Genomic DNA, 72,089 nt, shown 5'->3' on the forward strand with positions numbered 1-72,089 from the left:
GCGGTCTTCATCGATTCTCGGCATTGCGCCGAGAAACTCGGTTTAAAAAGCCTCCAAATCAACCCAGCGAAATGCAAACAATCCCTTGTAGTAGTGAAAAAACGGCCGTCCAATTTCATGCTTATGGTCCGTCACCCTTCCTTCAAACTCTGTATGTCTTATGTCGTTACGTGGCACGTTCTCCCGCTCTAAACCCCTCGCACGCTTACTAGGCGTTTCTTCGGACGCTAAGTGGTCTACTCTCGCGCGCACGAGAGCTCCCCGGTAGCATTCGTCGTCCAGCACTTCAATTTTCTGTTTAGTGTTTGCAATATCTTCTTTGAACACCACATGCGCTTTGCACTTTTCGCGGGTTAGTTTCCCTACGTTGGATCTTGGCGTTTTTTCAATATTTTTTGTTCGTATTTAATGACAGTGGACCTCTCTATGGCGATCAGTTTCACGTCCTGTTGACACTCCTCCCACTGTTCGCAGATTTTACCCCCCTCTATTTCCCGTATTTTATTATTTACTGTTTCCATAAAGTCCTCCTCTAGGAGCAACTTGTCATTTAACTTCCATAGCTTCCACTTAAAGGGGTTGGTCCATTTTTTAAATCCTAGATTGCACACCACCAAGCAGTGGTCCGAAAAGAATGTGGGTTTTACGGCGTACCCTTCGCGTTTCCCAATCAAGTCGGTTGTCACATACACCCTATTCAGTCTGGCGTTGCTAACGCCCTGAAAATGCGTGAATTTCCCATGACATTCGCGTTTTAAGAATCCCCCCACGTCCACTAATCCAAAATATTTTATTATGCCAGGAAACAGTACAGTACTCTCGTCTCAAAAAGGCGTGGTGCTGGCCTTGTCACGCGATGACAAGACGCAGTTAAAGCCGCCTAACACGACTAGTCGCTTTTCTGCAGATAGATAAGGTCGTACGTAGCTGAAAAATGCAGTTCTTTCTTTAGCGTCATTCGGCGCATACAAACAAATAAATCGCCACTGCACTTCAGCAAACACCACATCACCAATCAACAGCCTTCCCGATAAACCGGATAAGACATGTTTAACAGCAAGGCCCGGCACTTTTTGACAAACAAAAGGCAGGCAATGAAGTGGCCAACTTCATGGCTTACACATACCAAATACCGCGACGTGAAACGTCGCACCAAGTCCCCGGTCTCACCATCCCCCTCCACTTTCGTCTACTGAACCGCTAGTACATCCACGTCCAGGTGAGTGAACAGGCGATATACCTGGCTCTGCCGTCGCTTACCCGAAAGACCTCGGACCGTTAGGTTTGCAAGCTTCAGTGACTGAAAAGGCTCCATTTCCACTCCCAGACTAGAAACAATGGACACGGTTCTCACCTCACGTCCAGTGCGTCGTTAGGACAGCCTTTGGGCTCCGGGTCGTCTAGGTGCGTTGGTGCCGTTACCGCCACCCCTGTCGTTCTGCGCTCCGATACATTTGTCTTGAGCCACGTCGTGGAACGACGCCCTGGCGTCGCCTTCATCGGCGGCTCGTCGGCCTGGGTTGTGTGGTCGTTTGCGACGCCCTCGGCAACGTCGACGTGGGCCCGCTTGGCTACAGGAATCCCGGTCACTTCCATGGCATCGGGGTTTTGACTTGGCGTTAGGTGGTCGTCCGTTCGGGGGACGCCGTCTTTCCTCAGGTCCCCCGCATCAACAGGCTTTCGCGTGGCTCCGCTGTCGCATTATCCTTGTGCCGGGATGGCTTCGTCCGTTGGCCCAACAGCCACCCAATCCGGCACCAGGTCCCCGGACCCTTTACCGCTTCCGCCGCGTCCGTGATGTACTCGGTGGCCACGTCAGTGCCAGCGGGTCCAACAACGCTTGCATACGAGAGCTCACAGTGGGTGTCAGTGTGGCCGAACCGTCTACACCGGGAGCACCTGGGAACCTTACACTCCCGTCTGACGTGGCCTTCGCCGTGACAACGAAGGCACTGCATAGGTCGCTCCGGTGCCACGACAAGGGCTAGCTCCCCGTCGACTTCCTTCAGTGTACTTCCTTGAGTACAACGGTCTTCTCGAGAGTTGCCAGGCAGGCTTCAGGGCGGGGCGATCTACGAATGATCAACTCGTAGCTCTTGAATCTTACATTAAGGATGCCTTCGTGCATAAACAGTATGTCGTGACTGTGTTTTTTGACCTCGAGAAAACCTACGACACCGCTTGGCGCTACAGGATCCTCAGTGACCTGAAGTCTTTCGGTGTTTCGGGCCATATGCTCAACACTCTGGCTAGTTATCTGTCCCACAGAACGTTTCGCGTGAGAGTTGGTAGCGCACTGTCAAGGATTCATGTGCAAGAAAACGGCGTGCCCCAAGGTGGAGTTTTAAGCTGTACTCTTTTTATAATTAAAATGAACTCTCTTGGGAAGGCATTGCCACCTACCATTTCTTACTCTATGTATGTAGACGACGTACAGATATCTTTTAAATCTTGTAATATGTCAATCTGTGAACGTCAGGTCCAGCTTGGTGTTAAAAAACTTGCCAGCTGGGCAGACAAGAATGGTTTTAAAATTAATCCTGGAAAGAGCTCTTGTGTTGTATTCTCCAGGAACCGTGGGGTCCACCCGGACCCAGACATCACTCTTGCGAATGTGCCTATTCCTGTGAACAAGGAGCACAAGTTTTTAGGCATTTTATTCGATGAAAAACTTACATTCATCCCTCATATCAAACAGCTGAAATGTAAATGCCTAAAATCAATGAACATTCTTAAGGTTCTCTCACATCAATCTTATGGGGCCGACAAACAACTCCTGCTGCGCCTGTACACGGCGTTGGTGGGGTCTCGGCTCGACTACGGCAGCGTCGTGTATGGGTCGGCGACAAAGACCGCACTGAGAATGCTCGACCCAGTGCTGCATCTTGGCCTTCGCCTCTAATGCGGCGCTTTCCGCACTAGCCCTGTTGAAAGCCTTTATGTCGAGTGCGACAAGTGGTGTCTAGGGCATCAGCGGGAGTATGTTGATCTGCTATATGCATCTAAGATTGTATCCCTTACCAACCATCCTTTTAATCCTATCATGAACAATACATCAAACTTGCAACTCTTTTTAAACAGGCCATCCATTTCCTTACCTTTCTCTCTCAGAGTTAGGGAGGAGGCTTCTGCACTGACGGTCCCTCTTTCAGACACGCACAAGACACCCATCCATAATTTAATTCCACCATGGCATCTACATCCTATATCATGCGACTTATCATTCACATTAGTAGAAAAAAATAGGGCACCCAGAAGTGCAATTCTGCAGCACTTCCTGTTCCTGCAGGACAAGTACAGGTGCGCAGAATTCTATAGCGACGCGTCGAAGACTGGTTTTACTGTATCTTGTGCAGCGCACGGACCAAATTTTACCGTAACTAAAACAATGAATTTTCATAGCAGTATTTACACGGCAGAAGCCTATGGCATTTTACTCGTTTCAAACCACATCCTCGAACATAAAATTCCAAAGTCCATCATCTACACAGATTGTCTAAGCGTTGTACAGGCACTGGCATCCGGAAAGTCATCTAAAAACTATGTCATAAATGCTCTTTTCAAGGTACTAATGTCTGCATATGCCTCAAATCTTGAAATAACTATATGCTGGGTACCAGGGCATTGTGGAATGCCTGGCAATGAGGCCGCCGACCAAATGGCTGGTGATGCTGCTCTCATGAGTACAGTTGACGTTACAACAGTACCTTACACATACCTAAAGACACACATCAGACGACAGCTTCGTAACACATGGCAATTACACTGGAGTCAACAAACAGACAACAAACTACACGTAATAAAACCACAACTTGGACGCTACATAACTGACTCACGCAACAGATACACTGAAGTCGCCCTGGCTAGGCTGCGGATAGGCCACACACATGTTACGCACTCCCACCTGCTCACTGGAACTTCGGGACCCACGTGTAGCAGGTGTGGAAAGGGCCTATCCGTAGTCCACATACTAATCACATGCAAGGCACTTGACACAACACGACACAAACATTTCCCTGAAATATACAGACGACACATTCCTTTGCACCCATCATACTTTTTAGCCGACGAACCAATGTTTTCTAGTCAACGTGTTTTTAAGTTTTTAGCTGAGGTAAACTTTCTGCAGCTCTTGTCATATCATGTGTAATCACCCTGGCCCTATACACCAGCCATCTCCATTGTCTTTTGTTTTGCATCACCTTTACTTTTAGTCACATGTTTTAGTACTTATGGTCTCATCATAATTCAGTACCTTCTTCTTTGGCGCTCTTTGCCCATAGTCGGCCTTGCGCCAATAAAACCCAACTATCATCATCTATCTCTTCCAATTGAATCACACGTGGTTTTTGAACAACACACGTGACTTCATATTATGGGGCGATTGTAAGACCTGGTTCTCTGAAGCATATGGCAGCACGGCTGTATGCAGACTACGAGCAGAACGCCTCCCCGGAAGACCTCAGGTGCAGGGGGAGAATTTTGTAGATCTCTACAGGTGCGTCGACGGGGCCATATCTGATGCTGATAGGGTACAACATATTTTAAAAGGCAATGATGATGATGACACGGTTTACTATGTTGCTTACCAATAACCGGAAGACCGTGACGGAGGCCTTGAGCCTCTGCCAAAGCTTCTATGAGCTGCGCAGGCAACGATTCCTTCTCCAGCAATCGCTGCGGACAAATGAAGAACTCCCTAGTTTGAGTTTCACAGCTGAACATTCTGGAATAAAGACGAATATAAAGGACATCGTCCGCGAGGAAGTGGACCTATAACTATCGATTGTGCCGTTCGTTCAACAGCCACGCCCTCGAATGGAGGCACCATCTTCATGCTTTCCTCCTTCTCTTCAGCGAAGCATCTGGGAGCAGGTCACCGAGTTCCTGCCAACTACTCGCCAAGAAGCTGCAGCTCCTGCCGCCTTACTGTTCCCCACGTAGCTACTCTTGCTCTTCCCCTGGCTTCACCAGCTGGAGTAACCGCCCCCCTGACGTGTGCTGAATGTGTCGCACAGCCAGCGCAACCGTTTACTCATTCGTTCGAACCAACCATATCAGCGACTTTGCCGTCAAGCTATCAGCAAGTCGCCCAGTTTAAACGTCCAGTGCCAGTGGTCGCGCAGCAATCGAATCCGTGGCGCACGCCAGACAATCGCCCTATATGCTACTCTTTTGGATACGCCGGACATGTCGCATGTTACTACCGCCGTGTGGTGTGGGATCCTGATGTTTTCAACACTCTCGGATACATGCATAGGCAAGTTCAGCATCGCGTATCCGCGTTGCCTTCCCCAACGTTATTTGCGCTTGACCAGCGGACGTCTACCAGTCGCTGATCGCCTTCTCTCCGCCGCCGCTCCCTGTCGCTCTATGCGCCGCCAGCCTTCTCCTCCAGAAGTGGGAAACTAATACCTGCAGTTCCAGAGGCACCAAATGCGTAGTCAGCGAAAATTCAAAGTTCCGGTGCCTATCCACCAAACGTTATAGATGTAGTTGTTGAACGAGTCCCTGCCCTGGCTCTTGTCGACACTGGTGCCGCCATATCTGTTTTAAGTACCCAACTCTGCCGCTTGTTAAAAAAAGTAATGACGCCGCTTTCTGGACTTTCGCTTCGGACTGCAAATAAAGCACACGTGTCCCCGATAGCAACCTGTACTTCTCGAGTGAGTATTCAAGGCACATGCTATCTTATTGAATTTGTCGTCTTATCTTCTCACATAACGTCGTCATTGGCTGGGATTTCCTCTCCTGGTGATCGACAGTGCGCGAGCTGAACTGGAACTTTTCCGACAGTGTGACGTGTCTAATGACACAAAACTTGTACTTTCCGAAGGCGTCGACATTCTGCCGCGAAGTTCAGTGTTAGTGGCACTTTCTTGCTATACCCTGCGGGAAAGCCCAGTTCTATTTACGCCATCCGACCTTTTTTTTCGCAGGAAGAATTTATCTCTTCCGTTCGCTCTCTTACGCTGCACGCTAAACACACCACGATGTTGATTGCTAACCTCAAAGACAACCCGGTAAGTCTGTTTCGCAGAGAGTCGATTGGCCAAATAAAACCTACTGCCTCCATTCTCAGCTTCGACATTTCCGATGACCCGCCTACCCTGCCGCTAACCGCCCTGACGTCATCCCATATCACCGTCCACCTTCTATCCGAAGACGTGTTCGCGAAGTCTCTCGGCTCCGACTTGGATTCTACCCAGCACCTTAACCACTTCCAATGGTGTTTAATATAATCAGTTGTCCAAGCGAGAGGCGGGTAAGAGCGGTCTCTTCAATAAACGATCAAGCACGAGATATTATGCTAGACGCACAGACAGGCACTGATGATGACTGTTGCAGGTCCACTTCACACACCCACACGTAGATGTGCGATGGTTCTTCACATACCGTTCCCTGCTCCGAGTGTTCATTAAAATTGTTAAATTAATTCTTTCATTTAATTGTTATTTATTTATATGGTTATTTATTTATTTTGGAAGGCCCACAAACAGCACCAGGTTGTAATGCAGTTGTCAACACGGAGGTTTGCTTGAAGGGTTGTGGTCACTGGGCGACCACGAACAAGCTCCAACGTTCTATATTGCATTTTTTTCCACAGCAGTACTACGCACCAATGTCCCACACGGAAGAATTTCATTCCAGGTCTTGCGGTTAGGTCAACATACATCCACACCGTGTTCGCTAAGGTTCGGTTCAGACCTGCTGTGAGGCCACTTGTTTTGGGTGATAGGCGGTCGTCTTGCGGTTAGTAGTATGCGTTAGGCGTTAAACGTTCTGCATTCGGTCGGCTGCGAAAGGGGTTCCGGTGTCGCTCTTTAAGATGGCGAGCGCGCTATGGCGGAGGGCAACGTTGCGCAGAAAACAATTCGCGACCGCTGTGGTGGCTTCACGGTGAAGGACCTTCGTCTCGACTTAGCGTACTAAGCAATGAGTTGCGATAAAGATGCACTTGTTCCCCGAGGTTGACATTGGGAATAGGCCAAATATATCCATTCCGATTTTCCAAAACCGCGAGTCAGGGAGGTGTAGCTAATGAAGTAGTCCTACTGATTTCATCTGCGGGGTCTTCCTGTGCTGAGGCTCACGGCAGTTTCGTACGCACTGGTTTTACGCATTCGAGCAGTTTTTGCCAGTAGTACTTCCTGTGGATTCTTGCAAACGTGTGGCTGACGCCTAAGTGCCTTACACTGGTTTCGTCATGCCATTCTTGCAAAATGATCATGCGTAGTGCTCATGGCACGACCAGCAGGGATTTCTTGTTACTGTCGTCGTAATTCTGCTTATAGAGAGCGTTGTCGCTTAGACAGTACCATGCTATTCCTCAACCGAAATATTATGGTGGACCACCGTTGTCATCGCACACGTATTAGATAGGCGGCCACCATTTTTTCAGCCATCTGGCAGTCAGCCTTATCCACGATGTGGATGATCCCGTTGAAGGTTAAGACTTCGCCTCATCCGAAGAATCAGCGGAACCTGGCCCGCGTGACAGTCAGCATCGCTGTGCTTGTGTCCTCACTTGCCCGCGACCGTAACCTCGTATTCTTGATGCCTTACACTGCAACTAACAAGTTCCCCTCATAGGTTCTTCTGGTTTTGGAGCGAGCAGAGGTCATGGGGGTCTCAGAGCTCTTTGAATGGCCTGCCATACAGGTTTGGACGAAATTTGCTAAGAGCCCGAGTGCTGGCGTGTCATTTCTTTTCGGTGGTCAAATAAATGGTTTCTGCTATGCAGAGAGCGCGGCTACAAAAACCAATAAGTTTTTTCCACACCTGCTTTTCATTGCACAATGACGGCGCTGATTCCAAAGTTTCGGGCATCAGTAAAGGTTACAGATAAAATTGGTCTAAAACTGGCGCAGGTCGAAGGAGGCCATGCAGCATGTCAAATGCCTCTTGATGGTTTCTTGCTCCATAGGAACAAAACAATATCTTTTATAAGTCGGGTGATTCGTTCCGCTATACTTGAGAAGTCTAAATATCCCGTAATAGGCCGAAAGAGTCGGGTAGCATCGCACGGCCTTCTTGTAGCAAGGACGAAAAAATGAGGCAACAGGAGTAATCTTCGCATTGTCCGGCCGAATACCAGCGGCAATATAAACATGGCCGAGACATGTGAGCTTCATTAAGTCCAAGTGACACAGCACACTGGATTGATGTGTGAAATCTGAAGGCCATATTGCCTCTATAGCAGTTCTCAACCGTGTTAGGTGATCTTCACATAAGCTAGAGGAGACAGCCATGTCTTTGCAAGGTTGAAAAGAAAAGACAGGTCTTCAATTTCAGCCCAGCGAAAACTGTATCCGTCATGTCCTGGAAAGTCATCAGCGCAGATCAAAGAATGAAACGGAGAACCTTGCATTCATAGAGGCCTCCTGGGGTTACGGATGCCGTCTTTTGACGGTCACGCTCATCAACTGCGACTTTCCAATATCCAAGCAAGAGCCTAAGTAAGAGACAAATTTGGCGTTACGCCGGCGTTCTAATGTGTCCTAAATTCTTGAAAGGGGTTACTTTCGAGTTTCGTGAAGCTGTTTATTCTGCGATTTTGGACGCACGAGCGGAGTGTGTTGTGCTTTTTCTATACAAGTACCACGGTTGACACCCATGAACTTCTAGGTGGCTGAAAAACATTATTGTTCAGCATTTCGTTCACTATCTTTTTTATATACTTTTCGCGCCATCAATACCCGCCCCTTTTTTGGGTGCTGAATGAACACGCCGGGCGAATTGGTCCGTTATGATTCGGTGGTTTGCTACACGAGTCTGGCGCAACCTAGATGTTTCCTATTGTGGCGCTACAGCGATACAGTAACAAAAGTCACTCTCAAGGCTCATTACAGCTTCCATTTGGGTAGCCTAAAGATTTTGGTCTGACGCCAGCTGTCACTGAATTGGGTCGCACCCTTATTAGTGTTTCTAGGTGCGTGGCGTCCGCCACCTGTTCGATGGACACGATAGTGTTGTTGTTCGCGAGATGCGGACGCTCATTGCAGAAATTGGCCAGCAAAACCTACGGGCACCCATTCGTGAGCTGCAGAAGTCGAGTCCTCTTGCAAACACTCTTGTCTAGAAGTTTTGATCAAATTGTTTTCGCAAGTCCTTCGTAGTCCTGGAATGCGTCATTGTTACGTAAGAAAACGCGCTGGTGCTAGGAGGAAGCATGATTTCGTCATCAGCGATATGTAAAGCAGTTCCTTCTTTGTCTTCGATTTCACTCCCTGTTGCATGATTGTAGATAATATGATCGTGAATTTCTCCATGTTGATAACAACAGCATTTCTTTGCAAAATGTCCCTAAAACACTAAGCGTTTTGAGCGCTCGCGCAGCACCATAAGGTGCCATTGTGCGTAAACCCATGGACCGTATTCCTCGCCTTGCACCTACTCACAGTAGTTATCAGATGCCCTCCAGCAGTAAGAATCTGCAAGTCCGTCCAGTGCGTGAACCCCTTCACCCGCAGCGGTGGCTCAGTGGCTAAGGCGTTGTGCTGCTAAGCCTGGGGTGGCTGGTTCGAATCATGGCCGCGCGGCCGCTTTTAGGATGGAGGCGAAAAGAAAAAAACGCCCATGTGTACGATATTTCAGCGCATCTTAGAGATCCCCAGAGGGTCAAAATTTGTCCGGAGCTCCCCACTATGGCGCGCCTCATCGCCTGAGATGCGTCGGCGCGTTAAACCCCACAATCAATCAATCAAACCTTCTTCACCCCAGTGGCTTACGTCTGACGCATAAGAGATTGCTCTACAGGAGTGTCGGTCAGCGCAGTCATTCGCGCAGGCGTGTAATTGCACAAACACGTAGCGTTCCACAGGTTCACTGATACAGCTCCCTGTATCCCTGTGTGTACCGGTATGCGTCTACATACCGATATCTCTTTGTCTTGACGACAGGAGCCTCACCTGCCTGGGTCGTGGGTTTCTCATTCCCCGGGTTTAAGGGGTGTATGATTGACTGTCGTGGAATTCAGGGTAAATATTCGCTCAGGAAATGGCGTTGCATAGTGGACGACGAACTGGACTCAGAGTTTGGTGGCGTGATGGTGTCATGTCGTTCGGCGAGTTGGTTTTCTAAACGGCGGGCGCTCACCATTCCTCGGACGTGGCGCAGTCGGTGGGAATCCTCGCAACACCGCCTGGCGGTACAGACATGGCTGGAAGTCATGCTGATTCTTCGTAGTGGGAATAACACAACCTGTTGTCGTGAGTGCGCGAAAAATCACTTGCGCGGGGGCATTTTTGGCGAGTAGGGCAGGTGACCACGACACTTGGGCTTGAATAGTGGCCTCGGTGAAATGGTGGCGACGGTCTGAGTTGTGCAGCAACAGGATTGTGGTAGGGCAACCGCTTAATAACACCACAGTTCTTCATGCTGCAGTTCTTCTGTTGTATCAGGTTCTGGCATGGCTTGCGTACCGTCTTTTCATACTATCCGCAAAGGACAATGTCGTAGGTGAAGCTTGATTTGTTGGGAGCGCCTGCACTAAGAAAAAAGGGTGTCATAGTTGCTCCTTAAAAAGGCTCACTGCAATGTATCGTATCTTCATCCTCAAAGGGAGCAAGGTTGCGCCTTTAGACGAGAAAACAACGTTGCTCCCTTCAAGCAAAATGACCGCCGGTATACAGGTCCACTCAGGGTGGCGCTTTTGTTGCTTCTGATTATGTATATGTCATCGCCAGCAGGTATATTTATGTATATGTCATCGCCTCGAATAGCGTTTACAGCTGTGTAGGGGATGTTGCTTGCAGCGTTATCGGCTCCTTTTTTGCACACTGGTTAATTTCGCACACTCTTTGGTCAGTTTAGCCAATCTAACGCCGAAATCACCGCATCCTTACTTAGTCATTTTATAACCAATTAAAACCTGGTAAGTAAGAAACTTGGGTACGAGAGTTATGGACAGGCGTCTCGTTAAAGTTCCTGTTGAGAAATAAAGATGCGAAGGTAGGGAACCCACTGGGAGGAGAGGAAGACAAGGATTGCCTACGCTTACTGTACTCGTTGTCGACTCAACAACCTTTTCTTGAGTCGGGCGCTAGTGTTGTGGTTTTTCGTTAGAGTGCCTTCGCTTTCGTATGAATCATGTGAAACTTTCAGAAAATTTCTAGAATTTAGTTGTGAACAAGGGCTGGACAACTGTGGTGCACCCCGTTTATGACGCGATCACGGCTTTAGAAGGAAATCATTCTACAGCGAACTCTAAAAACCGACAAAGGTGAAAGAGGCGAGGAAACACACGCTAGATTTCAACTCTGTTTATGCAACAGAAACTCAAAAAAAGGCTACATGTACATGAAACGCGGAAAGGGCGCAAAAGCAGGGAATACAAACAAAATACATTAAAATAGTATCACACTCGTCACACTTGCTCATATCACAAAGCCGCCTCGCAGTGCCCGCCTATATCACTCGGCGAAAATTAAACCTACACGTATGTGTGGCTCTCAGTCCTCATCCGTGCACTACCTGCTTCCCCTGTCCAAAAACCCGAGTTCCTTTGCGGACAGTGCCAAGGATGGGGAACTGACCCGTCTTTCTCCTTCTCTGCCTATCATGAAGGCCCCGAAACTTTTTGTTCTCTCTGCGAGGAAGATCTGTACAGGATGCGCGTCGGCAGAAAATCTTGAGTGCAATTCTTACACCTTTGGTAATGGTCAGCCAGGGGGCCAGCCCCCATCTGAGCGTTCACAGCCGCTTGGGGCTCCTTCAGCCCCACATTAAGGCACCTGCCTGTTTGACCGACGTAGCATTTTGCGCATGACAGGGGGATCCTGTAGACTACGAACGTCGCACAATCCACAAACGTACTTTTGTTCTTCGTGTCACAGCGGTGCTTTGTGCAAGAGTAATTCACCTTACGCAGCATCTCGGAGAGCTTCTCAAGTGCCGAGAATACCACCTGCACACCACCCTTCCCACCGATCTTTTTCAGGCATTGGGACACTTGATCCACGTACGGAACAGCCATCGCTGGCACTTTTTGCCTTTGGCTTTCCTAACCTGGCCATCGGTCACTTTTTGCATCCTTGACAAGGTTCTCCACCACAGAGGCAACAACTATTGATGGGAAACCTGCCGCCCTCAGTCGTTAAGCTTGCTCAAGCAAACTATCCTGCATTTTATGCTGGCCCGACCTGGTGAGCGCCGGCCTCATAACGTTCTTCGGTATGCCTCTTCTCAGCAGCTTTGAATAGGCTCACTGATAGGGCAGGATGCCCTTTTTACTACAAGGTGCCAATTGCCAACACGGCTGATCACCGCCAACTTCAGGAGCACATTCACAAACTGTATAACACCCATCTCACGCAACTCGTGCGGGAACGTCAGACCGCCTAACAAGGGCACAACCTGATCCGCGCGGTCTGCAGATGGTATTCTCGGCACCTGAGAACCTCTCCAAGAGGCTGCGTAAGGTGAAGAACCCTTGCACAAAGCCCCGCTGTGACACGAAGCACAAAATTAGGTTTGTGGACTGCGCGACGGGCGTAGTCTAGATGATCCCCCTGTCATGCAAAGAGTGCTACGTCGGTCAAACAGGCAGGTGCCTTAATATAAGGCCGAAAGAGCTCCAAGCGCCTGTGAACGCGCAGACGGCGGCAGGCCACCTCGTTGATCATTGCCCGAGGTGTGGGGATTGCACTCCAGATTTTCTGCAGACGCTCCTCCTGTACAGACCTTCCTCGCCGACAAAACGAGAAGCTTTTGAGGCCTTCGTGATAGGCAGAGAAGAGGAAAGATGCGTGAGTGCCCCATCCTTAGCACTGTCCGCAAAGGATCTCGTTTTTTTGGATACGCGAAGCAGGCTGTGCATGGGTGAGGGGTGATAGCCGCACACACGTGTAGGTTTAATTTTCGCCGAGTGATATTGGCGGGCACTGAGAGGCGGCTTTGTGAATTGAGCAAGTGGGATAAGTGCGGTAGTATTGTATTTTATTTTTTGTGTTCGCTGCTTTTCACCCTTTCCACGTTTCATGTACATATAGCCTTTTTTCGTTTTTGTGTTGCATAAACTGAGTTGAAGATCTAGCGTGTGTTTCGTCGCCTCTTTTGCCTTTGTCTCATTTTATTGTTCGCCAGTAGGATGATTTACTTAGTTAGTAAGCAACTCGCTTAACGTACGCCTTAGTAGGGTTATATGTTTTGTTGCCATAACAAGTAAAATGGTTTCCGCGGGTGTGTTAGCCACCCACCACCGTGCGCAGCATAGGTACGCACAAGGCGATTGTTAGCCGTACACGGCTGCTCTAACACTGATTAGGAACTCAAGGTTTATTCCTTCCTCAAAGTTAGCCTACGCATTCTGATTAACTGTGAGAAAATGAAGAAAATAAAACATGACAAGGCAGATGTCGAAAAGGAGGTGGGAAGATGAAAGAACTGGGAGGAAGCAGCAAAAGGCGATGAGCTGATGCCCCCCGGTAACTCAAACTGGGGTGGCCATTTGCGCTGTAGAAGAAATATAAAGTGACAAATTGTTGCCCCAAACAATGTGGTCCGAATATATGTCAGATGAAAAGAACTATATTTTATTGTTATCAGTTGCAGATATTGTAGAAACTACAAACCTTGTCTTCAGATAACCACAACTACGGTATCGTACATAAGCAACACTCACTGGTGTATTTCTGTCGCTGCTTCGAGAGATGTAAATACCACAATCAGTCTGCATATAGACCCTGTGTTGTTGCTTCTGCAGTATGCGTTATGCTACAGGTGATATGAAGGAAGTTTGTTTGGTAGTGTGCGACATCTGTGAATGTTGTTGACATCAGAATTGATTGAGTGGCCATCAAAATATACCTCATTTTTATGTCAACTTCCTATCATCAGAACCAACAATGGGAGATTTTATGATTGATTGTGTGGCTCACCAGACTTCTAAGTAATAAACAATTGTAAATGTCGACAACACGGCGTAGGATCCAGAAATTGTATTTGACACGTGTCAACGTTAGGAAAGAAGAGAATATTTCTGGCAGGCCCTGAATAAAACGGATATCTTTTGCTCGCATACATCTTCCTTTTCAGGCAGTCAAAGAACAATACTTTTTGGATCGCACAAAAATAGCCTGCGAAATTCTCGAAAAAATGGGAATGTTTATTCTTCAGAATATTTGACGATAACAAAAAATGTAGGTTCCAACATTATTACCGCGAATTACCAAAAAGACACGTTTTTTCAGCATAACGAAGTGTAGTTCGCGGCCATGAAGGTATACCAGGTTCTCTTTGCCCTGGCTTTCATAACAGCTTCACCGTAAGTATACAAGACTTCTCAAATAAACTACGATAAGGTTTGCACCTAAAAGAGTCTGGGAAAGGATAAAACTGAGATATAAAACTGCTGAGATATAACGGTTATAACGAAGATATTACTGAGAAATAACGGTTTTGAAATAACAATTTTGAATGGTTACAGCACTGATGAAGGATGTTAGAAAACAGGTGATATGGTTTCATTCGAACAAATATGCAGACAGACCAAAATTAACGAATTCAGTTAGCCCCAGAAACACTCTCGTCTTTTAAAAAAGCGCACGTCCTTTGCACCACCAAAGTTGATGTAAAGAGATACTTGTACGTGCCACAGTATCGGGATGTATTGGATCCAGCGTTAAATATTTCATTACTCTGAAAAAAAATACATTTTTCGAAGGTATTTAAATACTTAAAAGTTTCTATAACGTATCTCTGAGATACCATGGGAATAGCCTAGTATGGTGATTCAAAGTCGTCACAAATAAAAGAAATAGTCCTCCGCTAGCTTCTGGCTGAGTTGCATTGGTGTTTCACTTGATTTTGAAAGCATCGCATTTTCTTATCCTTTCCATTTCGACCGACGGGTAGTCAATTTTTTTACAGAGAAGCTATAAACGCATCGTGCGCCGGAAAAGGGTTAGGAGTTAACACTAAACGCCCTTCATAAAACCCATCTTTCACTCGCGGTGAGTATTAAAGTTGGTGAAGTAACGAAAAAAACAGTGTTTCCCGGCGTACGCGGACGCGAACCCGGCACCTCGAGCATTCGACGCGAGTGCGTTACGTCTGAGACGTCGCGGCGGACCGCTACGGGCTAGGCGATAAATTTAGGCGACTCCCAAATTAACACCTTCACACGGTCAAGAAATCATGCAAGACCATACTCTACGAGCCACACACGCTTGAACTTACTCCTCTCATGGTGCGGTCTCTCGACGTCTTTTCCCTTGATGCTACACCTGATTTCATCCTCAACGATGTGCCTCTTCTGTGCTTCTCCGAAACATGGTCACACGAACGCATCAAAGTGAGCGGGTTCACTGGGATGACAGGTGCAAAGAGCCCTTAGAAAAGATCATTGGGTGTAGCAGTCTATGCAAAAGAATATTTCACTTTTGAACCACACAAACCCCCGACCCAAATCTTGCAGCTCTAAATCACCGACTGCGCGGGTATCTGTGGGGCAAGGCCAACTGATGGAATGCGAATTTTGACATTTTACATCAGCCCTGCAACACCCAAAACCAACATTGAGTGCTTTGTTCGAAAACGCTTTGTGTGGGTGAGACACGATAAAATTACAACGGTAGTTAACGTCGGTGATTTCAATATTGACATTGTGAAACCGCACACAATGAAAGGTTCTTATCGTATGTCACGGGTCAATTCGCACTGAAATGCTGCTAGAAGTCCAATCAACCACCCACGCCAAACAGGACGTGTTCGGAATTGGCCTTGGCCAAGAATGTTGTGAAATAGTGGCAGAACAAATCGCAGTCTTCAACAGCGACCTCAAAGCCAATATAACTACAAGATATCTAAAGTAATACTAAAACATATCCCCAATTCACAAGTGCAGAGTTTGAAACAGCTTTTCTGGAGGTTCACTTTTGCAGAGTGGGATAGCGGCCCATATATTTATTTCTTGCTCGTGCCCTCAAGAACCTATTCACGCACTTTAACTCAAACGGAAGCTTGTGTTGCCCCGGCACCCTAATTTGGGATTGTCTACCACTGTTCACCTCTCCTGATGTATTGGGGATCCAACCAGCAATCGCACTTATATGTCCAGTGACTGCGGCAGCACTTTATTTTTAAAGGCACATCATCAAGTCTTTTTTTGCAGGCTCGTGACGAAGCGTGATGTGCCTGTGTGTTTTGTGTGTTATGGCGAGGATCTCCTATGCTTCGGTCCAGAAGTGCGGCAGGCGTTTTAGAAGCAGCGTAAAGGACAATTTATTGATCAACAGAACGCGCACAATCTAAGAAAATTACTAAAAAATACAACCCTACATAAATTCAATAGCTCCGGCTTGTGAGGCCTACAAAAGGGCAAGTAGGAGCGCAGGAATCTCTAATACAGGTGACGATTTAGGTCCATGCAGGTGCACGTACAGGCGTTCCAAAAATGCGTTCTACTCCTCTATTTAGAGGGCCCGCACTTCTTACACTTCCATCTTAGGAGCCCATGGTAACTGAACGCATCAGTGCACGGAATTAGGCGTGCCACAATTAGCCAGAAGTTGTCCCAGGGTAGACAATGTCGCTGACAGTGTACCGGAGGACGGCTTTATGCTATGGTGCTAATGGCGGTCCGCTGTCTACCATAGTATCAATTGCTGACAGCCGCGTTTTTTAATTGCAGAAGGTGATGCCGTAAATTACTTACAACGCACACACGACCTACCAGCGCTTTTGGGATGCGAAGGATGCATATCGCCACAACTCGCGAGAAGCCAATTCAAAGGAAGCGGTCACAGATAGTTTGCAAGACATCTTCTGAGGTACAGTGGTCATGCGGACCACCTTGCAATGGCCGAATGCCCGTACCAAGCCCTATTAGGCTGGAGGGTAGCGCAATGCTATTTAGAGTTTCCACTGAAGCGGCCAATATTCTTAACAGAGTTTGCTCAACAGTCGAAATCTGCAAGGTACAGTGGATCATAACCTGGAGAGACAAGGCTTATTAACTTGGTAAAGCCAAAATAAATAGACCAGAACCGCCTTGTAACACCGATCACCCGGCATATTGACACCAATACAAGGCAATATTGCTTTGTTAGCAATAACCACAGATATTGCGCGGCGCACTTCTCGATGCGATGCCTGGAACCAGACAAAAGACAAGCTGCTGAAAACTCGCCAGAAGGGGCACGGAGCAGACGCCAGATACAATGGAGGCAGTGATGCCCGGAGATCGTATTCCGTGTTTTGTAATCATAAGATGTGTATTTCTGCTAGAAAGCGGGTACCCAACTGCATTAGAAATTACCGAAAGCTACAACCTGTTGTCACACCGTGTACTTTGGTGAAAATGTAACGATGGAAGGCCGCATAGAAGGACCACATGCCATTGTTCTATCAGATATGTGCAAGTACTTTATCATTGTTTAGCGATTCTAGGTTCGTACAGCACGTTGACTGGAAATAGCAAAATCCTCGGCGCACAAAACCAGAAGGCAGTCCACCTACCTCAATTGAGGCCGATATTACTTGTTGGACTGTTTTTTTGGCAATGAGGAGCCTGGTCGTCACGTCAAAAATAAGAACGCCAGTTTTCCATATCAATAGCGGCACCTCACCAGTGTGGAAAACAGGTGTTCCGTGCTCTAGGTCGCCGTTATTTCTAGGTGAATCTCACACAAGCTCGTAGAAACGTGTTGCAGGGGCGTAACACAAAAAAGGGCCCGACGCACACATAGGAAAAACAAAACATACGGCCTGCTGCAATCGGCTACCCCTCGGAAGTAGTCCTGGTGGAATCGTGTCCGACGCCACAAGAAGATGGCAGAGACTAAAGATGCTTTGATGCTATGGGGCGGAGGACAGCGAGAAGATTGGGTTCCTTAGAATCTGTGCTGAAGATCAAAGTACTCTCATGAAGTGATTCCTAGTAAATCACACAATGCAACACTTACTGACACAATACTAACATCTAACACCAGTAAGCCTGCAAGAGGCTTACTGGTGCACAAATTCCGACTGACTTGTGAAGCAATACCAGAGCTTTTTATAGAAACGATGCTTTTTTCGTGGGCGCCAGGTAAGGTCAATGACTTACTGAGAGCTTCGGTGAAATCACGTGGGAAGACAACAATGATCATGCCTCTAATGGTGCCCACACGCACCTTTGCAGATACATTCTGGCTCAGTCCGGGCCGTGAATCATTGTAGCGTTCCCATTGTGCGTGAACAGGATTCAACCGATAGTTTGGGATCGAGCCACTTCTTTACCTATACTCTTTTGAGACAATTATCTTTTTTCGGGTGTAAAGTGTTTTTGCTGTGTACTTACGAGAACAAGAAAACGAGTTTATTGCTGGGTAATTCCTAAGAAACTAGCAACGGACCCCTTTTTTGCTATACACTCTGTGTGGTTAAAAGAGCTTTATTGCATACTTCCGGGCAGCGGGGTGGCCATCATTAGACAGTTCATTATATTCCAGAGTATCTTTTCCTAAAAGGTAATTAAAATTTGAAGGAAGAATCATGAACATCGCCACCAAAACCTTCCACTGTCACCGAATTCTGCTCAAACTTCTCTCCTCATATTTTACCGGCTGCTATAAATATTTATTGTGCTTAATATTCGGGTGGCGCTGGTCAGCGCAGGACCCGAGAAAATGTGTGCGTGGCATCAAAGTAATTGCGTGCCTTACCTAGAAACTCGAGATGTTGCCATGATCCTAGGCAGGAGAGTGTCAGTTGGTGTGGACCGCGGGCGCGAATTGGACCGGAGTCTGCTGCCCAGAGCGGTCCCAGCAAACAGCGGAGGTTTCTCCACCGTGTGCTCCTATCTTGAGCCTGTTCGGAGTACCAGAGCTCGAGCCCCAAATTCAGCCGGGCCCCCAATGTCAAGAGAACGTGAGCTTTGCTATACAATATAATCTAAAGTGAACGACGCCCGGTGCTTGTGAATCTGCTTTAACCACCTGACCTAAACAACGCCTAATGTCATGGTGACTGAAACGCGAAAAATTGGCTGTTACGTATATCAGCAGCTCCCAACCCCGCCACTGCAACGACGGGGTCCTGGACGACCCATTTGCCATGTAAGATGACTACAAATGTTTGTGTACACTTCACCGGGTCTATACAGCGTCGTTTTAACTTGCTTTGTAACTGATTCTTAGGCATGCGTCGTGCTCCCAGCATGCGCTAAGTGCGGGTCGCGCCAAAATTATGAGTTTAGGGTCTGCCTTGAAGTATGGACGGGTATGAAAATATCGGACATCGAAAGAATCGCAATATTAGTTAGAAGCAACACAAAGAGTTCGTGTACTTGGTATATACGAGAAAATAAAAGAGAGCGTAAGGAACGGTGAACTGATACAAATAAACAGAAATAACCCCTTTCTTTCAACTGAAATATTTATCGGTAGCTGCGCTCATTGGAAATAGTTTTTCAATATCGTCGGCGCGTGATTATGTATATTCTAAGCGCTGATAAAGGCACATATTAGCAGCTGTATATAGATATTTCCGCCGTGACTATGTGCCTATGGCGATGTCCGCGCACTTGCCGAGGGGTATGAGCCAGTTCACCTGGCTCGCTTTCCTCGTACATAGTCGTCGACACGTATCTTGATCGGTGTGGTTTGGAATAAACGCGCTTTACCTGGCCTCGCTATTCTGTCGTTTGCGGGATTTGCCCAATAACCCGGTGCCTGACGTCTCCTGGACTGTGACTCACGCGTGGTGGAGGAAATGCGCTCGGATTCTGCGTACCTCGACCCCCGACTGACCCCTGGACCTCTGTTCACGTCGTAGCCAATCACACGAGGCCATACTGAACACACAGGAACTAGCCAACGTTGCTGGTTCGGCCGCCAGCGGCTAGTGTGACCCCCCTTCTTCACCCGTCTTCGCGGCGACGGCGTCGAGGAAGGCCCGAATAAATACCACCGAGGGGGGTCCTTGAATTGGAGGGACGATTTTATTAGGCTGCTCAACATCTCCTTTAACCCCAACGAAGTAGCGAAGATATGGTTTTCATCCATTAGCACGACCACAATTACCTGTAGCAATTTACATCTCAGCTGGGCCTAGTAAGGGGCAATATGTCCACGCGTACGGAAGGCGCCACAAAAGAAATTAGGCAAGCGCATTCAGAGGCCTGATGAGTCCTACGTTGACTTCCTCTTGGACGTTCTCGCATTATGCCGCCGTGCCGCCAGACACAAGATTGAGGAAAAACGAGCCCAGCCGATCCTCAAGGAAATGTATACCTTCCGGTTTAATGATTGCTGAAGCAAACCCCAACATCGTTACCCAGGCCGTAACGATTTCTTTACGCTGTGACCATCTTCAGTCCCTGTGTGGGCAGAGAACTCATTGGGACACCCGCGCCTTCTTGAACCGACCGGGCGTGCGGTGAATGATACTATAATTTGTCCGCAATGAACATAGAGGACAGACATCGCTTGGCTTTTCGGGGTTACGACGTGAGGATTCCGTCCGGGTTCTGCGTGAGAAAAATAAAGAGCTGGTCTCCATTATTGCTCCCTATCCGTCTATAACGAACTTTCAGGACGGCTCCGACCAAGTCGCATTGGGTTCAGTGACTTATGTTTCCTCTGCCCCGACTTCTACAACTCCCTCCGCTTCGGTATGTAAAGCTTTCGAACCTGTGTCTACCCCCGTTCCTCAACCACGCATTCTCTCAGGTTCCAACCATGCTCATCCTCACGCAGTCCCACCAGCTGATCCTCACTTTGTTTGTGGTCCTCGTTGAATTACCCACAGCTACCCTGCTCGACGTCCCTCGTGCACAACTTGCTGCTATTGTGGCTACCAGGGCACGCCTCCCGTTTCTCTCGCAGACACCAAGAAGATGAGAAGGTCGTACATTCGCCTGTTCGCCCGGGAAGCAGTAAACTGTGTTACGAGTACTATTCGCAAAGGGTTCCTTACGGAGAAAGTTTCTCGTCACCTACAAACTTCCATGACCAGGACCAAACCTGCAGCTCTCATAGACGGGGTTGACCATTTCCCTTCCGCCGAATAGAAATGGTGAACCTCGCTGTGAGACGAGATCATGAAAAACGAAGGCGGCCGTACCGTGGGGCGAAACTGCGTCACTTCGGAATAGTCGAAGTCCTCCTCATCGTCCATCCCAGGGGTTATCTGTTTTAGTTGAATGGAACATTGTTGACGCCCTTGTAGCACTGCGGCTAGCATTTCGGTATTTCGTAAATGTTGAGTTTTCGACTACTTAAAGCAACAGCCCCTACTAGTCTCGGTCCAGCGATACAAGGTGCGACATCCGCTGCTATTCCACTTTCTGGATTGTGCAGACCAGGCGTACTCATCGATGGCATTTAGCAGTATTGCCAGTATTCAAAGTAGTACACGAGATCTCCAACACCGTGAATCATACATAGTTCTCAAGTTCAATACGTAAAGGCTGGAATGAATGTTGATGATGATGTTTCAAGGTTGATGGCGCAAGGCCAGCTAGGGCAAAGAGCGCCAAGAAAGAGTTTTCATGAAAAGGTGACAACTAAAACTGGTCAGTGGGAACACGAATAAAATAAAATAAAGACTATGAGCATGGCTGGTGTATAGGACCAGGGGTAAAACTATGGCTGGTATGAGATGAGCGGTGAGAATTAAACCTCTGAAAGAAACTTGAAGGTGCGCTAGACAGAAAACATGACATCGTCTCCTAAAACGTATGAGGGACGTAATGAAATACGTTGTCTGTAGAGTTTTCTGAAGTGTTTGCGTCATTGAATGTCGAGTACCTTGCATTCAATGAGGATGTGCATCCCGAATAGGCCCTCCCCGCAACGGCTACACAGGGGTCTTGGAGATCCCGGGAGCAGGTGCGAGTGCGTTACATGCGTATGGCCTATCCGTAACATAGCTAATGCAACTTCAATGTGCCTGTTGTGGGAGTCAGTAGTGTATTGTTCCAAGTGAGGTTTTAGTACGTGTCGTTTCTGTAATCATGACGGAGAGCGACCTAGCCGCCCAGCAGCATGCCGACCCCGACTACCGCGTCATGGTTGACTACCTCGAATGACGCAGTGTCCCCGTGCCTCGGGCCTTAAAACGGAACTTTCCAGCATTCAACCGGAAACACTCCTTCCTCGTGAAGAAGAATTTCAGCCCCCAAAAGAAAAACGAATTATTCTCTTGTCATCCCGGCTGATCTTCGTGACGAAATCTTGGAAGAGTGCCACGACGACACGTCTTCCGGACATCTCGGCACAGCTCGCACAATTGAAAAAATCAAGGCAAAATACTACTGGCCCCGCCTTACATCCGATTTCACCCACTATGTGTGGAGCTGCCGTGACTGCCAGCGACGAAAAACGCAGCCGACGAAACCCGCCGGAGTCTGCAGCCGATCGTCCTCCCATTGAGGCCCTTCCAGCATATTGGAATGGACCTTCTGCGCCCGTTCTCTACGTCACAATCTCAGAACAAGTGGATTGTCGTAGCAACAGACTCACGACGCGCTACGCAGAGACCGCCGCTCTTCCGAGGGGGGACTACACAAGAAGTCGCCAAGTTCATCATAAACCAAGTTGTGCTGCGAAGTGTGGACCCCCTGAAGTCCTCATCACGGGCCGCGGAATGGCCTCTACTGCGGAGATTATGCAAGCAATCTTACGCCACATTAATCCAGATTACATTAACGACGGCGTACCACCCCCAAACAAACGCACTGACGGAACGCCTGAACAACACGATCGCGGACATGCTGTCTATTTACGTCGACGTTGAACATGAGACTTGGGACAAAGTTATTATGTCACGCTTGCGTACAACATGGCTATTCAGGAAACTACGCAGATGCCACCGTTCGACCTTGTGTACGGAAGACGGCCGACTTCGAAGCTTTACGCCATGCTGGCGCCCGTAGAATAAAACTACCTCAACGCCTACGTCCTACGGTATCTTCAGATTGCGGAGGAGGCCCGCCATCTCGCTCGAATTTGTACAACGGACCAGCAGCTGGTGGATGCCGCACGCTACAACCTGCGACGCCGCGACGCCAAGTGCCGCCCAGGGGATCGTGTGTGGGTTTGGACTCCCATCCGCTGACGCGTATTCAGTGAGGAGCTTCTGCGACTGTATTTCGCACCTTACCAAGCTCTATAACGTGTTGGCCCACTAACTTACGAAGTGATTCCCGATTGTGATTCCGGCACATCACAACGACGCACGCGACCCAAAGTCGTCCACGTGCTTCGCCTAAAACCGTACTGCGCAAGGAGATGGACTTTTTTGTTGTTTTGTTGTTGCTGCTTGTTCGGACTGTAAATTTATTTTAGCATCAGGTCAATGCACTCTTAGAGGGGAGTAATGCCGCGAACCATGTAGGGGTTCGTTTATTTAATATTTGTTTTTACTGTTCGGCCGCGACAGGCTCTGTTATCTGTGTCCCAAGCACAGTGCATGTTTCATTCTTTACGTTTATGCCGCACGGGTTATCTCATTCAGATAAGGTGACTGTTTCGCCCTAACGTCACTAGCGTAACATAACATTCGTTGATCTACAATGTTCTAAATGCGAATCGACGGATCGAGAACCGCGCCCGTCCTTAGATAAAAAGCCCGCAAAGCACAGGCCACGCTATTACACTCGCCGACGCTCGTTAACGCTCGTCCATCTGTTGACTGCTGCTTCACCGCCTGTGTATTCTTTGAGTTGTTAGGGGAGGTCAATTTCGCTCCAATAAACGTTTTTCCCTTGAAGGGAACTGCGTCGTCTTTTGCTGCGTGGCAATATTTGCCATTATGTGAGTGTGTTGTTCTCTCGAAACGAAACAGTTTTTGTTTGTATGTGGCGTTTATCTTGTTTCTATAGACAAAAGGCCCTTTTTGAGATGTAGTTGATAAACAGGTTCTTTTTTCCTTTTAAGGTTTTTGGCTACAATGTCTGAAGCACTGCAGTGTGGAAACAATGTAAGTAATAGTACATGTGCCCACTCCTCGGAATTAAGCAACTGATTTGGCATTCGCAGCTATCACAAAAGGTTAAGAAAGTGGTACTTTTGGGTGCGTGGAGCTATTATGTGCGTGTACATTAAATATACCGCTTCGGAACAGCCCCACCAATAACAATTAGTTTTGTAGCCGTACGCAAGCGTTTTTATACACGAAAATAAAAGTTTGAGGTGTCTTTATACAGCCAACATAAATAAATCTGACTAGTAATACCATGAAGGCAATGTGTGACGCCACAATTATGAAGCTACGATCCAAAAAAAAAGAAATGTGGCCATAAATCCGTGACAAAAAAATTACGGCCACCTCCCCTCGCGGGAACCCTGGTGTGATGCGACGCTGAAAGGGGTTCCATTGTGCGTTACCGTTGGGCTGATAACTCGAATTGCGTTAGCTATCGTCGGGTAATGCGAGAGAGAGAGAGACAGAGAGAGAGCAATTGTAGTGCGGACGACCGTCGACTGAGAGACAGGCCGGAGCGCGGTACTCCGCCTATAGGCGCAGTGCGCCCGAAGGAGAGGAGACCACGGAGAGAGAGGGCGATGCACATGCGCACAGCGAGCTGCGGCCCCCACCGGCGGAGTGAGAGTGCGCTGCGCCACGCGCCCGCAGATGTTGGGCGAGAGTGTTCGCTATCGGAGAGAGGAGAGGGGTGAGCGGAGGAGAGACGCATCTGTGCGGACGCGGACAAAGACGACGGACGCAGGACAGGGCCGCCGGCAAGGGATGCTCCTCTCAGCGTCGCATCTAAAAGGTATCTTCACTGTAAAAGCGGATCTTATACTCTAAGGGGCAACGGTGTTCATTCCCTTCGTCCGCCCGGCGTGGGCCTGTAGCAGCGTCGAGAGTGATTCACAGAGTAAAGTCGATGCAAGCACCTCAGATGATACAGCGCTGTCAAAAAAACACAGTACAGAATAAAAATGTTTGCTTAACGCGAAAACTGAACAGTCGCCACCAAGTGTAAAAAATACATTAAACCGAAAATAGCTTTAGCATAGAGGCTGTTGGAAATAGCACGGAGAGTCGTATGTACTATTACGAGCAATACGAAAGGGAACACAGGAACGCGTAGAAAACACCCTCAGACCCAGCTATCAGTGATACGCAGCGGGCGTCGTCATAAACAAAGGGAAAAAGAGGACGCTGTTCTAACAACTGTTCCCATTCCCGCCGTGCGTCTTATCGGCTGTCGGACAATACCATATTATCGGTGAAAGGATGTAAACTGCTGCTTTGTAGAAATCCGAGCGTGATGGGAGTGCCAACAGTTAGTGAAACAGCTCCCTCGTTTCCCCCTTTGTTTTTCACAGCGCCATCTGCGTATCGCCCCGAGTCGGTTTCGAGGCGGTTTGCCACGCGTTCCTGTGTTCCCTTTCATACGGCTCATATTAGTACGCTGTGTACTGCCTAACAAATAAGAGGTAGTAAACGTCTTTCGATGGTAAGTAGCAGTCAAGAGAAGTGCTTCGGAAATGCCCTAAAATTACTCGTGTGAGAGATGAAACCAACCAGCTTTTCCTTCTGATCCGGATGACAAAAATGGGTGACTTTCGTGGCCTTTCTCTATCGGTATAACGACTTCGCTCGGAAAGGTGTCAAGGAAATACTTTGACTTCAGCGGGGGCTCGTGAGAAGGGGGCGTCAGCAGTAAGGTTAGAACAGCGGAGCGGTGCAGAAAATCACTTTAATGACTTCCTTCTCCAGCATAACCTGTGTGGTTCAACGTCTCAGATAGTTTTTGTGCGCAGCGGTGCTCGCGTTCTCCGTAGCCAGCTTTACCGAGGACCGTTACGCTTTAGCTTCTATGTTTTGTTTGCCCTCTGCACTTAAGCTCCCGTATGGGAAACGTAAATGAATGTGGTAGCTGTAGCTTTCGTGTACTTCTTTGAAGTTTGGCGCCATCATTCTCTCCCACGCTTGTTTCATTTTATATCCCAGTTTTCTAAGAGCCTTGTCCTGTCTCAATGGGCGCTGCTGCCGCTACGGCGTTGTTCCAATGCGGGGCCCTCACAAAACTAACTTATTGCATTGATATACAGTTTTGCGATCCGTGACTGCCCCAGTGGGAGCGTTTCGGCCGCCCACCTAATACTTAGACAGACTGCTTTTGCAATCGCTTTATCGATAGGGCAATAGCAGGTAACACGGAAGAATTCCCCATGGTAAGAAAATCGTCAGAGTTGTGATGAAGGTAAACAAGCAATATATGAAAAAAGAATACAAGCCTATGCACCAACTCGCAGGTATGATCATGAGAAAGTAGATAGTTTGGACGAAGACGTCGACACAGCAATGAGGAAGTTAACAACACAGTTTACAAGTGTAATCGGAAAATTTAGCGCAAAAGTTAGCGCAAACGAGTAGGAGAAATAACAGTGGGACATTTTGGAATAGGTAGTCGCCACAGCCGATGAGATACACTAGTTGGATTTGCGCAGAGAGATAACAGGAGGATACTGGAAACTTTATTCCGAAAACAAGAGAGTAGGTAATGAATATGGCAGAGCACTGAGGGTCTGAGCATACATGCGTTTGACTTTATATCGTTACAACCAAGGTAGTGTGCGGTACATCGAGACTCTAGCAATATTCGGTGCAGCGCTGACAGGATGGTTGGGTGGAAAGCATGGTTGAATCTCAAAGGAAAAGTAAACTCGTACAAACTAATACACCCAACATCTACTTAGTCTGGGCAAGATGTAGGAGTTTAAAACAACCCCTTGGAGCAAATTCGCGCCTTTAGACGCTACAAACGCAGACAGCGTTGAAACCATAGCACAAGGCCTAGCAACAGTTTCAAGGATCCAGAACCAGTAATTAGAAAAAGGAGCGTGTACAAAACAAACTGGCAAAGTAACTAAGCAATCAAAGAAACTGATTGCTTTTGTTAGGGCCCGGGGGTTAACAAGAAGGTCCCCTTCACCCCGAGTAGTCCGAGTGGCGCTGGCTACCACCCCCAAGTGGAGGAAACGAAAATACCTTTACATAATCCCCCTGAAAACGGAAGCGAAATTAGGCCTGGTGCTAGCGTAGTGGTATTCGCACCAGACACGTATTCTGGGAGTGTTTTGTTTGGATCGCACCCAGCGAGAATTTTTTCTCTATTTTCTTTCTGTCTTTCCCCATTCCTTGCCAGTTTCAATGACCTACTACATTCTCCAATTCGCTCTTCCAGGTTTTCTAGACTGTCAGCCCTTATTGCTGTCTTAATTCAACGAGCCCCTTATTTCCCATTTTGTCTCGCTACGTGCACATCAAGGGCCTCCTATCTGGCAGTCTTGGTGCCATAGGGAGCCTAAGAGGGTTCAACGCTGATCGACCACTCTCGACATGCCGTCGACACTCTAGGCACGGCCGGGGGGTTATTAATAAGGTTCCCTTCACCCCCAGTAGTTCGAGTGGCACTGCCTACCCCCCCCCCCCTAAAGCGCAGGAAACAAAAAATAAGTACATCAGAAAGTGGAGGGGAAATTAGCCCCGCCGGCAGTGGAGTGGTCATCGCAGCAGACGCGTATTCTGGAAGTCGTTTGTTCAGATCCCTCTACTTTCTTTCTGTCTTTCCTAATTGTTTATCTATTTCAATGACCTACTACATTCCCCAGTTGCTTTCCGAAGTGTTCTTGACTGCCAGCCCTTATTTCTGTCTTAATTCAATGAGCCCTTCATTCTTCCATTCTGATTCACCATATGCATAGCGAGGGCCTCTGTTATGGCAGTCGTGGTGCCATAGGGAGCCTAAGAGGGTTCGACGCTGGTCGACCACTCTGGACGTGTCGTAGACACTCGAGTAATAGCCCGGGGGTTTAAATAAAGTACCCTTGATCCCCAGTGGCCCGAATGGTGCTGAGTACCACCCCCAATCGCAGGAAACAAAAATACCCTAACATAAATACCCCAGAAGGAGGAGGGGAAGTTAGCCCCGCAAGTAGCGTAGTCGTAATCGCACCAGACGCGTATTCGGGAGGTACTGGGTTCGTACTCCACCTGGTTCGCATTTTTGTCCGCTTTGTTTCAGTATTTCCAAATTCATTATGTGTTTCAATGACCTACTACATTCTCCCCGTTGCTTCCCGAGGTTTTCTTGACTGCAAACCCATATTTCTGTCTTAATCCTGATTGGCTACACAGGCACGCACACACACACTCACACAGATATATGTATATATATATGGCGAATCAGAATAGGAAATAAGGGGCTCGTAGAAATAACACACAAATAAGGTTTGGCAGTCAAGAAAACCTCGGAAAGCAAAGGGGAGGTTGTGGTAGGTAATTGAAACAGATAAAGAATTTGGAAAGAAAGAAAGAAAGTGGAGAAAAAATGCCCGCCAGGTGGGATCCAAATCCACGAGCTCCAGAATACCGGTCTGGTGTGATAACCACTACGCTACCGGCGGGGCGATTTTCCCTCCCGCTTTCTGGGGTATTTATGTCAATGTAATTTTTTCCTGTGCTTGGGGGTGGTAGCCAGCGCCACTCTGACTTCTCGGGGTGAAGGGGACCTTCTTTTTTAATCCCGGCGCCGTGACTCAAGTGTCTACCACATGTCTAGAATGCCAAACCTTATTTCTGTATGTATGTATATATAAATATATATATATATATATATATATATATATATATATATATATATATATATATATATACATATATATCAAGGTTAAAGTCGTCATTGCCAGTGCTATTCGGCTGGTTTGGATATATTTAATAGTGCCAAACGATGTGTGTTTTTCATGTTTCTTTGATACAGTTATAAATAAGCGAAAATAAAGGTCGAGAAAAAATCCGCCGTTTTTTTCGGGAGCGGGAGTCGAACCCACTTCTCCGCATAACGCGTGGGGTGCACTGACCAATTGTGCTATCCCGCAGTGGTCCTCTTTCGACTTTATAGCGGGGGTTTATATTTACAAGTGCTCTGAGGATGGTAATTTAACGCCGCCCCTCGACCACCGCGGGAGACGTACAACGTCTTTTTTCCCAGCGGCCGCACGGAAGACATGGTCGGAGGTCGGGGTTTTCGCTTATTTATCACTGTATCAAAGAAACATGACAAACAAACGTCATTCGGAACTATAAATAGTTCAGAAACAGCCGAATAGCACTGGCATCGATGATTGCAACCTTGATATGTGTCCTTCCAGAGTCCCTGATCCCGTATCTTTCTGTTCTACTGCATGCATTACGAATGCTCTCTCTCCAGCAGTTCGGATTTGCCAATTGGTATCCCCGATCTCCGACCACGTCTTATGTGGCGGCCGTTGGGAAAAAAGACGCTCTACATCTCCAGCAGTGGTCGAAGGGCGGCACTAGTTGACCGTCCTCAGAGAACTTGTAAATATAAACACCCGCTTTAAAGTCTGTGGTAACCGGGCAACAGTTGCGGGGGACAATCCCAAAGGATAGACATGTGCCGGGGGAAGAGGAAGATGTGGCACGACACGAGCTACGATAGAACATGGCGGACTGGGCTAGGCGAGGTGTGCGCATCCGGATCGGCTGAGCAGTGGACCTCGGTGGAGCGGGACTCCCAGTAAAGGTCTGATTGAGGGGTCTCAGTGTCTTCTGGGAAACTGCGGCCGGGTGCAAGAACCCCGGTACAGCATTTGGCGCCCAATGTGGGGCCGGCCATGGTTCCTGTGAAGGGCATTGTGGTCTTCTTCCTTGTTCTGGTGTTCCGCGGTGGGCGTTTTGCGGGGCTAATTACATTGGCGTTTTGTCGTGACCGCCGGGATTTTTGGTAGTCCTTCTCGTATTTTGAGGCAAATTTTTAGTGGCTGGTGTTCTTTATCACCATTTTCTGTTCGTGTGTCCGCTTGGGGTACAATCCTCCCCCCCCCCAACCCGGCTTTCGAGCACCGTCATCCCGGAGCCTTGATCCTTGACATGGCAGCGCACTGTGAGTGACGTCGCATCGACTCAGAGGCTCAGCGGTACCGCATTATCACAGCGTTTCGCCCAAAAGAACTGCGTATCGACATCATCAAGTACAGTGGGCAACCCTACCACGACCTTGAGATCCTTGTCAGATTGCGTGTCGGCATGAGCCCCGCTTGCCTTAATGACTTGGCATCGCTCCACCCCGCTGCCTCCTCGCAGGCAGCGTCAAGCCTTGGAACGGGAAGTGCGTTAAACTGCTCACGATCTTGCCCGTCTTCTGGCGACGAGCCTATGGCCCGAGCACGGCGATACGTTGCATCACCACGCGGCTTCAGTGAATGTCGGTCGTCCACCTTCACCCCCTCCTCGCTCACTGCACTCGATAACTTGAGTTTCCGCATGCTGACAGTCTCACTTAGTACGGCGGCTTTGCCACCTCGCCTGCTGTTCTTCCCAAAGAACCCCAAGGTGTGATTTTGCCACATGGAGTGCTTCTTCGACCTCTATGGTGTCACGTTGCAGCAGCACTATTACTTCCTGATCCGCGAGCTGCTGCTTTCTAGCCTGGCATCCAGCTTGCCAGAACCTGGAGCACGGCCTTACTACGAGCTCATGGCCTTTATCATCGCGCGCTCTGGTCGGTTCCACAGACCACCCGCTCCAGCCATTGAGCCTAGCCCCACGCATGTCATGGTTCTCCTCCCTAGTACCAGCCCGTTTGCAGTGACAACGTTGCAGTGCAGCAACGATGCCATGAAAACCATGAACCCGTCATGCCTCACGTGCAACAGCAATGCTGTAGCGTGTAGAGGAGACTATGCCTCCACCCCTACAGCAGTCTACCCACCTCCGCACCTGCGCTGCACCTGCACCACACCTTTTATTTTATTTATTTATTTATTGGCACCTCAAGGGCCCTTTTGGGGCATTAGATGAGGGGTGGGCACAAAAATAGGCAGGCAAAATACCTTACTGAACCACCAGGCTTGGTTTGAGGACACCGCATTTGCCTCCTTTCAGGCAAACGTTTTCTTTGGACAGGGGAGAGTCCTTTGCAACAAGCACACCATTCTCCGACACACGTCTTGAGGTGCCGGTCAAAGGCGCTGTTTTTCCGCTCATTGCCCCTACCAGCGATGTTGCTGTAGCGACAACTTTACTGAAGTCGTCCGACGATAGCTCGTCGTTTCTCCTCGCCACTTCTCAGTTAGTGGACATGTGTAGCAGACCACAGGAAGTGGAGAACGCTGCCGGGGAGACGCTCATTAGAATACCCACCATTCTCCATCCTGCGGTAGCGCGGATGAGCTTTCAGACCGGAAAACAAGCGCCACGCGTTACGCTAACCTGTGCTCGCCGTTATCAGCGAACACCCAAAACCGCCGCCGCGCTGTCGCGAGCATAGCGGGCTAACCATTGCTCGCTCCATCACACGGCTAAGGCGACTGGTCAACCTCACAGCACGCGCCCATCAACATGTATTACGCGCTTTGCTAAGTACAAGGATCGCTAACCCAAGAAAAACGCCTCGACTGTTGACAGCACGCCGCACCCAGCGCTCTCGCCACGCTTGCCACAGGCTGCGCTATGATGTGCTCTCAACGACCCCGCTAGCTTTGCCATCACTGATATTGGGCCGGCCGCACCGCCGCCGGCTATGCAACATACGCGCCCGGAGGATTGTGCCGTGTTTCGCGGGCGCCCTACCTCGCTTGCCATCATATTCAATTTGGTCCTACACCGCAGCCAGCTAGCTTCCGCCTGCGACAATAACGAATCTCCCAGTGTAGGCCTCCCGAAGCTACTAGCTCCCTCGGACGCTCCCGCAACGCCGACCAGGACTGTCCCTCGTTCTAAACCCATGGTTTGACCTTGGACTGCCCACCGAATATTTTGTGACCACGGACGCACATATGTACATAGTTCTCCACCTCGTCGGGCTGTTTTCCACCAAGTGCATATTGTTTGTCGGTTCATTCATTTATCGCGGGCATTTGATTACCCCACTGTTTCATCACGCACTGCCCCTAAGAGGGGGGTAGCCCTGTGGCGGCATCATCACCGCCAATGGGCGTGCCCTATCATCATAATTATTGGAGATGACGCAGCTGAGAACATCATGGCCTCTGCGCTGCTCGGCCACTCTCCACGGGCGCTGCCTGATTCTCGTGCGAATGGTGTCGCCACAACGCAACTGTAAATATATGGAGGCCCTGCCACACCGTCTCATCGGCCGCCTACACGACCATCAATTCAACCTACTTCAATTTACCCTTACCAAGATTATCTCTTAAAAGTAACAAAGGATGCGGTTAAGTGCATTTCACTTCTCTCTGGTTTCACTACTTGTACAGAGACGTTAGAGAATTTAAGTGACGTCGCATGGATAATCGGTGTGAGTACCGTGTACAGCTTTGCCTTCCCACCACATTCACAGGGTGGATTGGAGCGATTTTTTTGAACTACGACAGAGCAGCTTTCAATATGCAAAGAGTAAACCTTAGACAATTTACTCACTATTACTACCTTTATATACCCCATGATTGTCCGTATTGAATTTATTATATACAAGCTTGCAGGGCAATCAACACTTTATTATGGCATTGTTGAAATCTTCATTGTTGGCATATCTAACACAAGCACAAGCCAAAGACAAGAAGTGAAGCATTACTTTTGTTTTATGAAGAAAACATTATTGATACTGAGCCAGCCCCCCTGTTTCTGGTACTTTTAACCTTCAACACAGGTGTTTAAATTTAGGGCAGGCACTCATTTGTCTTTGCCACCGTAATCGCAGGTAGTCATTACCGGAGGTGAATGTGTCCAAGTTCAAAACTGAAAGTTTAACACATTATTTTCGAAGATAGCTATCTAGGAGTAGGATCCAGCAGATTATCTCTGAGAACCGAGCGGTTTAAGCAAGAATCGCAAGCGAGCGGAACGCCATTTCATGGCGGCAACTGAAACTGCGGTATGTCAAAACTAAGTGCCACACCTTCACTGTTGGCGAAAAATTACAAGATATAAAAAAAGTCCTAGCCACGCAGGAAAGAACGACGTGGGTTTCTTCAAAGAGCAAACGCATGGGGGAACGAACTGGTTCGCGTCTTAAAAAATCTAGGAACACCATGTCGGCACACCAAATTTCGGTACACCACTAGGAACACCAAATGTCGGCACAAAATTTTGGCACAACGAAGGCTGGTGCGTCGATCGTGCGGGCCTAAATGTTTCCTCGTGACTGCTTCTAGAGCAGTTTAATTACATTGAGAACAGTCGACATAAACTACGATTATTCTAGTGTTTGGAAGGCAGGCCTTAACACTCTCCCTGTCTAAAATACAGCTTCTGCGGCACAGGAAGCAAAGATCAGGGAACACACCTTGATTCGAAAACAGATCAGACAGCAGTGAGCGGCCAGACGCAGACAACAAAACACACAAGTAAACAAAATACGGAAAAAACGGTTGCCTAGAATACTTCATCTAAGGCTGCATTTACCATATGTTAATGCAGTACGGTAGTCGAAACAATAAAAAGTTCGTCATCAGGCGTAGGGCATTGAGGCAAACCGCATAAACAGCATCGCCTCGTACGCGTCTGCGTTACGTGCGTGAGTAACCTTTTTCGACAACCCCATAGATAAGCTTCGCACTCAGTCCGCGTACTCGCATTGGTGCGAAAACATACAAATGATCACCTGTATTATGCTCCTCGTCTCCGAGTCAGACGTTGTAGCGTACAGCATCCACTAGGTGGTTGTCCGTTGTGCGAACAGGATCAAACTGGCAGGCCTGCTCAGCACGCGTTGGGTACGCGTAAACGTTGGAGTTGAAGTCGTCGTCTTCTACGTGCGGAAGCATGGCGTCGAGCATTGTAGTTGACCGTTTCTTTGAGCAAGCACGAACGGTGTCACTTGTGTAGCGTCCTGGGTAGCTGTGTCACACACAAACATGATATCAGCAGGACTTCGTGAAACGTCTTACCTTTAGTATCAACGTACCAAGACCGCATATCCTCGATGGTCTTGTTCAGGCGCTAGGTTATTTCGTTTTTGTGAGGACGTACGCAGTTGTAATTCGGCGAAGCATGTTGGCTTAGGGTAAGTATCCTTGCATAAGTGCTGCAGTAAACGCCGTTCAGCAGTCTATAATATGTACTTCAGGGGCCCAATTTCGCAGCACCGCTTGTTTTCTTGCGACTTCTTGTGCAGGCCCCCACAAAAAAGCGGCGGTCTCAGCGTAGCGTGTGATATAGTCTGTGAGTACAAGAGTCCACAATTTTTCTGCTCTTTACGTAGGCAACGGGCAAGATCGTTTATTCCCGTCTAATAGAAGGCTCTCGATAGGACGCCGAACGACTCCGATGTCCGCTATGTCTATGAGCGGCATTTTTCGTCCCCAGCAGTACAGGTAGCTCTGTGTGTAGTTGGACACATCGGGTGTAAGTAGGGCCATAATTACTTGGCGTGGACTTTTCTGGTTGCCCCCGCTGTGCCGAGATGTCGATAAGACAGTCCGTCGCGGCACGCTTCTGAACTTTTGTGAAGAATAGCTGTGGAGATTGCAAGACGACAGCCTCTCTTGTTCGGGGGGTCAAACTTTTGTTTTGGAGGACGGAGGTTTTGAGGCTTAATGCAGCGAAGTTTCGCTTGAAGGCCCATGGCACTGCCCGGTTGTGTCGTACGATGCAGTCGATCATCGCGCGTGAATTGGAATCGATGGGCAACTGGGTGGCTAGGTCGGCCTCAGTGACGATTCCTAAAAACTTGCCATATTTATCTGATTCGTGTTGTAGTAGGTCGACGGGAGCACCGCTGGCCATTCGGTGTCTGAGTATTTTTGCTTAATTTGTAGGCGGCCGTAAAACCCAATTTTTGCTGTAAAACGTTTATTACCCGAGACAGCCAGAAGATTTGTTCAAATCGCAAAGCAAATACCGCGCATGGTGGTAAGGTGACATTATCATAGGCGATACTCACAGCAGCACATTATTAGTGGCTTCGTTTTGTAGTCATTGGCGTGATCTGCACAGAAGCTAACGAAATTGGCCTGCAAGTCACTCAGCGCACCATTTTCCGTCAAAATGTCGGCTCCGACCAATAGCGGGAGCACTCGCAGCGTGACGAACGCAGCAGGGTACGTAGTGCCGTTTATAGGTGACAGCTGACGTACAGGTTTCACTTCACCTGAGGAACTTGCCTCCTAATGTGTATGCGGACTGTCTCATCTGGTGGAGCTGTATTTGCGTACCCAGTATCTCTGCCAGATTTGAAGTAGCCAAGGACTATGCCGGTTTCTTCAACGAATAACATACTGGACAGAACTTCTGTTCCGCTAAGAACTCAAAGAATGTAAAATGCGGGAAGGAGAAGTCAACAAAATGACTCGCACACTCGAGTACCCGCAAATCGAAGGCGCGGCGTCTGCCCGGCGAACATTTATTGTTCCCCGTGATTGTTTCTTCAACCATTGAATTACGTTGAGAACACTGTAGGTTAACAAAGACTATTCCAGTATAATGACGACAGAGCTGAACACTCTTCTTATAAGATGAGATAGCTCCTGCTCCTTAAAGAAGAATGAGAACAGAACGCCGGGTGCGGCGTAATGGCGGGAACAAAAACCAAGTGAACAAAAAAATGAACCGTTCGCGGCAATATTTAGATATAGATTGGCTGATATTGCTCTGGAGAAGTGTTTTCCCGTCAACGCAGCTGTGCTGAGAGGATAAGGCCCCTTCAAGGAGTACGGTGTACGAAGTTTCAGCGTCAAACTTGGTTATCCACATTGCCTAATGCATAGTTCAGCATGGCCATCTAAGGATGAAGTAGGTTTGAAAAAAGCGGCTTTAACTCTTCTGTCATCAAAACTACTTCGTAAAGAAATTACACAATAAATAGGCTCAAATACGGATACACAAATACGATGCTTTTAATTTTTATTCATAATTTGTTCACAGTGATGTCTTAAAAGGTACAGAATACCCGTCCGTTCATACACGGCCGTCTACGGAGGACACATGGCGTTTACGGAGGAAGATTGGTTACCTGAAAATTTTCAATCCCCTGGTTTATAATAAGGGCGGATGTATGAAGTGAAATGAAGTGAAGTTTATTTTCCTTTCTTAGAAAACAGGTGACCGAGGAAAAAGGCGGTAAAGGGTGACGAAGCCTCGGTACCCTCAGAGATTATGGAGTGCAGACATCAATGAAAAACCATTTAGTACGTAGAAGGTGCAGGAATCGAAATACAAAACAAATATAGAAACAGTAACACTTAAAAAATACAAAATATGTTCACAATAATAGGCAAATAGAAATTGACTCATGTACGAGTATGATTTCGTACATATGATTGAAATAAGTGAAATAGTTCGACTCAAGTATTTGATTAAAAAAAAAGAATTATTTATATACACTTAAGCATCTAAACACACATACATACCCATACGTATACCTCTCGAAGATAGTAAAAAAGAATTCAACAGTGGAGTATTACCTTTAGTCAGAGGTTGCTATATCTTTCTCTTGAACATGTCTCCACATAAATAGAACTCATCAGCAAAAGGGAATTTGTTTAGGGCGTTGGGTACTTGAAAACCAGCTTTTGTTCGCCATACTTCGTCCGCGTTAGCGGAACTCTTAGGTTTACAACAGAACGATTGTCACTTTTGTTGCTATCAGGAAAAGAATAGAAGTAATTCCCGTGAACAAATCGAAGCACCCACAGGTAATACACTTGGTGGGGTTTTAATATGCAGTGTTTAACGAACAAGGATTGCGAACGTAAGTTTCGGATTTAACAATCAGATGTCACAATAGTACGAAGGCTCGTTTTTGCATGACACGTAATTTTCGCAATGTGAAGACATTGTCGTAAGCCGGAAAAGATAAAAAAGAGAGTCTAGAAAAAACAGGGCATTACAATTAGACTTTTTTAACCAAACTGGCAGTACATTCACAACACTAAAAAACAGCCCAACAATTTTACTTATTTCAGAAGCAAGTTTTGAAATATGACCAGACCATGAAAGGTTTTCCTTGAGCCCTACACTGACAAATTTTGCAAGAAACCTGACAGATTTTTATACTACCATAATAATTATGTGTAATATCTTTCGTTTTATTTACAGTTAAAACAAGCTTAGTTCCGTGCAGCCAATTACTTAGGCAGATAAATAAAAATTGACTTTACTATGAAGTGCCCATATTGAACAGGAAGAAAAGGAAAGATTAGTGTCAGCAGCGTACTTTACCCGATCAGGACAATTATACAAACCGGCTACGTCATTGATATATGTAATGCATATTAACCGCCCTAGTATTAACAGCGGTACACCATGACTAACTACATGTGCATCTAAAGATTTGTTCTTTGTTCAAACATATTGGGTAGAGTGACGCAGATAACTCTGCTATAGACCCAACGCAATATTTTGAACCCCTTAGTTACAAAGCTTCTTAACAAGGTTGTCATGATGTCCGCAATCAATTGCCTCGCGAAAATATAAAAACAGATTAATGGTATATTTTTTCATCATTGTCTATTGCACTGCGTTTAAAAACCAACAGTGCTTGTGTCATGAGTCAAGGGTCATCCCTGCAACTACGCCGAAGGAGATCAAGGAAGACGAGAAGGAAGAAGGGTGATCTAGGTTACGGACGGAGGAAGACACCAGGCCCCGGAAGAGCGAAGCCTGGGGTGATCTCGACCCAAGGCACCGATGTCGCCACACAAGCCTGGGCGGACGCGGGCTGACGACGCATCGGCTGCAGTCTCCCGACACTCCGCCAACCAACGCCTTGGCAGCTCCGGCCACGACGGGTGCGTGCATTCCGGAAGCCGCATCGCACCGTCATCCTGCTACACGATGGCTCCGAGATGGGCGGTGACGCTACTGAAACGATTCCCACTACGCCAGTCCACCAACATCGTGATGGCAGAACCCGGACGCTAGCCCTTCCAGGCCGTACGGCGATTTTTGCCTGTTGTACCCATGACTTAGGTATGCCCTAATTTTAGTAGAACATGTTCCTAGGACATTGTGGGGCTGTAAATCAGACTCGTCTAAGGACATTGTATATATTGCATTGGCAATTTTTGATAGTTTGTTAGGCCGTGTAGTTTTATTGCATTGGTTTTGCACCGACGTACGTTTGCTGTGTGATAAATGTTGTTTAAGAAAGCTTACCTTGCTTACCCATTTCCTTCTTTTGGCCGGTAAGACGCTTGACATAAGTACTTGACATATATAATCCTGGTTGGGTCCCAAATATTTTGTCACACGTCCTGGGGGCATAAAAGAAGGCCATGGGAAAGCGAAGAACGACAGCTGACGTCTTGGAGCATAGCGGCCGACAACACGGTAGAATATGCCATTGAGGGTGACGAAATACCTTTTCTGAACCTTCAACCGCAGCAAGCGTTCAAGGACGTGTGCATTTCAACCAGCCTATCGTCTTCACAAACTCAGAAGGCGCAACAAATATGTGAAGACTATCGAGAGATCTTCAGCGATTTACCAGGCAAGACCGATCTGGTAGAATGCCGATTGGAATTGACAAGCACCACTCCCGTTCATGTTCGGCAGTACCCCCTACCATTTGCCTTAGAGGAGGTCATCCAAGCAGAGGTGCAAGACATGCTTTGCTTGGAAGTAATCAATAGATCACAGTCTCCATACAACGCACCACTCTTTCCTGTAAAGAAACCGTACAACACCAATCGTTCTTGAGTGGATTACAGGGAGATGAATAAACTATTGGTCTCCGACACCGAACCGATATTTCCAATTGACGTCTTCCTAGCTCGCGTAGGGCCAAAGAAATTTTTCTCCAAATTCGACTTCACTTAAGGTTACTGGTAGGTCCCCATGGCACCTGAGAGTCGGGAAAGGACTGCGTTCTCAACCAAGTCCGGGCTGTACCAGTTCAAGTACATGCCTTTCGGCATCAAGAGCGCCCCAGCGGTCTACGCTCGACTGATTCGGAGAGTCTTCGAAGGCGTGGAAAACGTCTATCACAACTTCGATGACGTCCTGTTCGCAACGTAAACATGGCCAATGGATAATACTTCGAACAAAATATTAAGCTCAAAAAGACCTCTATCCAAAAAGTAGGTCAAATCATTTATAGGCCTTCAAGCCTAGAAGCGAGACGTCATCCCGGACCACGCTAACGTAGCGAAACCACTGACAGAGTTGACTCGCAAAGGAGCTAAAAATGTGATTGACTGGAACGACGACAACGAGAGGGCGTTCTGCACTCTGAAGCAAAACTTGTCGTCCACCCCAATTCTTCGTGCAGCAGAAACATGCAAGCAGTTTGTTCGTCGGACAGACGCCTCAGACAAGTGCCTAGAAGCATTATTTGTTTAGGATTACAATGGCCAGCTGCACCCAGTTTCTTACGCCAGCCGACGTCTTTCTCCGAGGGAAAGTCGTTACTCAACGTTTAAGCGCAAATGCTTAGTGCTTGTGTGGGCCGTCCGAAAATACAACATTTACCTACATGGAAAGGAATTCATACTGCAAACAGACCACCAGCCCCTGCAGTACCTTTCAACTGCCAAGCACTTGAAAAACCACGTGCTTAGATGGAGCCCATATTTGCCGGAGTATTCTTTCACGGTCCACTACATCAAGGGATGCGAGAATGCAGGCACCGATTTTATGAGCCGCGTCTAGGCTCTACCAGTTACTTTTGCGCCACTTTTGCCTCTTGCCTTTTATATCCTCTGTCATTTTTTTCGCGAGAAGTTGTGAAAGTGCATGTGTTTTCACCCGGAAACTTTCTTGTGCGGGCGGTTATGTCATGATGTGCCCCGAGAGCGGGAAACACAAGAAGAAATCGCGACAGAAAGACGCAGCAAGCGCGCGGGTGGCGGAGTGAAGAGAAAGAAGCGAAGATCGGAAGGGGGCTCCAGACAAGATAGGTGAGAAAGAGGAGGGACGAGGCTCGGGGCTCGAGAAGGATCGAGAAAGCATCAAAGGAAACCAGCGGCTTGTGTACCCCGAGGTAGTTTTGCGGACCACCGGCAGTCGACCAGACTGCGGGTACGCCGAACCTGTGAAGACCCTGTGCTCCAGCGGCAGTCGCCCGGACGGCGGGAGCGCTATCCAAAGCACTGTCCGTGTTAACGCCGACCAGCTCCTTTGCCAAGTTGGCATGGCGCTGTGGCTGTTCTCGGATGCGGGGGCCACGCCGCGTCAACGACACCAATTGCCAGTGGTAGTCGCCTTCAACGGGAGCTTCCACTCGCCGCTGCTCCCGCCGCCGCCAAAACTGTGAGTGCCGTTGTGCAATTTCCCGTGAGCTTGGACTCGGACTCTTCTTGTGCGAGAGGGTGTTACTTCGCGACATCTTTATTCATTTTTTCCTGCTTCTATTTCTACCTTTTATTTTTTTATAAATACTTCCGTTGTCATTTATACCTCGTCACTTGTGAACCGCTCCCACTACATCCCTGAACCTGCCATAACCTCACAATATGCAATGTCTAAAGACGGGTCTGCTTTACAGCCTCACTATGGGCTAGAAAGATGTTCTAATAAATGTAAGGCTTACCTAAGTCATGCGTACAACATGCGTAAATCGCTGGACGGCCGTGAAGAGCTGGCCTCCGCGCTCTGTCATCACGATGTTAGTGGACTAGCGGAGTTGGACTCGTTTTGGTAGCGTCGCCGTTGTGCGGGCCGTCGTGTTGCAGGACGACGGTGTCATGCCGCTTCCCGAATGCACGCGCCCGTCGCCCATGGAGCCACCAAGGCGTGGGTTGGCGGAGTGTGCGTAGACTGCAGCCGATGCGTCATCGGCCAGCCCAGGCCAAGGCTTGTGAGGTGACGTCGGTGCCTTGGGCCGAGGTCACCCCAAGCTTCGCTTCTCGGGAGCCTGGTTTCCTCCCACTCCTGCCTTGATCTTCCTTCTTCCTCCTCGTCTTCCTTGATCTCCTTCGGCGTAGTTGCGGTGATTGTCCTTCACTCATGACAGCTTGCTCTGTGAACGTATTTTTTGTGAACCCATATTGTGAATGAACACTCGCATTGCATTTGTGTAGAAAATCGGCTACCCAGTAATGATAACATCTTCAAAAACTTTTCACAACACAGGTATAACAGAAATTGGTTGGTAATACGACAACACACTTATGTCACCTTGATTACGTACCTGAACTACGTGTGCCAAGTTTAGATTCTCTATAAAAACACCAGTCGACAGCATCAGATGTGCGATCTGTGACAAGACATCGCGTATAACTGCGGAGACGAGCTTTAACGTATTCACTTTTATAACGTCATATTCCGCAGATGCGTCATTTTTTAACGAAAGGATCAATGTAGCTCCTTCATGGGAAGATGTTGGCACGAGGGTTATAGAATTCAGTCAGGAAACCACAAGGCCAAAAGAATTATGTACCGGAGTTTGAGTGAGAAAATCTGGAAAAGCAAAAAAATTAAGTTTTCATTCAGGACGTTTGATACCTCACGAGCAGTTAAGTTACCATTGGCTGTGATTATTTCATCAAATTGCTATATTTCGTTTGATTGATCAAGTTCCCGACCTCTCGCTAAACTTTACCACTATTATTTTTTTTATAGAAGTTCTTTTATAGTAATCACATTTCGCATTTTTAAGATATTTGCTGAGTTTATTTCAATATTTTCAGTATTGAGCAAGTAGAGGTATATTTCTACTGTTGAGAAAAAAGTGATAGATGTAATTCCTTTTTTTACTTGAGAAAAGTGAGAAAAAGGCTCATGAAACTTCTTAGGAATAACTTTTTTTTTATTGGTTGGAAGGCTGTGCTATATTGGGTTAGGAACATATTTATCAAAGCAGAATATTCTGCATCGACTTCGGATATCTTTTATATAGACTCCCAATTCGTATCCTCCATTTCTTTATGAAAGTCGCACAAAATAACACTATTAAAATCTCTAATAATATGGGTAAGATTGTTTGGTACGTCATTTATTTGAGAAGCATGAACTGAAATGTCAGCGAACGGACACTGGTATGAGAAGATTTACCAGAAGACTCAGTGTGGCGACGCTAAATATTTGCGATAGAAACGTGTAATAATGCGGCCGTGTTCAAGGTATTCTAGTAGTTAGAGTGATATACTTATTGCATGCGAGGAAATGAAGCTCTGCAGTTCTCTTGCATGAGCGGCGACAGATGGTGAGGTCACCCATTAAAATGAAGGATTTGATAGTTAGTCAAAGAAAAATAAAAGTCATTCCAAGAAAAAGAGATGTTGTGATTTGTTGCCATAAGGGCCTATGTAAATAGCAACATCGATTATATTCTTGAAAGTTATATCCTAACTTTCAACATGAGGATGTGTGATTGTAATATCGCTAATCATAGACTTTGACAATTGTAACATATAGCAAGCCCACCTTTCTTCCATGGGGCCGTGATCTCACCTTTGTCAACAGTTATAAAAGGAACACACATCGTAATTAGGCCAACACCGTGTTTTTGAAAAACGCATCACATCAAACTAAACCGACAGTGACCCAATTATATATCAAGCTCGGATCGCCTAATTTCGTGCACAAAAATTATATTGAAAGTTGACAAAACTTTTTACTGGCACTGCTACATTCAGATTTGAAGTGATCTGTTTTGTTTAAAACACAGGTAGGTGAAAAATGTATAGTTACAATTTCGGGGTTACCAGCATGCTGCAAACACCGTTTCCTTGTTTATTCATCTTGGTCATATCAGACAAGTTCTGTATCCTCACAGTGTGCGTGTGTTCGTATTTTCGCCAAAAACCATTCCTGCGCTCGTCCAGGCAAAGTCAAATTTCCATGCACTTCTTTTTCGTGAGAAATAACGGTACTAAGAAGGTGTTTATTGGCCTGAGTAAGACGCTCGTTGCCATCATTGCGTTGGTGTGAAATGAGCTGACCTGCTTAGTGGGTATATATGCCCCCTAGGCTTAAGAAGAAACGCGTGGCGCTTATCTCTCCTGACGAAGCGAACCATGAAATTGGTCTCGCCTGGCTTCCCCGTTGGTGTTCGGTGGCACGTGTCAATGTCATGGCAAGAAAAGGGGCTCCTTGAGAACGTGGCCCATCTTTTTGACAGGACCCTCCTCAGAGCTGATGTCCTTTTTTTCAAAGATATTTATCCTTGTGTACTGCTCCAGATCGTCAACTCTACCCGTTGAGCGCTGGGTATGTCTTATTTAACAAAAAGGCATTTCATCTTCTCTGGTGATCTTCATTGTGTTTAAGCTGAAGGGCCGCAGCGTCTAGCTTCGGCGCCCCAGCCTGAAGCCTCGCTGTTCATCCCTCTTCGCACAATCAATTTGCACTAAAAGTTTCAAGTATAACAGAAGTTAGCAGCAAAGAATCAATGAGCTTTGTGTAAATTAATCTTGTTCCATACGCCTTCATTACCAACTATTTCTGCACAACTAAATAAAAAAAAAATCCCCATACTACTTGTTCGAAAGCCTCTCAGGTTTTCAGGGTTTGTCATTTTTTAGTTTAATACCTCTGTTGATGAGATTATCTGATGAAACCAAACGCAGACGCTCACAATCTCAACCTTACCGTTAGATAAATTTTCGAATAAACAATTTCTTTCCCTCGCGAACGTTACAATGATGCAAAATGTGAGGCCATGAAAAATTTTTCAGGATAACTGTATAAAACTACGCAGAATTTATTTCTATGGCAATAAGAATCGCTTACTATGAATACACATAATCTTGCAGCATCCAAGCACTGCAACCAGAAAGTAACAGAATTCCTTTGCATGAAGGAGTGCTACATATCGATATGACCTTGATAGTAAACCGCATAATTCTGTAACAACGAAACAAAACAACCTATATTTTATTTTCGAATTTTCAAGTGCTTTTCAGGCATAACTTACCAAACCGAAATGCATTACATGCTTGTCAAAACGCTTTTACTGCTGGTTCAACAACACATAATTCGGGTTCGCAAGTACTTACTTCTCATTTGTCAACCTTTCTTCCGTGTAAATCTAGATGAAAATGATATACAGGTAGAGAGGAAGGAAGGACTTAGTGGTACATTACTCACGGCGAAAACATGTCAAACACAACAATCATGCAATGAAAAAATTTCAAAATACGTGCGCTCAAATACTGACAAAGGGCCACAAATGTACTTTATTTGGCTGCCTATACAGTTTACGTTTTTTTTTCAAAGTTACTGTTTATATGCAAAGGTGTTTTTAAAGCGTTATTTACAACGCTTAGAACAGATATCGGTCTGTATCAAGACTGATCAGAATTGTCACCGTTTTCGTAAACAGGGATTACTTTTGCAATTTTATTCAGGATGGGTAATGTCAGTTTTGTATACAATAAATAAAAAGATTGCATAAGGTCGCACTTATAATATCTACGTTTTCTTTTAACAATCGTGCTGTAATTTGGTCTAGTTCAGCAGATTTGTTAGTTAAAAGTTTTTTGATATTGTAAACACAACAATCATGCAATGAAAAGATTTCAAAATACGTGTGCTCAAATACTGACAAAGTGCCACATATGTACTTTATTTGGCTGCCTATACAGTTTCCTTGTTTTTCGAAGTCACTGTTTATGCGCAAGGGCATTGTATGTTTATACTGCACTAGGCTCAGAGTTTACTTTCAATTATAAAACGTTCATTTAGAGATATTAAATTTTGCTTTCTTTCCCGCTCAGCTTTTTAACATTCTCTGATTTATTTCCAGTGTGACATAACCAGAAAGCCACCTCAATGTCCAGTGTCTTGCCCGTGTACTAGATCTGGGGAGCACGGAAATAGAGGAAAGTGCCTTCCAAGATAACCTGGAGAATGATTTCCACCCCAAAAACATGGTTACGTGTTTTTCGCAGTTTAGCGTTCAATAAAAGTTTCTAGAAATGGCGGTAATCTTATTGTGCAATTTTTGCAGTTTAAAAAAATGCCACATGTCACAAAGAAGCAAATAAAATCATGTCAATTGCACTTCCTCTAATTATATAGAATTGCAAATTATTTAAGTACCGAAAAGATTGATACATGATAACAAGCGCCTAGGGGATGACTGCAAGAAATGACGGTATGTAACATAGCAAGAGTTGCAATCTCCCATAAAAAAATTCACACTTTTTTACCAATCAACAATACAATAAAATGCTCATATATTGTATCCTCTGGCGGCATTTTCTTTTACCTTGTTTAATTGGGTGTAAATATTTGTTACCTGCTTGGAAGGACGGTTTGTAGAGACACTAAATATCACTTCCGCGTAATTATGAGCATACATTTTTACACAGTAGAGTAGCCTTTCTCTCCCTAAACAATCGGGTCACAAAACACAAAACTACATGTGCGCATACAATCAAAAAGTTATGACAAATCATTTTGTGCACACACCCAGAAACTTGAAAAATACAAAATAACACGATAACTATCATGCGTTTTGTGTAGAGGAAACGAAAAAGGTTGGATTTACAAGTTTCAGCAGTTTATATTTGTACAAATATAAGGGTTTAGCACGACAGAAAAAAAGAAGCAGTTACAGCCTGCTCAAGAAGTGATTTTTTAAATTTTAACGCAGCTTTGTGTCATCTCTTCAATTCAGTGGGCAAACTATTCCATATGTTTTTCTCGGTGAACTGCATTAATCCCTCCCCATAAACGTTATTTGTACAAACAGTCTTCTTGTATTGACGCAAGTGATCGAAGGGTAGTATTTTTAACGTTCTAAATAACGTCAGGCTTGGCTCGTTGTTGTTACTGTGACTTAATATTCTTATGGCACACTTTTGTAACCTCCCAAGGGGAGCCAGATAAGAACCATAGGTCCAGACCAACGGTTCTATGCAGGAAGGTAAATGACAATTGAAGTAAAGCGCCCACAGAGTGCTTTTGTCGAAGTAGCCTCTAGCTTGTAAAAGCGCCAGACAGCGGGAAGCTAGTTTACACCGACGTCATTTATTTGAACTGCATGGTGAAAATGATTATCTAGAATAATTCCGAGGTATTTAAACGTGTCCGTGCGTTCCAGTATGAAGTAGTAAATTTTAATCTGGGTATCTTCGTAGGTAAATTATTTCCAGCGGGAATAAAATGTACTTCGTTTTGTCTGCAATAACCGTTAACCTGTTAGCAAAAAACCACTGGTAATTTCTTTTCAATTCGGAGATTACTTGTGTTTGTTCTTCAAAAACGTTTTTGGTCGTACATGATATTGCTGTATCAACGGCATACATAATAATCTCGCTAGAGCTTAATACAACGCTTAGAACAGATATGGGTCTGTATCAAGACTGATCAGAATTCTCACCGCTTTCGTAAACTGGGATTACTTTTGTAATTTTATTAAGGATGGGTAAGTTTAGTTTTGTATACAGTCATTAAACAGGCTGCATAAGGTTCCACCTAAATTATCTACGCTTTCTTTTAACAATCGTGCTGTAATTTGGTCTAGTTCAGCAGATTTGTTAGTTGAAAGGTTTTTGATATTGTGAACATCTCCGGAAAGTTCAATATCATACATCACAAACGTACGGCCAACTCTTTTGACGGAATGTAGCTGTCTACAGAGCAGAGAATTTGGTCTGCCAAAGCTTTACCTATAACAGAAAAGGAGGTGTTGAACGCTTCAACAATGCTTTTGTTAACGCTGTCAGGAGTAACTTGCGGTGATTGACGCCCCCCAGTAACCTCTTTTATAATACCCCATATTTTGTGTGTATCGCCAGATGCCTCCTGGATGCAGCGCGAGTAGCATTGTTTTTACGTTCTCTGATTATAACGCATTTATTGCTCAGTAGCTTGTACTGGCCTAATTATTAACTGTTGGCCTTTTCGCGTTTCCATTTATTGTACCAGAAATCTTTGTTCTTAAGCGTTTCAAAATATTTTCGTTCATCTAAGGGCAGATTGGTAATTGATATGAATGTGTAGGCAGTACGCGACGGCACTTTAAAATGCGTTTTTAAAAATTCTTTTTAGGTTCGTATATATATATCTTCGTATATATCGTCGAAACTGACTTGCAAGACGCTCTGTCTCAGCATCGTGTAATCTGTCTTGAGAATAATGCATCCATGTTCCTTCTCAGTTTGGAATAAGATATTAGGTACAATAAAGATTGGAAGGTGATCCATAATGGGTTCATTCAACACGCCAGCGTGAACGTGGATATCAATATTTGTTAGTGCGTGATTTATAATTGATGAAGATACACTTGTCCCATGGGTGGGGGCTGTTATATTATTTCTCAAGTTGAATGACTGCCACAGGAATGAGTAATCCTTATGAGCGTCGTGACTAGTATTAAAGTTAAAGTGCTCAACTACCACAATGGGATCATTGTGCGCTCTTGATATCGTCATAAAAATCATTTTCAGTTTAGCAAGCAAACCGGGTAAACAAGGGAGGCCGATAGGTGGGAGGCCGATAGTTGATGCCAACAATGAGAGGGAATTCTAACTTTACGAACAATGCTTCACCAAAGAAGAGCTTCACGAAATTGATGGCAGGGTCGTGAAAGATCAACTTTTAAGAACAAAAAGGGCGACGCCGCCACCGCGATTTGGCCACTCTATTGGCTGTGAGGTGAACCTATAATCAGCGATTACAATCTCCTCACCTTTTTGCAGCCACGTTCCCTGATTGCAATAATATGAAACGGTTGCGTATGCTGAGACAACTGTTTTACAAGTAAACCTAAGTTCTTTCAGATACTACGAACATGGCAGTGGATTAGTGACGAACTTGTTTGGCCAGGCAGTTGTTAAACCTGAACACTGTTCATAGTAGAGGTAAGTTTTGGTGCCTTATTAAAGTGTTATAACTGGGTGAATGACTACACGACTTTGACGAGTTCATTTTAGCAAGTTATGTGAAGAACCTTCACTTTTTTCGATTTTCTATTTAGGCTCTTGCCTCCAGAACCTCAGGCGAATTTTCAGTTTTTCTCACGCTTTGCCTTTATCGCTTTGACAAACAAAACCTTATTTTCGTTGCACAGATGTTTGTTGATGTACACTGGTTCATTTCTTGCAAATCCAAGCATCGCCGCCTTTAGTCTGTTCTTTGTGGCAGCCTGCAAGACACTATCTCGGGTCGACCTGTAGTTAAACTTAACAATGACGTTACGAAGGCCCTTTGAAGCTACTCGAGTTACTACCATACCTCCGCAAAGTTGGCGCGGTTCACTCAAACTCACTCACAATTCTTTTTCGAATTACCACTCACTCAAACTCAGACTCAATGCTGCGCGGCACATCTGCGCTCACTCAAACTAAAACTCACATTGAGCGCAAAACTCAAAACTCACTCGGACGCAAAACTCCATATGTACTCAGAACTCGAAATGTACTCAAACTCAAAATGTACTCAATATTCACAATGTACTAAGACCTCAAAATGTACTCAAACTCAAAATGTACTGAAAACTCAAAATGTACTCAAACTCAAAGTGGACTCAAAACTCAATATGTACTCAAAACTCAAAATTTACTCAAACTCAAAATGGACCTAAACTCAAAATGAACTCAAAACTCATAATATACTCAAACTCAAAATGTACTCAAACTCAAAATGGACTCAAAACTAATATTGGACTCAAAACTAAAAATGTATTCACAACTCCATCATCATCATCATCATCACCAGCCTATCTATACCCACTGCAGGGCAAAGGCCTCTCCCATTATTTTCCAATTACCTCGGTCCTTTGCCAACTGTGACCAATTTATCCCCGCAAACTTCTTGATTTCATCTGCCCATCTAGACTTTCTGCCGCCCCCTCCAACGTTTGCCTTCTCTAGGGATCCACTCTGTTACCCTTCATGACCAGCGGTTGTCTTGCCTTCGCATTACATGCCCTGCCCACGTCAATTTCTTCTTCTTAATTTCTACTAATATGTCTTTAACACCAGTTTTCTCCCTGACCCACTCCGCTGTCTTCTTGTCTCTTAATGTTAAACCTATCATTTTCCGCTCCATTGCCCGCTGAGTCGTTCTGAATTTAAGTTGAAGCCTCTTAGTGAGCCTCCAAGTTTCCGCCCCGTAGGTGAGTGCTAGTAAGATGCAGCTGTCATACACTTTCTTCTTCAGCACCAATGATAGGCTGCTATTCATTATCTGAGAATGTCTGCCATATGCACGCCACCCCATTCTGATCCTTCTGATTATTTCGGCCTCATGGTTGGGATCTGGGGTTACAGCTTGGCCTAAGTAGATATATTCGCTTACCACTTCCACTGCCTCGCCACCTATCTCAAATCGCTGTGTTGTCCCGAGGTTATTGATCATTACTTTAGTTTTCTTCATACTAATTGTCAGGCCCACGGTTCTACTCTGTTCGCCCAGTGCCGAAAGCATGCTTTTCAATTTGTCCCCCGAGTTGCTTAGCAAGGCAACGTCATCAGCAAATCTGAGGTTACTGAGGTATTCTCCATTAACCCTTACTCCCACCTGTTCTCAAGCCAACGTTCTGAATACTTCTTGTAAACATGTTGTGAATAACATTGGAGAGATTGTGTCTTCTTGTCTGACACCCTTCCTTATAGGTATTTTACTGCTCTCTCTATAGAGGATGATGGTAGCTGTAGACCCATTGTAGATATCCTCTAGTATTCTTACATAATGCTCATCTACCCCCTGGTTCTGTAATGCATGAATGACTGCTAGGGTTTCGACCGAGTCAAATGCTTTCTCATATTCTATGAAGGCGATATATAGGGGTTCAGTATACTCAGCGCACTTCTCTATCACCTGATTGATCGTGTGAATATGGTCCATTGTTGAATACCCTTTACGGAACCCTGCTTGTTCTTTAGGTTGACTGAAATTTAAGGTTGCAGAGATTCGGTTAGCGATTACCTTGGTAAGTAACTTGTAGACGACAGACAGTAAGCTGATCGGACTGTAATTTTTCAGGTCCTTCATGTCACCTTTCTTATGGATTAGTATGATGTTCACGTTCTTCTAAGATTCCGGTACCGTTGCAATCATTAGGCATTGCGTATGCAGGTTTGCCAGTTTTTCAAGTACAATTCCTCCGCCATCATTTAAGAGGTCTGCTGTTATCTGATCCTCACCAGGTGCTTTGCCCCCTTTAATTTCTGTCAAAGTCTTCCTTACTTCTTCGGTCGTTACTGGTGGGATGTCTATCTCGTCTGAGCTGCTGTCTCGTTCGGCATTATCCTGGATGTCCCGGCTACTGTACAGATCCCCATAGAACTCCTCGGCCACTGTGACTATTTTATCCCTATTTGTGGTGACATTGCCTTGCTTATCCTTAAGTGCATACATCTGATTATTCCCCACGCCAAGACGTTGCTTCACTGGTTTCAGGCTACCTCCGTTTTTTACAGCGTATTCGATGCTCTCCATAATATACTTCCGTATGTCAGCTGTCTTAAGCTTATTAACTTGGACAGCTCCGCTAGTTCTATTCTGTCAGCTGCGGTAGAGATTGTCATGGTTTGCCGTTTCCTGATTAGATTTTTCTTCTTCTGTGAAAGTTTGCCAGTGTCCTGTCTAGCCATAGTGCCCCCGACTTCTAATGCACACTCCGTGATAATGCGTGTAAGGTTTTCGCTGGCTTCCTGTGTCGTAAGCTCGGCTTACTCGTTAAGAGCGGAATATCGGTTCTGCAGTGCGATCCTGAATTCTTCTACTTTACGTCTTACTGTTAGCTTATTTGTCGGCTTCTTTCATGCTAACTAGTTGCGGTCCCTCCTCAAATCTAGCCTAATTCGAGATCTTACCATACGGATGTCACTACACCTCACCCTTCCGAGCACTTCCACATGCTGCACGGCGGCAGGGTTATCGCATAATATGAAGTCTATTTGATTTTTGTGATCCCCATTCGGGCTCCTCCAGGTCCACTTCCGACTCTCCCGTTTACAGAAGAAGGTATTCATTACGCGAAGGTTATTCCGTTCTGCAAACTCAACTAGTAGGTCCCCCTGCTATTTCTACAGCCCAGACCATGGTTCCCAACTGCCTTGTCTCCAGCCTGATTCTTGCCTACTTTAGCATTGAAGTCCCGCATAAATACAGTATACTGTGTTTTTACTTTAGCCATTGCGGATTCCACATCTTCATAGAAGCGTTCCACTACTTGGTCGTCGTGGCTGGATGTGGGCGCGTAGCTCTGCACCACCTTGAGCTTGTACCTCTTATTGAGCCTAATTACAAGACATGCTGCCCTTTCAGGGTGCAATGAATTCCTGCATCCGGACAGGCCGCCAATGGAATCTGAAACTCACAACTCCAAATGTACTCAAACTCAAAATGTACTTAAAACTCAAAATCTACTCAAACTCAAAATGTACTAAAACTCAAAATGTACTCAAACTCAAAATGTACTCAAAACTGAAAATGTACTCAAAACTCAAAATGGCCTCAGAACACAAAATGGGCTGAGAACTCAAAATGAAGTTATAACTCTAATGCCCTCACAACTTTCTCGTGCTAGGCATTTACTCGGGCTCAGATGTACTCGGATTTTATTACATTCAGTGTTTTCAAATTCACGTCTGGTAAAAATATTATGGGTGCAAATTCGTGAGCTCAAACTCTAGCATTCGGCACCACATGACACCGTAGCTCCTGTGAGGTCGGAAACAATTTTTGTTACAGATTTATTACAGCTATACCTGCTGCCCATGATGACTAGCGCTGGTTGCAAGAACTTTTACGTATATATTGGATACCGAACTCTTGATGTAGGCTCCGTGTTCGTGTTTTTGACAGAGGAGGTCCAGACTCGATGGTGTGCTGGGTCCCTGGGTCGAAACAAGCAAGATTGGGCGAGGGGATCTGCGCGCACTGCTCCGTTTATTTAGGTCGAAGCTTGTTTAGGCTTACGGTTACGTGGATTCTTTCTCTGCATTCTGAAAACAAACGTCTTGTGTCAAAGCGAACTGTCCCCGCGAATCTCTGCAGTGCGAGGCGTTCATGAATATGCCTTTGCTTTTTTATTGCGTAGCATTCATTGTCGAGTACCCTCTTCTCTTCGCCCCGCCAGGATGGTTTAACGCCCTGTATTTATACAAAAATGAAGATATCACGGAAGTTACATCTGTAATCATTATAAAAGCGTAAATGTAGAGAATTGATTTAGAGAATGTTAAAAAAATAAAAGAGAAATAATTAGAAAAAATATCAAATATGGCGAACCATGTAACACAGGGGTCATGGATAGTCTCAGATTCGGGTAAAATTCAGAGAAATATAGCGCTAAAAAATGTGGGGTATCAAATTAAGGGTCAAGAAGAGGGAAATTGCGTGGGGCAAACAAAAATACCCATCGTTGTCTGCTCAGGCATTTGTATTAGTTTTTATTAGCATTTGGTAGATAGGGGAGCTCTCGTAACTCGGATAAGCCCCATGCTATCGTTGTAAGCAATTATCACCACCGTAGCCAGTTTTTACCTTCCGGCAGGCACGCGTTTGCGTGTGTGAGTGCGAGTGCGAGTAGTGCGTGTGGTTGTGCTTGTGCGCGTGCGCTTGCGTGCGTGTGTGTGTGGGTGTCTGTGTGTGTGTGTGTGTGTGTGTGTGTGTGTGTGTGCGTGTGTTGCCTCAGTCATCTGTTTTTTCATTGTGTTTGACATGTACTCATTGGAGAACTGCAGAGCCCGAGTTTTTTCTTTGCCTTTACATTGTTATCATGTGCTAGTTTCGATGTCTTGCGCTGATTTATTATTCTAATAAAAATAAGTTCGACCGCACACGCAAGCTGCGCTTGCCTATTTTTCTGAAGTTCTTTCCATCTGTCACAATGTCTGTTTATGTGCTGGTGGCTCTGTTGCCTGTCTATCTCCTACACCCTAGCAAGGAGTTAATGTCTCACATGTAATTGGCCAATTCTGGATTCGAGTGCACGTTGGAACACTGTGGAAAGAAAACTACTATAAAAAACGCGGCTGCAGGGCTTATTCATAAACAAATGTCAAATTCGCCTTTATGATAAGCTCTGATGCCCCCTGGTACCTATGGTCGTCCACAATTTCCACGACACCTAATGTGTAGAAGGATTTGCTTGTTTGTTGGGACACGGGGAAATGGAGGAAGTAACGTTTGACAGGCAGTTATTAACAGATAGTTTATGAGTCTGGTGATTTGTGTTTGCGGGCTTGGCATGGCTTTTGTTTTTACCCCTTGCCATCCTGCTTCGATGTGTGAGCAATTAGATGACAATATTTTTATTACTCTATATTGCATTGATGGACATATCAGGACAAATTTTCGTATTTATATAGCGCAACTGCCTTACGTGTTGGCAAGGAATTTCGATTAAACCCGACCCATATTATAAAGAAAGATACTGTTTTCTATATCCCCATCACAATAACCAGGAAGCATTTTTATATTTGTCCCACGTTATCCCCCTCGACGAGACCTTTATTTGATATCCCACACACCCTAGCAGCATCATATGGAATTCCTACCAGTCAAAGTGACCATGACTCTCATGACCATAACCAGGACGCACTATTTAAATGTCCGACGTGATTCCCCAACTGAACCTTCAATATGACACGCCACATGCTTTGGCGGTCTCACCTCTAATTTAACGCAATTTATGACTCCTAATGACTATCTCATATTTAGAACCAAGAGGTTTGTGTTTATTTCTACCACGTGATTTCCATAGTCAAGACCATAAATTTGATACCCTACACGCCCTAGTGAGATCACTTCGAATTTTAACCCAATATAATCTCGCCATGACTATCTAATGTCATAACCAGGAAGCATTTTTGTATTTCTCCAACGTGATGCCGCTCATCAAGACCATCAATTTGATACACATAATATCCTAGCAGAATCAGTTTATTGTAAATAAATCAATGACTAACCATGACTATCTTATAATTAGAGATACCACATTTTTGTCCCACGTGCTTTCTCTCAGCGGAACCTTCAATTTGATGCCCCGCACAACCAGTGGCGTCATGTATATTTTAACTTTATTTATGACCCACCTTGACTATGTCATGATAATAATCAAGAAGCAAGTGATTACCCTCATCGAGACTTTAATTTGATACGCCACATGCCCTAGCGTCATGAACTTGAATTTTAACCGAATGTATGACTAACCATGCCTACATCATTATATAACCATAACGCATTTTTGTTCCCAATGATTCTCCACATCAAGACCGTGAATTTGATTCCCCACATGTCCTCGCAGAATTTATGACTCATTATGACTGCATGATGAATACAATCAGGAAGCTTTTGTTATTTACCCCGCGTGAGTTTGTAAATCGGGACCTTTCTTTTGATACCTTACACGCCTTAGCGTCATCAGTTTGACTTTTCCCCCCAATTATAGCGGTCATTATAGTCTAAAGAGGCGTTGCCCAGTCAATTCAGCTAATTCATTTGAAACAGCAGAAGGGACAACCTGCGCCCCTTTTTCTCTCGGCTCTCACTTCTTCCTTTGGGACCCCTATTATATCGAGCCGTTAACAGTAGCAGGCGAACAACCAGCAAGCTAGCGCCGACGTGTGCTTTCCCACCAGAATTTCCCACCCGCTTAGTGGTTCCGTCAAGAGGAAAAGTTAAGACAACGCTTTTTTATGACCTCACCAGTCAATTATCACTCATGCGCCAAGAAGCGGAAAATTGGTATACAGCAAGTGCTTAATGCCATAAAAATTCAACAAGAAAAAAATCAGACATCCCCTCCCTCTCAGCTGATCACGCGGATCGCGAATGCGGAAACTGCAGGTAACCTAATTCAGAGCCCACAGCGATGCATGAAAATTAACAGTCAATCATAACTGCCTGCTAGGCTATTCGTGTGTACTCAAACCCAAAATTCACTCAAAACTCATATGTACTCAGAACTCAAAATGTATTCAAAACTCAATATGTACTCAAACTTAAAATGTGCTAAAACTCAAAATGTACTGAGAACTCAAAATGGAGTCAGACTAAAGATGTATTCAGAACTCAAAATGGACTCAAACTCAAAATGTACTCAGAACTCAAAATGTACTGAGAACGGAAAATGGACTCAAAACTCAAAATGAACACAGAACTAAAAATGGGCTGAGAACTCAAAATGAATTCAGAATTCCAATGGCCTCACAACTCTCTGGTGCTAGGAATTTACTCGGGCTCATATGGACTTGATTTCATTACCATTCAGTGTTTTTAAATTCACGTCTGGTAAAAACATAACAGGTGCAAATTCGTGAGCTCAAACTCTTGGATTCGGCACGACATGACACTGTAGCTTCTGTGAGGTCGGAAACAATTTTCGTTGCATATTTAATACAGCTATACCTGCTGCCTATGATGACTAGCGCTGGTTGCAAGCAAAATTGTGCGTATATATTAGATAGCGAACTCTTGATGTAGGCTCCGTGTTCGTGTTTATGACAGAGGCGGTCCATAATCGATGGTGTGATGGGTCCCTGGGTCGAAACAAGCAAGATTTGGAGAGGAGACCTGCACTCACTGGTCCGTTCATTTAGGTCGAAGCTGTTTAAGGTTACGGTTCCGTGCATTCTTGCTCTGCATCCTGACAAAAAGCGCCTTGGGTCAAGGCGAACTGTCCCCGCGAATCTCTGAAGTGCAAGGCGATCATGGATTTACCTTTGCTGTTTTATTGCGTAGCACTCTTTGTCGAGTACCCTCTTACCTTCCCCCCGCCAGGATCGTTTAACTTCCTGCATTTACACAAAAATGAAAATATCATGGAAGTTCAACCTGTTTTCCTTGTAAAAGAGTAAATGTAGAGAATTGATTTACAGAATGTAAAAAAAGAAATAATAAGAAAAAAATATCAAATATGCCAAACCATGTAACACAGGAGTTATGGATAGTCTCAGATTGGGCTAAAATTCCAAGAGAGGTGTCGTTAAAGGATGTGGGGTATCAAATTAAGGGTAAAGAAGAGGGAAATCACGTGGGACCAACAAAAATTTCCCTCGTTGTTTGCTGAGGCATTTGTATTAGTTTTTATTAGCATTTGCTAGATGGGATGAGCTCTCGTAACTCGGATAAGCCTCATGCTATCGTTGTAAGGAATTATCACCACCGTAGTCAGCTTGTAAATTCCGGCATGCACGCGTTTGCGTGTGTGAGTGCGAGTGCGAGTGCGTGTGCTTGTGCGTGTGCGCGTGCGTTTGCTTGCGTGTGTGTGTGTGTGTGTGTGTGTGTGTGCGTTGCGTCAGTCATCTGTTTTTTCATTGTGTTTGACATTTAGTCATTGGAGAACTGAAGAGCCCGAGGTATTTTTTTGCCTTTACATTGTTATCATGTGCTAGTTTCGATATCTTGCGCTGATTTCTTATTTTAATAAAACTCAGACCGCACACGCAAACTGCGCTTGCCTATTTTTCTGAAGTTTTTTTCTGTCTGTCGCAATGTCTGTTTATGTGCTGGTGTCTCTGTTGCCGGTCTATCTCCTACACCCTAGCAAGGAGTTAATGTCTCACATGTAATTGGCCAATTCTGGATTCGAGTGCACGTTGGTACACTGTGGAAAGGAAATTACTACACAAAACGCGGCTGCAGGGCTTATTCATAAACAAATGTCAAATTCGCCTTTATGATAAGCTCTGATGCCCCCTGGTACCTATGGTCGTCCACAATTTCCACGACACCTAATGTGTAGAAGGATTTGCTTGTTTGTTGGGACACGGGGAAATGGAGGAAGTAACGTTTGACAGGCAGTTATTAGCAGACAGTTTTTGCGTCTGGTGATTTGTGTTTGCGGGCTTGGCATGGCTTTTGTTTTTACCCCATGCCATCCTGCCTTGATGTGTGAGCAATTAGATGACAATATTTTTATTACTTTATACCGCATTGATGGACATATCAGGACAAATTTTCGTATTTATATAGCACAACTGCCTTACGGGTTGGCAAGGAAGTTCGGTTAAACCCGACCCATCATTTAAAGAAAGATACCGTTTGCTATATCCCCATCACAATAACCAGGAAGCATTTTTATATTTGTCCCACGTTATCCCCCTCGACTAGACCTTTAGTTTGATATCCCACACACCCTAGCAGGATCATATGGAATTCCTATCAGTCAAACTGACCATGACTCTCATGACCGTAACCAGGACGCACTATTTAAATGTCCGACGTGATTCCCCTAACTGAATCTTCAATATGACACGCCACATGCTTTGGCGGTCTCACCTTGAATTTAACCTAATCTATAACTCCTAATGACTATCTCCTATTTAGAACAAAGAGGCCTTTGTTTATTTGTACCACGTGATTTTTCTCCTCAAGACCATAAAAGTGATACCCTACACGCCCTACCGAGGACTTCGAATTTTAACCCAATATAAAACTCTCCATGACTATATTATGTTATACCCAGGAAGCATTTTTGTATTTCTCTCACGTGATTCCGCTCATCAAGACCATCAATTTGATACACATAAAATCCTAGCGGAATCAGTTTTTAATGTTAAATCAATCAATTACTAACCATGACTATCTCGTGATTAGAGATACCTCATTTTTATCCCACGTGCTTTCTCTCATCAGAACCTTTAGTTTTATGCCCCGCACACCCAGTATCGTCATGTAAATTTTAACTTTATTTATGACCCACCTTGACTATGTCGTAATAATTATCAAGAAGCACGTGATTACCCTCATCGAGATCTTTATTTTATACACCACATGCCCTAGCGTCATGAACTTGAATTTTAACCATATGTATGACTAACCATGACTACATCATAATATAACCATAACGCATTTTTGTTCCCAATGATTACGCACAATCGAGACCGTGAAATTGATACCCCACATGTCCTCGCAGCGTCATTTTGAATTTTAATCCAATTTATGACTACGACTGCATGGTGACTACAATCAGGAAGCTTTTTTTGTTTACTCCGCGTTATTCCATTAATCGGGACCTTTCTTTTGATACCTTACACGCCTTAGCGTCATCAGTTTAACTTTCACCCAATTTAATGTGGTCATTATAGTCTAAAGGGGATTGCCAAGTGAATTCAGCTAATTCATTTGAAACAACAGAATGGACAGCTTCCGCCTCCGTCTCTCCCGGCTCTGACATCTTCCTTTGTGACCACTAGTATATCAAGCCGTTAACAGTAGCAGGCGAACAACCAGCAAGCAAGCTCCGCCGTGTGCTTTCTCACCACCCTTTCCCACCCGCTTAGTGGATCCATCAAGAGGAAAAGTTAAGACAACCCTTTTTATGACCTGACGAGTCAATTGTAACTCACGCGGCCAGCCGCGAAAGCTTGGTATACAGCAATTGCTTAGGGTCATAAAAATGCAACAAGAAACTAAAAAAATCAGACACCCCCTTCCTCCCAACTGATCAGGCGGATCGCGAATGCAGGTAACCTGAATTCAGAGCCCACAGCGATGCATGAAACTTAACAGTCAATCATAACTGCCTGCTAGGTTATTCATGTGTATTTAAACTCAAAATGCACTGAAAACTCATATGTACTCGTAAGTCAAAATGTACTCAAAACTCAATATGTACTCAAACTCAAAATGTGCTGAAACTCAAAATATACTCAGAACTCAAAATGGACTCAAGCTCAAAAAGTACTCACAACTAAAAATTGACTCAAAGTCAAAATGTATTGAAACTGAAAATGGACGCAAACTCAAAATGTACTCAGAACTCAAAATGGGCTACTACTATAACTACTAAGTGGTTCAGGTGAAAAGTAAAGGAAATACACTAGGGATAACATTAACCCAGCTGGGGGCTCACCTGCATGCAACCCAGTGGTGGGTCGCAGGAGGAGGAGGAGGGGGATGAAAGATTAGAGGAGAAAAAAGATGATAAAAGAGCTGGATATGCTAGGAAAAATAAAACGTAGAGCCTCTACTTAAAGCTGAGGTTGGCCATGCTGTATGTACTGCCTCTTGTGCATTTGAAGCGTCGCCGGTGGGGGGAGCTGGCACTGGACCAGCGCCGGGCCATTTGGCTCTGTCTGGGCCTCCCCAGGCACTCTCCCGTGGCAGCCACCTACACGGAGGTGGCCACATGGCCCATTGAGATGCGGGCCGCCAAGACGGGTCGGCGCCACATCGACCAGCTGCAGAAGTGTCTGGACGGAGCTGCCCTGCATCAGCGGTTGCGTGGCCGGCCCGACTCACAGATGGGCATGCGGCTGCGGATCTACGACGAGAACATCGCAGTCCCACAGCGGCCCCGTCTGGAGCCGCCTCCGCCTGGCACGGGGGACGCCCTGCAGATTGCCACTAGGCTTCCCGGGGTGCGAGAGGGGTGCCTCCCCCCTTAGCGTTGCCTTGTCGGACTCCGCACGACAGCTGCCAGGAAGTCGGGCTCCGGTTCCTCCAGGCACTCGGCCACCTCCTTGAGGAAACTGGCCCAGCTGACAACGGCATAGACCCTGGTGTCGGCACGACTGTCCTGGCGCGCTTCGGTGGATCGCCGACCAGGGGGCAAAATTCTGGGAGCAGCTGAGCGGCTTCAGGCGGCACCGCTGCACTGCTGACTCCCTTGGCTCAGAACTCAAAATTTACTCAGAATTCGCTAAGTCTCAGGCGTACTCAAACTCAATCGAACTCAAACTCAGTCTGGCTTACTCGGCTCAAACTCACTCAAACTGAAATTTACCATGCCACACTAGCCTCGCGCTGAGTTTGAGTCTAAATGATTCTGAGTGAGTGGACTCATGAGTGAGTTCGCCGACCTCTGGGCACTACGTGGATATTCTGAGAAGGAACGTCAACACCTAGACGGGTTGTGATTTGCTTCAGCGTTTCCTCGTTTTCTGTAAGCGGGACACGTTTCAGCTCAGGGTTATTCTTTCTGCTGTACTGCTTCGGCTCTACAAGTTGCCTCCTGACGTCCTTTCAACCTCTAATTTTCGCGGTGACACTCAAGGCTCCGATTCTTGACTTCAGTGAGCTCCTCCCGGATAGACTTTACATCACCCTTGAATTACTCGAGACAGTCATCCATGATGTTCATTGAAATCTTCACAGAAGAAAGTTCCCTTTTGATATCAGTGGTTTAGGAACCAAAACCGGTTACCATGGCTGTCAAATTACTCATGACCTTGATGAAGTTCGAAGTCATTCCAACGAGGACCTTCGCGACTTTTTTAATGCTGGTTTGTGCTTTATCTCCGACGCCAATTGCCAACTCGGTCGAAGGAGCGGTTTTCTTGCTTTCTTTTGCCGTCCTAATGCGTTAAGTATTCTAGACAGCAGAGAATCAACCAACAAAACACTCATAGAAATCCAAACAGCAGCAGTACATCACCTCGTAACGTGCACAAAAACGTATGAACAGTACTTGCAGTCATACAGAAAGCGGTTCAGAGACGTTGTCCTTCGGCTGCCCGGACCGCCCTGATGTGGCGTAGCTGTTAGCAGAGTATATATGGGCGACGGTGGCGTCAGCGAGTACTCTCCACATGCGCAGAAGCTAAGCCAATGTTGCCCAGAAGCCGTTGAAGCCACGTGCCTTTGCAGCGACTATGACAGGCCAGCGTGCTCACGCGCTGGCGTCCTTTGTTGCGGAGGGAGAAAACACGTCCGGCGCGCACCGTTTGGCCGCTATCCTGCAGTGACACAGAAAGGGGGTCAGCGACGTTGTTGTTGGGCTGCCCGGACCACTCTGCCCAGCTGCCGGGACCGCAGCAGGGTCCCTGATATTGCAAGTGTTTTCCACAGGCGTCAGTGCACAAAATTTGGCCGGATCCGGCTGTCCGTTTGTATGAAGCAGACAAGCCACCCCTTCTGCTTCTTTGTACTGCATTGGTTGTTTCTCTAATGCATTACGGCAGTGCCGTGTATGGGTCAGAAAAAAAAACGACAGTGAAAATGTTCGACCAGCTGCTGCGTGTAGAGTTTCGCCTTTCGTGTGGCGCCTTACGCCCAAGCCCTGCCCAGAGTCTGAATGTAGAATGTTGCAAATGACGCCAAAGTGTCAGTGGATGTGTGCTCACTTGCTTTATGCACTTAAACTATGCCTCTCACCAACTATCAATTTAAATCTATTGTAGGACTCAGACGTGGAGCGCATGCGGCTTACAACAGTTATGTAAGCATCGGCTCGGCCAGAGAATGGAGAAGCGGCCGACACGAGCGACCAGCCAGCTGCTGAGTCGCACTCGGTCACGGTGACGCGCGTGGCAAAGCTTCCGCTGCAGTTCAAGCCCAGCTGGTGATGGCGATGGCGATGGTGTCGTTAGACAGCTCCTCCCTAGAGAGCAACGCTTTAAGGTGACACATCCATAATACGTGTTGCGTGAGAATGAAAAACACCGAGTAAAGGCATCTACACCACTGGTCATCAGTAAGCTTTTTCTATGGCCGGTGTCGTTATACTGTCCTAGTCGGCCCAGGGAGGGCTTGGGCGTTGCCTAAGATTGGCTAGCAGTGGCAAGTGGTCGCATGCGGAAACGAGCATTCTGAACGGGAGGAAGCTGCGAGCAGCGCCAAGAGGCGATAGTGATGTACCAAAAATCTAGACTGCACTCTCCTGGCTATGAAGGGGTCCTGACAACCGGGTGCAGAAGGCTTGCGGGTGTTGGGCGGCTCCGTTCTGCGGCCAGCTCTCTCGTTCCATGGACCACGGCAGAATGGGCAGAGTGAGTGAAGCAGTCGACGCCATGTTCATCTACGGATCAGCGATCGATAGGCCATTTGACTATAGTCGCAGCTGGAAATGACAGTGTATAATGGCAAAGGCAAATGAATCACCTATGGAGGTTGTGAATGCCGTGTGAACGCGAACGCGTTGCTGTCGATGGGAGGCAGAAAAAGTTGTCTCCGCTGAACTTATTACTCCCGCACAGTCATAAAAGAAGCAAGTTGATGGGGAGCGACAAATCGACCACATAGTTTAGGCATTTTTTGGGTCTAATTTGGCTTTGACAGCTTGTAACAGACGACACGACGCCCTTCAGCGAAGCAGCAGGTGAGAGCGCAGGAGATGGTTGTGGTTCGCTGGGCGACTACGCTCTTCTAGGCTGTAACTCGCCTGCCCCGCCGACGTTTCGGGCAGAGGTATGACAGGGATGCCCATCCTCGCTCGTGCAGAAACAACCTGCCCGCATGTGGCCTGGTTGTCAAGCAAATGTCTCCAAACCATGCTAGGTGTGTTCATAGTTTTGTTGCAGCTGAAGATCACCTGGCCGAAAAAATAGCGCTGCTTTTGTGTCACCACCTATCCGGGAGACAGAATGTCCTGACAGCAGATGGTGGATGCGTCGATGTGTATCTCATCGGTAACCCACAGTGCCTACCGTGTCGGCTGGCATCGAGGAGGCAGCGGTGTGGTGGAGAGGTTGTGGGGTGGTGTCGGAGAAAGGCTCACCTTGAGTAGAGGTGGCGGTGGTGTGGTCAATGTAGGAGGAAGTGAGTTTCAGACCTCGTTATGGCGAAAGTGCAGAACAGATCGTTATGGATTGAATTCTTCGACATTAAAGGGGCATATGGTAATGTAAACACAGAACGGTTGAGGGGAATGCTAAAACTCCCGGGATTAGATGACAAATGGCAAATGCGCATGCCCATGACAAATATTGTATACATTTTCATCGAGATTGATTACCTCTTCCTGTAACGGCATAAGAATTTATTATGCGTTGTGTGTTTGTTGTGATTAATAAATAAGTTGGTAGTGTGCGCTTCATTTGTGTGTGTAAATCATCGCCCTTGTCCCGTCTAGCGCCAGCAATTTGTCAAGTAAAAAAAAACAGTGAGCCCTATTTCAAGCTCTGATTAGATGGCAAGTTAATAGTTCCCTATCGCACTCTATAATGATTAGAGTGCACCTAACATAGGAAGGACCGAAATGCGCCGAGCCGGTCAACAGACATCGGGGACTGAAACAGGGATGCCCTTTAAGCACAATACTGTTTCTGCTTCACATGGCAGGGTTAGAAAAGAAACTCGAAGAAAGTCAATTAGGGTTCAACCTAACGCACGTGTGGCAAAGCTGTTAACGGAAGAACGACGCAAGGCAGACCTGGGCCATGGCTGCCCTTAGCGGGGACGATAACTTTACTGACACGGGCAAACAACATGATGATTATGATGAATGGCGCATACCAAGCGGGAGATTTAACATGCTCCCGCGCCCGAGATGATCGATGGGTGAACAATAAATCCGCAATCCTAACATTTTGGTTTTTCTGTCCATAAGGTAAGTCATTGCCACGCGGTCGGGGAATGCTATCCCCTCTTTCGTCTCCACCGGTGCTTGCGCCGTCGTGCAGACCTCACGACAGCCAAGCGTTGCCAATGCAATGCGGGCGATAACCAGACTGTGGGTCCAGTTGCCTCAGAATGTTGCAGTCATTTAGCCGGGCAGTTGTTGTGGCGAAGTCGATGTCTTGCAAGTCCCAATATTTTGGTGAAACGGTAGCTGTTGCGCAAGGAGTCTAGTGGTGTTCTCATGCCGGCTTTGTGTTTGCCTTCCGTTTGTTTTTCCAGTCCTGACGAGATCGTTTTCCTGCTTCTTGTCAGCTCATTGTAGGGTTCGGATGGTTCTCCACCGGGCCTTGCTGCCTCCTCGCATGGTTCAGACGTGACACGCCAGGGTTTCTCGGCTATCCATAATTCGCTGAAACGAAACACCTCAGATTCACGCCTGGGTACAACGTGTAGCAATCCTCCGTTGGTTAGAGTTCGCCGGCCTTTCATTGCTTCCAGTAAGCGTTTGCTCTTCATTTTGTCCGAAAGGAAGATACACTCGATATCGTACGGCGGTGGCTCTGCCTTCTCTCTCTCATTCTTTAATGCTCCATGGTTTTCGTTGTCTGTTTGTACTGCAGCTTCTGAGTCGTCCTTGTGTGCGGCAGGCGTAGCCTCGGGGTCTGCACCCCCTTCTCTCCTTGGGATGTTCGATGCTCCCTCGTAGCAGGCACCCACTTTCAGGTCCTGTCGTTCAGCCTCGTCTTCGGCCTTGCATGTTGAAGCCTGAGCTGCAGCGACAATTTTTTTCTTGCAGAAAATTCGGAGACGTATGCGGGAAAATTGGTTTCAATCGTCTTTTCTTTGTCGGGTGAGGGTAAGAAGCGATTCCTAGCGTCGGGCGTCGCGTTAAACGAAACGGGTCCCTGCATGACCATCCGGGAGCCGTTGTACTTTGACCGACCTGCTGGCCTCACGCTATCCCCAGTCGATGTTCCATACTTCGTCATGTGCACAACGCGGTGTGAACTCTCCGTTCGTTTTCTCGGCGTGATAGACGTGAACGACCGCGTATCTGTCAGCTCCATCTCGGACAAGTCCCTGTGCTCGCGCGTAGTCCTCTCGAAAATGCTTCCAAGCCTCTGCAGTTCACGCGGCTCAACCTTAACGGTGGTAACATGGAACGTTGGCAAGGTAACCTTCGAGGTCGATGAAAGTGAGCGCACTTATGAGGGGTCGCTTTGATGCGTTGCCGGCCGAACGCCGTCGAACACAGAAGTCAATGAGAGGGGGCAAATTGGCGTGCCTGATGTGCCGTTGGTGGTGGCTGTCACGCCATGCGACCTTGAGACATTCAAAGCATCGCGCAGCCACATGAGGGTATGGCATATCTCTTCTCGGCAAGCCAACGCGTCGAAGTAGTCCTGGTCCAGTTTGTCACGGTCAAGGAGTTCTACGATTCTCCCTTCAATCTCGTACAGTGCGGAATCTTTACTTGCAAGGAGGTCAATGGTTGCTTGCAAATCATGCGAAGATGGAGAGGGGGCTTTCAAAAGCTCATTCGCTGCCTTTAGCAGTCTCGCAGTAGCGACTCGAAAGATGCGTTGATGCCTGCGCAGCTTATCTATTCGACACTTACTGTCGATCGTCACTGGACGGTCTGGGCCAGCCATGCCAACCTCCGGCTGAGGGCGGGGATGATCAGCAGAAACAGCAGTCATAGGAACGGGGTTCTGGGTACCTCAAGCCGGAGGGGACGTCGGTGGTCTCCAGGAACGGGGTTCTGGGTACCTCAAGCCGGAGGGGACGTCGGTGGTCTCCTTCGTCGTGTGCGGTCATCCTCCCGGGTTTAGCGGCACCAGAAAATGTTAACGGAAGAACGACGCAAGGCAGACCTGGGCCATGGCTGCCCTTTGCGGGGACGATAACTTTACTGACACGGGCAAACAACATGATGATTATGATGAATGGCGCATACCCAGCGGGAGATTTAACAAAAGCGAAGTGGTAAAACAGCCGGTTCCGGGAATGTTTTTTGCAGACGACATTGTTCTTTTAGCTGATAACAAGACCGATATGCGACGACTCATATATATTAGCGGTAAGGATGTCACCAATCTCGGGTTAAATTGTAGCGGAAACAAATCGGGAATAACGGTTTCACTGATGCCATTAGCACCGATGTAGTGTCAATTCATCATGGTGATTTACCGAGAGTGAAGGAATATAGACATTTTTGAGTTTTTATGAACGAATGGGGTAACTACTTAAAAACTCACGAGGAGAAACTTAAAGGTAAGACAAAGCGACACGCAGCTCTAATGAAGGATAGAGCTCTGGAGGTACAGATATAGGAAGAACTGAGCGGAATCTAGGAAATGAGTAATACTTCCGAGTCCCACATTTGCGAATCTAATGCTCTGCTTAAAATCAGACGTTCTAGCAGGCCTTGGCGTGAACTATAGATTGGCGGAAAAAAAATGTTTTGAGCCCATGGGGCTCGTCTGGTTGACAGGTGACCGGTGGTGGTAACCGGCCGGCGACCATTGCAGCTCTCTGGAAGACCTAAGCCTGGACCTCACGGCCTGAGCTGCACACCGCCTTCCCCCAGTGCACCCCATCTGTGAATGCAATAAAGGGTTTTGGGGGCACTACCGAATGCACTTGTCTTGGGTATCGAGGGTCCCTCAGTCGGGGCACAAAGGGGTGGGTACAAAGAAGGGTAGATTAGGTAAAGTCGATATCAGCGGGAACGTGCGATTGCTGGTGAGTCGCAATAGGCGTTCCTTTTCATCGCAGAAGGTAGGAGCGGCAGAGGGTAGTTGGTGGTGGGAGAGGCGGCAGTAGGAGATTATATCGTGGAAGGTAACAAGTCTCTCGCGGGCTGGTAGTTCTCGGTGGAAGGGCTCAAGGCCAGGACCAGCTCGGACGGTGAGCTCTCGAGCGGCCCTGTGTGCTGCCTCGTTCCTCCCCACACCCGTATGGGCCCTAATCCATACCAGCTCCACTGTGGTGGTGGGAGAATTTTGAAGACGGATTTTGAGGGCCAAAGGCGAGATCATTCTTCCGCAAAATTCGGAGTGGCCTTTTTGGAATCGGACATTACGATGGAGGGGGCGGCCTGAGGCGGCCTGAGGCTAGACCTACTGCCACCTCTTCCCCGGTCACCGGGGAGTGTGTGTGCAGAATACGTGATGCATGCGGAGTGGCGTCAGTGCCATTAATGACCACTACCGCATAAGCTTCACGGCTCCTGTATCTCGCCGCGTCAATGCAGACAGTGGAGGGGGTGATTGTGTACCGCTTGGTTAACGTCCTCGCCCTGTGCTCCCTGCGCGCTCGGTGAAACGGCGCGTGCATATTGTGTGGTATGGGTCCCACCGTTAGTAGCTTATGAATGTGGCTGGGTAGAGGATAGGGTGTGTCGATAAGGAATGGGCTGTCAAGGCGCCGCCGTCGGAGAAGCTTTATGCCCGAGAGCGTGGCTGGGAGACGAGTGAGCTGAATCAAAAATGCGCCTCAATAAACTCTTCGGTGGTCTTAAAGACCCCAAGTCATTCAAGGCGGCCATGGATGTGCTCTGAGGTACCTCCAGCACTGTTTTATAAAGTGTGTAATTACACAAATAATTTTAGGCAATTCTGTGGGCGACGAGAGCAAGTAGGGAAGAGAGTAAGTGATCCGACTAATATTGAAAGCCTGTATCAGCCGAAAGTTATCGGCCTCTTGAGCCCCTGATGTCGGGTAGCTACATGACGTATGAGTATAATAATGTGATTGACCTGACAAGTGAGGCGTGCTATGAACGTGGTGTTAGCATGGTTGCTCTGTATGTATAGCCCTAAGGCTATTTGGCCTTAGGAGCACATAAAAACTACTTACGAAGCAGTGGAGAGAGAAATGAGCTGTGCGTCGTTTGAACTTCGAGAGGTGCAGAGTAAAATAAATTTTGAGATAAGGCTGAGAGCAATGGATCAGCGTAGGTGGACCACTAATGTTTTTATGTACGTATACTTGAAAATCGTAGACACGCAGTGGCTAAGGAAGACTAGAAGGCTGCCGATGAAATGTGGAAAGGACAGTGGAGAATACAAAATAGCCGAGCTAACCAGAACAGAGGCAAGACAGATAGAAACGATTCAATCGGGAGAAAAAAAGGAAGCTTAACCGGACTGAGAATTTGGACATCAGAAAGTAAAATTTCAACAATATTTCCCACAAGAGTCGTTTGCTTTTTGAGGCTAAAACAGGTTGCTTGTGAAATAAGAGCTTCGTGGGTAAGTATTCACAAAATAATTGAATACGCGTGGTCTTCGGAAAAGAAACGAAACTATGCGGCTCTTAGTGCTAGAATGCGAGGGTATCTATCGAAATCTACATCAGGAACATGTTCGGCTTCCGCAAGCCGTATGATTTAAGGTTAGCACAGAAGGAGTTAGTTTCAAGGCTGTCGAGACGACTAAAAGATTGGAATACTCGTGGGCGAAAAGTAGACAGGGGAGTGTTGCCTAGGACGGCTACCACTAATAAGTTTTTGTGCTTGCCCAAAGAGCAGTGGTAGCATCAAACGAAGAGGGTAAAACATAGGCACATTTGATTTTGTGACAGATCATCACCCCGCTACAAAGCAGATACCAATACCAATCATAATCATCATGCTTGGCTAACCGGTGCGTTCACGTTGGTTGAGAGTGGGAGAGAAAGGATGTAGCTGGTCAGGGCGTGCAATGTCGTCGGTTTAAGGTCCTGCCGGTGAAGGTGCTGTTGCCGCGCTGGAGATGGAGACCAAATTGTCCCCGTCGGTTGTACAGCACGCTGCTGTGCTGGGTGGAACGGCGGGTATTGTGTGTGGCGTGGTAGCCTGCACAAACCTTGAGGGTTCATCGTGCGCTACCGCCGGCGGCGGAGGGTCGTCCCCATAACCGTGGTGTGCGAGCACGAAAGTCCGGATGTCATAGTACGGGGCCGCACTGGGCGGTGGAAGGGCGAGAACGCAGCGGAGCTCGAGCGAAAACGTCTGCCGGATGATAGAATACTTCAACGACTGTATGATGACGTAGTTCAGCGAGAAGGTAATCTCAAGCGTGAAAATGCGACCTTGGATGTTGCGTGGCTTCAATTACGGTTTTGGTGGTAGCCCAAGCAGACGTGGAACGGATGCGGCTTCCATCATTTATTTAAGCATGGGCCTCCGGACACTTGGAGGAGTGGCGGTCACGAGCACCCACTCAGCTGCTGAGCCACGTTCGATCTTCGTGAGGCGCGTGCCACCGCTGACAATAAAGAGCCAGCCCCGGTGATAGCGAATATGCAGATGGTGTCTCTACAGTGAAAATAACGACGCATTAAAATTACATTTTTTAAATAGGTGATCCACTTCCTTGCTTTTCTCTCTGAGAGGGAAAGACGAAGCTCTTAAACTCAGGGTCTCTCTTACCCGCTTGGTGGCTCATCAGCAAAGGCATTGTGCCACGGTGCCCAAGTACTTCGATTTCGGACAGTGTCCACCGACTTTCTAATGGAGAAAAAAAGTGCAAAAGCCCGTTTGTTTAAAATTTCGGCGCAGGCTATAGACACCCAGGCGGTGAAAATATCCAGAGTACTTCAGTACGCCGTGCCTCATCTCCTGTGTAGCGCCGCCGCATTACACCACAGAATAAACCAAACAGTCAAACCAGCAACCCAAGCCTCCCTTTCTGACAGGCACAAGACACCCATCATCTATTTCATTACAACATTGAACCTACACCCTCTTTTGTGCGACCTGTCTTAAGAGCAAATTTAAATTATGGCCCCATGACGTACTATTTTTCAGCAGTTCTTGTTCCTGTAGGGCAAGTACGGGTGTGCTCTATTCTTCAAAAACACGTCCAAAACTGCTTCCACCGAACTTTCATTACACTAGTTTAAAAAACGAGCGGTTGACGTCATTTTGGCTTCAAATCACATCCTGCAACATTAAATTTTAAATTATATTGTTTACAAGAATTTTGTTGGTGCGGTGCAGGCACTGTCATACAGAAAGCCTTTTTAGAAATAGTGCTCAGTATTCTTTTATTGCTAATAAGGCCGCTTAAGCCTCAAATATAAAATTACTATATATACTGGGTTCCCGGCAAATCTAGGAGTGTCGGGAATGTTGTCGCGGTCAAAATCAGCGTTGTTGCTGTACGTAAAAGTACCGTGCACATAACTGCACTACCCTACACCCGACTCAAGCAGACAGGAAACAGTGAACATGCAGAATAATATAATAAAATTGGCAGCGTATCTGCTCCTTTCGTAGCAACTGGTGACAAAAAAGACTGTCTTTTGCCAATATTTGTCAAATAAATGTCTCCCTTGCGGTACCCTCTGCCCTCTCATGCTGTTCTTCACCCGTCATTCTCCTCCTAGACGTTAGACGTTTTCTCACGCTAGACGTTTTCTCACGTCAATTTAAATTTAGCAAGTCCACTGCTCCTGGCCCTGTTCCTCGATAGGAACGCATCCGTACGGCAGAGACGCACGTGCATCGAGGCGCCACACTACAACTTTTCTGGAATCACGTTGCCCTACTCCACGTGCGTTCTAATGGGAACCCGAAAACCGTATAGTAGAACCTATCGTAACTGTCGTTCGATTTCTCCCAATGCCGCCAGAAGCTATAGTGGTGCATGCAACAACAGGCGACGGAGTGAATTTTCTTTTTTGCAGTGAATTTCATTTTCGATGTTAAACATTCATGTATTATATAAAGCAACACTATAAATATCACTTATGTAATGATTTTCCGGCCCATATTAGCGTAATCTTTTTTTCTTGTTAAACAATATTTACAACTGTGAACATTCCGACCGCACCCACAGGTTTAGATTTCATTGGTTGATAGATTTATGATTGATTGATTAAATGATTGATTGATTGATTGATTGATTGATTGATTGATTGATTGATTGATTGATTGATTGATTGATTGATTGATTGATTGATTGACTGATTGATTGACTGATTGATTGATTGATTGATTGATTGACTGATTGATTGATTGATTGTTGGGTTTAACCCACCGAGGCTACACAGGCGATGAGGCGCGCTCTAGTAGAGGGCTCCGGATTAATCTTGACTACCGGTGGACCCTTAACGTGTGTTAAATATTGAACACAAGGGCTGTTTTGCTTTTCGCCTCCATAAAAAACCGGCCGCCTCGGCTGGGAATTAAACACGCGACCTCGAGCTCATCAACACAAAGCCTTATCCACTGAGCCGCCTCGGCGGGTAGACGTCTCTATTTGACTTTTCGTACACACATATTATGCAGCTTCTGTTTCACTTTGGCGATGTGGTGTGAATCGCGGTACAGGCAGACAGACAGACCGACATAAACACCTACATAAAGACCGAAAGGAAAGACACATAAAAATTTCCGCGTTAAGGTAGCCTAAGAAAGACTACCGTCTTTAATAAAAGCACTCTTGGGCAATATGCAATTGACTGACACCATGGGCACCCTGAAGTTTCCTCAGCAAAGTTGCGGGTGGACCACATGCACGTAACACAATCCCACCAGCTTTCTGAATCTCGAAGCTGTGCAGCTGTGGAGATAGACTTGCCGCGATGCATATTTTCACCTAATGCAAAACACTCAACAGAACACGACGCACACCCCCTTGCACCCAATCATATTACGTTTTGGCTGACGATTCCATATTTCCTGTCAAAATCGTTTTAAGTATTTATAGACGTTAATGTATACACATCATTTCATTCCACGCATAATTTTAACCTGGCCTTTTGCATCAACCAAACTCGTTTATTTTAACTTATTTGACTTTGGTTCTCGCTCTCCGGGTTGGGTATTTATGTTTTTGTTCTCTCAGCTAACTTTTTGTTTTTGGCACTGACTTCCCTGTTTGCCCTTGTGTCAGTAAAATACAAGGGTAAATACAAGGGTAAAAACAAGGACAATGTTTCACCACGTATTTCCGCACACCCGGTTTTTTTCAATGGCGATTAACCCTATGCATTTACCACTTGTAAAAAATGCCAGCTTTCGTATTTTATGAACAGACAAAGAACAAAAAAGCAGTTTTAAACAGAAAGAATGCCCCAAATATTCAACGCTTTTTGAGGAATTTACGACTGTCCACTCAGAAAACAGTAATAAAAAGAGTATTTTTATAAATCTATTCTTCTCAAAAAAACTAAAAAACAACTTCATTCCTTCTCCCACCAAAAGACGTAAAAAGACATAAAAGATTCATAATTTCAACACCACAGCAGCACTACAGAAACGTTACGAGAAAGTGTTACATCACAAAACCACTGTATAACCGAGATGACTCCTGAGCGAAAAATGAACTCAGATAATCCACCACGAAGCACCCGGCATTATCGAAGAGAATTTTGTCCAGCGAGCACTTCCCGATATTCATAATTATATTAACCTGCTCTGAAATGTTTCTGATGATGGTGACGAATCACCTGTTCACGCTTAGATCTCAATCTTAAACAAAAACTTCAAGCATAGTGTACGTCGAAGTCGGGTGGATCCTCGCAAAGTTATACTGTTGGCTACCCCTTTTGCTGCTTCCGGATGAAAGGCGATAAGATCACAGTATCGTGTGATAAAGTCACAGTACAGTCAAACACCTTTAGAACAAAGCGTGTGGGACCGCGATAATTGTTGTTTATACAAGTGACTTCGTTATATGCGTAACGCATTTTACTATCTCCTATAAAGCAGATACGTCCATTGAAAAACATGCTCACCAGATTTAAAATACCATTTGCAAAAAAGTCAGCAATTCTCTCCTGCTGTGCAGTATGACGTAGTGAATACGCAATAACCGCCGGCCGGGTGCTCCAGAGGGTGACTTAGCGCTCTTGCGGGAGGCCAGAGGTAGTGACAATATACATACCTTCAGCGTGCCAAATACCGCTATGGACCGTGGGAATTCAACATTTGGCATCTCTGCAAGCTTTTCATTTTTCAAAGTCTAATCATTTGAGGAGTCTCTTTTTTGTACGATGGCTTCCATGATGGCGTCGGTGGTCACGCCAGAGTAAACAAAGACCTGGTCGTCTACCGATACGTAGTCGTCGCCCGACATGACCGATATCTTTCCAGAACACGC

The 72,089-nt window shown here is 46.4% G+C and overlaps 1 long non-coding RNA gene across 1 annotated transcript; it reads left to right on the forward strand.

Moving 5' to 3' along the window:
• The first annotated feature begins 14,128 nt into the window (after window positions 1-14,128).
• Window positions 14,129-44,731, forward strand: LOC144164960 (uncharacterized). The gene is made up of 3 exons (XR_013321273.1): window positions 14,129-14,266; window positions 23,865-23,907; window positions 44,555-44,731. It is a non-coding gene; the product is annotated as an uncharacterized LOC144164960 (long non-coding RNA).
• The last annotated feature ends 27,358 nt before the right edge of the window (window positions 44,732-72,089 follow it).

Source organism: Haemaphysalis longicornis, unplaced genomic scaffold (genome assembly GCF_048455015.1).
Source record: "Haemaphysalis longicornis isolate Haplotype H1 unplaced genomic scaffold, Haemaphysalis longicornis Haplotype H1 scaffold_14, whole genome shotgun sequence".
Classification (NCBI taxonomy): domain Eukaryota; kingdom Metazoa; phylum Arthropoda; class Arachnida; order Ixodida; family Ixodidae; genus Haemaphysalis; species Haemaphysalis longicornis.